Source organism: Akebia trifoliata, chromosome 3, assembly GCF_017979445.1.
Source record: "Akebia trifoliata isolate Shusen 1 chromosome 3, ASM1797944v1, whole genome shotgun sequence".
NCBI classification, from domain to species: Eukaryota; Viridiplantae; Streptophyta; class Magnoliopsida; order Ranunculales; family Lardizabalaceae; genus Akebia; species Akebia trifoliata.
In genome coordinates, this window is record NC_141377.1 from 34,205,954 (window position 1) to 34,278,042 (window position 72,089).

At 33.2% G+C, this 72,089-nt stretch overlaps 5 protein-coding genes and 2 pseudogenes across 6 annotated transcripts; 1 reads left to right on the forward strand and 6 right to left on the reverse strand.

Moving 5' to 3' along the window:
* The first annotated feature begins 2,544 nt into the window (after positions 1–2,544).
* LOC147406528 (disease resistance RPP13-like protein 4) lies at positions 2,545–3,141 on the forward strand. The gene is made up of 2 exons (XM_086432545.1): positions 2,545–2,726; positions 2,841–3,141. The coding sequence occupies exons 1-2, from the start codon at positions 2,545–2,547 to the stop codon at positions 3,139–3,141; spliced, it is 483 nt and encodes a 160-aa protein (XP_086288671.1).
* A 4,412-nt stretch (positions 3,142–7,553) lies between these two features.
* On the reverse strand, positions 7,554–12,861 carry LOC147406529 (putative 12-oxophytodienoate reductase 11; annotated as a pseudogene). Its single transcript, XR_015176491.1, has 5 exons — positions 12,627–12,861; positions 10,501–10,641; positions 10,261–10,391; positions 9,289–9,465; positions 7,554–8,413 (listed from the first exon to the last, which is right to left on the reverse strand). The product of XR_015176491.1 is annotated as a putative 12-oxophytodienoate reductase 11 (transcript).
* Positions 12,862–15,091: 2,230 nt separating this feature from the next.
* On the reverse strand, positions 15,092–20,442 carry LOC147406530 (putative 12-oxophytodienoate reductase 11). Its single transcript, XM_086434605.1, has 5 exons — positions 20,239–20,442; positions 18,105–18,245; positions 17,865–17,995; positions 16,898–17,074; positions 15,092–16,014 (listed from the first exon to the last, which is right to left on the reverse strand). Exons 1-5 carry the CDS (start codon positions 20,400–20,402, stop codon positions 15,410–15,412), a joined length of 1,218 nt encoding a protein of 405 aa, XP_086290731.1. The 5' UTR covers positions 20,403–20,442; the 3' UTR covers positions 15,092–15,409.
* Positions 20,443–29,588: 9,146 nt separating this feature from the next.
* Positions 29,589–34,908, reverse strand: LOC147406531 (putative 12-oxophytodienoate reductase 11). The gene is made up of 5 exons (XM_086434607.1): positions 34,752–34,908; positions 32,453–32,593; positions 32,212–32,342; positions 31,372–31,521; positions 29,589–30,491 (listed from the first exon to the last, which is right to left on the reverse strand). The coding sequence occupies exons 1-5, from the start codon at positions 34,838–34,840 to the stop codon at positions 29,887–29,889; spliced, it is 1,116 nt and encodes a 371-aa protein (XP_086290733.1). The 5' UTR covers positions 34,841–34,908; the 3' UTR covers positions 29,589–29,886.
* Positions 34,909–46,038: 11,130 nt separating this feature from the next.
* LOC147406532 (putative 12-oxophytodienoate reductase 11 pseudogene) lies at positions 46,039–47,232 on the reverse strand (annotated as a pseudogene).
* Positions 47,217–51,461, reverse strand: LOC147406533 (putative 12-oxophytodienoate reductase 11). The gene is made up of 5 exons (XM_086432546.1): positions 51,293–51,461; positions 48,445–48,585; positions 48,205–48,335; positions 47,269–47,445; positions 47,217–47,221 (listed from the first exon to the last, which is right to left on the reverse strand). The coding sequence occupies exons 1-5, from the start codon at positions 51,454–51,456 to the stop codon at positions 47,217–47,219; spliced, it is 618 nt and encodes a 205-aa protein (XP_086288672.1). The 5' UTR covers positions 51,457–51,461.
* An 8,931-nt stretch (positions 51,462–60,392) lies between these two features.
* LOC147406534 (putative 12-oxophytodienoate reductase 11) lies at positions 60,393–65,417 on the reverse strand. Its single transcript, XM_086434608.1, has 5 exons — positions 65,262–65,417; positions 63,333–63,473; positions 63,094–63,224; positions 62,122–62,298; positions 60,393–61,300 (listed from the first exon to the last, which is right to left on the reverse strand). The coding sequence occupies exons 1-5, from the start codon at positions 65,348–65,350 to the stop codon at positions 60,696–60,698; spliced, it is 1,143 nt and encodes a 380-aa protein (XP_086290734.1). The 5' UTR covers positions 65,351–65,417; the 3' UTR covers positions 60,393–60,695.
* Positions 65,418–72,089: the final 6,672 nt, after the last annotated feature.

Here is a 72,089-nt window from a genome sequence, read left to right on the forward strand (position 1 = left end):
TGCATAAATTATTATTCCAATTTACAAAAAAAAAAATTACATCTTAAACTAAATAAATAAAAGATAATAATTTCCTAAAATTTATTCTCCACTCCCGTTACGCTAATCTCCCAGGTAAACATTACTGGAAAATGTTAATCGCAAGGGTGAGTTTGAAATATCTAAAATATTTCATACAAAATTAACTAATCTTAGTATATTTATTTACAAGACAATCAATGCAAAAAAAAATGTGAGTGCATGAGGTCTACACACCTAAAGTAACAATTACCCAAGTCAGTCAATCATTAAGTATGGTCTGGTCAATTACCCGGCTTGGCCAACCGTTAGGTCATTTCTATACACGAGATCTTCTATACAGGATTTTATCACGTATATTTTTTTCAATTACAACTCGGTCTCATCATTGTATACAATGCATGATTATAATATAATTCACCACATTTTATGCACAAGTATGATCATTCAAGAATTAACTCACAAATCTATATTAACATTCAAAAGCATAATTATTTATGTAAATTTATTTGATATAATTCGTATAGAATACAAAAATTTTCTATTAATCTCATAATTATATTTTTAGTAGATCTAAAATTCAATTTCTATTAAAAGGGAAAGAAATTGTAATAAAGTATTTAACTAATTTTTTTTATATATGAATTGTAAAAGATCCAACAAAACTCCCCTTACCCAAATTGCAATATTACTTAAATTAAGTTTTCTTTACGATAAGAAACTTGGATCCACCTTTTTGTTTCCTATGTTGTCCAGTTTGTCTTTTATGAAATCCAAATCGATTTTTTTTTTAGTTTCATCTCTTAGATCTTGATAAAACCTTCGTAAAAATCAAAAGGATTTCGATGATAAAATTAGATGACGGCTATAAAGAAACTGAAGAAAGTAGAAGATTGCAATGGGATTCGGGTTTTAGTATTTATAATGTGAAAAGGACGTAACGATCATTATTCGATTTATTTTGTTTTAATTGAAAAGTCCATATCCTGAACGTCAATTTTCGCGATCTTATAGTCTATTTCGATGCGAATCTAATGGTATAATCGACTTTGTTAAATACCAACTTAAAAAAAAATCTCTTATTTGTTAGCCTACAAATTTCCTTGAGACATGTGTTTAAAAATCCAGGGTATTACATGTCTTACCCAACAATTAGAACTGATTTTTTCTTCACATTTTTTCTTTTCCTTCCAGGACTTGGCAAATCTAAAATGTCGGGAATCTTAGGAGGTGAGCTTTATCTCCAACAAGTAATCCTTTAAGAAATGTTTGTTGAGGTGATGCTTGGATGATCCTTTAAGTAAAAGTTGGGTTGGGATGTTAATAGAAGCTCTCTTATTGTACACAGCTGAAATTGTTTTAATGTGTTATAGTGTTTTGTAATATTGAATTATAATTTGAGCCAAAATTTTGTTATGTTGGAAAGGTGTGTTTTAATTTAAGAAATCGAAGTGTAATAAGTAGAAGTTGGGATGCCAATAGAAACTTTCATAAATAATTGTAAACCAGAATTAAATGCTTATATCATCCGAGACAACATGAAAGAAACACAACGTCAAAAAGGATCTACATAGATTTAAAGGTAGAGATCATTTAAAAAATGATATTTGTAAAGTTTAATTTAATTACATCTTCCCACCCCTCAAATTGCATCGTAGACCCCATACTCTTTCTCTCCCTTTGTCACATAACATGCACTATGTTTGCTCTCTCTCTATCGTCCCCTGTTTCTTGATTTTCTAATTAATTAATTTTTTTTCAATTTTATTTTTGCTTCAAGAGAGATTCTATGAACGATGAAGATCATGAATGATGAGAGGGAAATATAAAAAAGATAATAAGCATACATACATTGAGGTCAACAAAACTGTACACTTGTATTGTTATCTTACACATAAATTTTTTACAGGAAAAATGGTGGAAGCAGTTGTCAGTGTTTTAGTAGAAAAATTGTTTGAAAATCTCTTAAATGAAGGTTGTCAAATTCTTGAATTCCACAAACAATTTAGGAAAATGCAAAAGGAGCTTCCTCAAATGCAAAGCTTCCTCGAAGTCGCAAATAACGCGAGGATAAATGATCAAAAGGGACCTCTAAAGACTGTTGCAAGGGATCTAACAGAATTACTATATGAAGCAGAGGACATTACAGGAGACTGCGAATTGTTTCTAAGACGACAACAAAGAAGAAGACGGGAATACAAGTTCATGTGTTTCTTCTCTCTTTCATTATTGAAACATCGTTATCAAATGGGAAAGAGATTGAGTAAAATAAATCAAGAAATAGGAGATCTTAGAGAGAAGAAGAAAACTTACCTACCTTCAACTGTCAATCTTCCTAGTGATGAACATGCCGAAAGTAGTCGACTGACAAGATATCCAATCTTGATGAATGATGCTGACATAGTAGGCCTAGAAGATGATGCGAAGAAAATTAAGCAATAGGTCATTGAAGCACATAGACCCATGAGGATCATTGGGATTGTGGGGATGGGAGGGATAGGCAAAACAACCCTTGCTCAAACGATAATGAATGATCAATGTGTGAAGGATTCCTTCGATCATGTCTTGCTTGCAATAATTTCCCAAACATTCAAATATGATGAATTAATTAAGAATCTCTTGGGAAAATTGGATCCCGACAAGAAATCACCAAGCATTGATTTCAGTGGACTATTAGAAGAACTTCGTAACAAATTGGATGGGAAGAGGTGCTTGATTATGTTGGATGATGTCTAGGGAATTCATGAAGGGTTGTGGTGGGAGAGCTTGAAGTCTGCTTTGTTTCAAACAAACAAGGGTGGTTGTGTTGTTGTTACAACAAGGAATGAGTTAGTAGCTCAATCAATGGGAGCCATTGAAAATCACATACATCGCCCAGAAGTTCTTTCCAATGGAGACGATTGGTCATTATTCGCCAAAATAGCATTTGCAAATCTAAATCTAAAAATAGAGCACATCGGCCGGGAGATAGTTTCTAAATGTAAAGGACTTCCTTTGTCAATCAAGGTCATTGGTGGAGTGATGCTAGGGAAAGGAGACTCTATCCACGAGTGGAGGCCAATATCTATGCATCTAAAGCAAGAGTTGGTTGTCCAAGATGTGCTAATTTCCTCTCCATTATAGTTAAGCTATGAAGAGCTTCCAGCACATTTGAAACCTTGTATGTTATATTTTGCAGCATATCCAAAAGATTGTGTAATATCTGGTTTGGAAGTTATTTTTGGCTGGATTGGTGAGGGATTTGTTCGAGAAAGGGATGGAAGGGCTGCATATTACTAGGTGGAATGAAGGATGATTATGGAAGAACATTTACTTCATGTAATGTCCATGATATGGTGCACGACATGATTATAAATATTGCCAAGGAAGAAAATTTTTGGGGATTAGATGACAAGGGTGCGGTAACTTGTACAGAAAAATCACGTCGTCTACACCTTGAGAATTCAAAGATGGATGATGGATCAAATCAATTCCCAATTTTTACAGACAATGATGGGGGTAAACTTGGATGAGAACAAGTTTTTTTCTTTAAATATGGGACCCCAATTAAAATGGTTGAGGGTTTTACATATCCAATTCGAGTTCCATAACATTTTAGAAAGAGTCCCTACCAAGGTGAACTGGTGGAGTGGGATAGGATCTCTGTCACATCTTATTTGCCTCTTTATAAGGTCCTCATGTTTGGACGAACTCCCGGATTTTATAGAGAAACTTCAAAACCTTCAAGTTCTTTTTCTAAGAGGTTGTGATAATTTAAAAGGGCTTCCTAGGCAGGTGACGACTTTGGAGTAACTAACCAATTTGATGGTTACAGGATGTGAACAAATACAGTATCTACCCAGGGGGGTTGGAAAGCTAGCAAACCTTGAAGAACTTTGGGAGTTTAGGCTTGCAAATTCCAATGTTGAAGATGAGTGTCACCTTTCTGACTTGAACAAGTTAACGCTACTTAGAGAACTCAATATTATCATCGATTCAGAAGATCATTTGAAAGAAGAGGAACTGAAAGTCTAATCTGAGCTCATACAACTTGAGATTTTAGTTGTACAATTCAAAGATGAGATACGTAAGCAAATCATAGGGAAAGTTGATTATGAGATTCCTCCTCTTCAGAAGCTTCAAGAACTACTATTCATAGAGTATCCAGGGGAAATGACACCAGTATGGATCAATCCAACTACTCTTCCAAATTTGCAACGACTTTTTATCTATTCATCAGTAAACATTACTGGAATGAGTACAAAGTTCTTTGGGAATGACAATGTGGTTTGGGAATTAGAGAATTTAATCTTGTTGCATTTGCCAAACTTGGAGGTAGATTGGCTTAGGATGAAAAAGCCAATGCCATTCTTAAGACAACTTAAAGTTGATAATTGTTACAAACTCACGTCACCTCCTTGGAGTTATGATGACGACAATTGGGCGAAAGAAGGAGAAGCAGCGGGAAGACTGGGAAATTAAAGTCCTTGGAGTTATTTCATATGGTGAGAATCTCTTTGACTAAGGAACTGCATGCTTGCTCTTTATTTATTGTTTGTGTGTTTGTTTGTTTGTTGTAACGTGAATCTTGAAATAAATCATCAACTACTGTATGCTGCAATGATATATGTGAGTAGATGAATTAATTAATCTTATTGTATCATACTTTATTGTTTGTCTGTTTTTTTCCAATCAAAAAATTTATTGATGCGTTTGTGGAGAGGATGTGCCCCTTACATTTGCATTCCATATTACTTCATGGTGTACACTTTCTGCATTTTATCATCTAATAGTAATCCCATCACCTGCACTTGGACGAAAGAAGGAGCATGAAGAAGAAGAAAGTAGGCTATCAAGACAACTGGGCCCACACATTTATACATCTTGTCCCTTTAGGTATTTATTGTTGTGTGTTTGTTTGTTGTAACGGGAATCTTGAAATAAATGATCAGCTGCTCCAATGATACTGTGAGCAGATGATGACTTACTTCGTTGTATTATCTCCATGTTTATCATTTATTATTCTTATTTATATGTGGTAATGCTATTGTTCTCCTCTCTCTCTCTCTCTCTCTCTTTTGTTAATTATGATAAAAAGTTATTTTTACATCTTTAAATTTTATTTTATTTTATAATCAGGATTGTCTTACTAAATTAGTATGATTTCAAATCATACTAATGGTCGTTGAGTTCACTTTGTGGTATCCAAATACATGATCCGATGCCATAGCCAGAAAATGACATAATTCTATGAAGTTAATTTTTTTTTTTTTCAAAGTTAACTTTTATCATTGAATTTTAATTGTAATTTTGGGAGTTCAGTAACCGTCCATTTTCAAAACCTTGGATCAAGTCCAATTTATTATTATTATTATTATTAAAATGAAAAAATTGGATTTGTGTTTTTCAATGAAATCTAAAGGACTGTCAAGTAGGATTGCCAAAGTGATAATCCGATTGGGCTTAATGACCCTTAGAAAGATGGATACAAGTGAATGCCTTTTTAGTTGAAAGCAAAACATTTAAGGGTACTTATGATTGTGCATGAAACAATTTTTATAAAGAACACCATTTTCTAGTGTATAATTGTTTATTTTTCCTAACATTCATTTTTTCGATGAAAAATTTCTATGATTCTATCGACACATCCACGTCAACAATATTTGAAACAATGTCAATTTCAATGTTACTTCAGTATTTTCCCTTTTAAAAACAAGAATAATGATGAATACACACAATTTTGGTAGATGATTGGATACTCAACTGACGTGGTAAGAGCACAGAATCACATATCTTTTTCTTGTGTATCCCAATGAAAAAGATCCATGGTTTTGTACTTTTGCCATGTCAGCCATGTACCCAACGACATGCATTCATCACAACTCTAAAAACAAAGCTACAATGGAAAAGAACATCTATCATCAATGACCCTAGGGATGAAGGATTTTGCTCATGTGGGGGGGGGCAACCAAGAGTAAAAAAAAAAATTTGTACGGGACAACTAAGAGTGAAAAAAATATTTGCAAGGGCACTAGTGACAGATTTTTTTATCCACAACTAAAATCTGTTGTAATAGTTCACTAACAATATACTTAGAAAATTCTTGTGAGGGCAAGTGCCCCGCTGTAAATCCCCTTGCATGCCCCACAAATAATTATTGAAATTAAACAAAGTCAAGTGGTTTGATGCTTTCTTGATCAGATTCATTGAATATCAAATGACAAACTGCCCTACTAATAGAACGGTGTCGTGACTAGGTTCATTGAACTTCAAATACCACATTTCGTGCCTATTTAGGAATTTACTAGCTAGTCCAATGTCACGGTCATTTAAAAAAATGGTCAAAGCGATGACTTACACGTCACACCCCTTTCACATTGATCTTTCTTTCGGCTCACGTAATAACTACTACTTGTTTACAATGATAATTAATACAGAAAGTCTAGAGCATGCATAAGATAGCATTAGTTATACCCCCTAGGTGGCATGTGCAGAAGGTGGGAGGCATACATGTATCAAAAAGACTTATTTGTAAATTAAAATATTTGTTAAGTTTTTTTTTATATCTGAATATTACATAGTAAGAAAGGATATTTTTGTCATTTTAAAAATTAAACAACGTGTTTATAATGTCGTGAATTGCAATTTTGTTGGATCTTTTTTATACCAAAAATGACCCTAATTATTTAATTTAAATATAAAAAGTGGGAGTATTTATGGTCACTCAAATTTTGGTGTTTTAACCACTTCCTCCGTTTGCCTTCTCTCATTACCGTAAAGATGTTTAACGCCATTTTCAATTTAAATAAATTGAAATTGTTTATTATTTATTATCTATAATCTAATTGTTGAAAGAGAATGACTACTGATTGAATGAATCTCGGCACTTAAAAATCTCCCTTACACTCTTTTGGCATGATTGCACTCCCTCGAAAAGAAAAATATTTGCTCTTCAACCACCCCCCCCACAAAAAAAAAAAAAAACAAAAGATAAAAGAGAGAATCTTTTTTGAAAGCTCAAATCTTCTTCTCTTGTTTTCTTTTTCTTAAGATTGACAAGAAAAGAGTGTGTGCAACAAGAGAGAGAGAGAGAAAGAGAGAGATTCTATTGGCACACCAACTTTATTACACACCAACACTATTGAAATTAAATGGTTATTTATAAGGTGAATCTCCATGTCATACGGTGAATATGATGAAATTTCGAATTTGGTAAACTAATCATTTTAATTCTCAAAACATGCATTTGCCATTTTTATAAGTTATGAACTCGGGAATACATCACTTTTAACATCTACAAATTCATAGGTATACCAGCGAATTTATTGATTAAAAAAGTGATGAATTCACTTGAAATGCATGTTTTGAGAATTAAAATGAACAGTGTACCAAGCTGGAATTTGGACATAAGTTGCACAAGTTTTGAGAAAAATCCCTTATTTATATGTAGATTGGAGTGTTATAAGTAAACATTGGTGTGCCAATAGAAGCTCTCGAAAAGGGAAAAAAAAAACTGAAATATGTTGATATGCTAAGCATTCGGTCCCTTCTTGAAATTACTAAAATAAGTATAATTATAATAACTAATTCATAAAAGGACATACAAGACATCTTGAAATAACAAATTACACCATAACTTTTATTCTTCCCTAATTTTACTTTAACTACTAATTGACTTATGATGCTTATTCATTTTAACTCTACTAAATCATCCCCTCTGCCTGTTTGCTGCCACTCCTATACTATGACAAAGCTTACTTCAAACAACAATAACAATAATTCACAACCCATGCTTCCCTTGTCTTGCATTTTCAATAGGAATTTTGAGAATCAGATTCAAGAAATGGGTAATCAACGTAACCTATAATGGGATCAAGGGTATAGAAAGTGCTTCTATCATACTTGTTAAGAGGAGCGTCAAGCTCGAACCTCCTTGGCAAATCAGGATTAGCTAAGAACCACCTACCATATGCAACAAGATCTGCATAATTATCAGCTATAGCTTTGTTACCATCTTCTCTGTTATAACCCCCAGCAACCATGAAAGTCCCCTTGAAAGCCTTTCTCATCAGTAAAAGACTATGAGGAGTTTCGGACTTCTCTCCGAGCGTTTTCATCCTAGGCTCGACCATGTGACAGTAGAGAATCCCATATTTGTTTAGGGATTCAACCATGTATAGACCAAGTGTTTCCGGGTTCGAGTCCCCTGACTCCATATAGTCAGCAAAGGGAGAGAGCCTTATCCCTACTCTATCAGCTCCAATCTCATCTACAATGGCTTCTACAACTTCTAAAGGGAACCGACAACGATTTTCTAGAGTTCCACCATATTTATCTGTTCAATCGTTGACTTGATCTTTCATGAATTGGTCAAGAAGACATCCATGAGCCCCATGGATCTCAATTCCATCAAAACCTGCATATGAGATGAATCCAGCTGGATTAACCAACCATTTAATTTCCATGTTATCTAGAAAGAAAAAAAAAAACAAATATGCAACACTATATGAGTCAGAGCAAAGAATCGTCTCTAGGGATGATATTTTCTAGATCCTCAAAAAGAACTAACAATCCAATTTTCACACACCCTGAAGTCTGTCCTTTTAAGGGTTTTGTGACCCTTTGTGCACGTAGCCACATACCATACACATGAACCACCTATCAGTCAATCTGGATATATTCATTAAGTTCAAATTATTTCTTTGGCCCAATAATTGATTCCAAGATTTAGTTTCGTTTAATAGTAATAATGGCAGTCATTTTAGTATGTCAAGGATTCATATTAAATAATGGGAGTACATTTTGTACAACCAATAACCCAAAGTTCATAAATTGGACAATTGTACAACTTCTATTTGTGTAATTCATTGGCTTGCCGTTCAGAACTAAAGAACATATGAAACCATTATATTTATGAAATTTACATTTCAGATTCATGAATTAGATGAAATTTTGAAGAAGGCCATAAAAGAAATATAACAGATAACACAAAATAAATAATTTGTTTTATTAACAAACTAATAAGAATCCTAAGAAAGGCATGGAAATTCATTTCTCTATTCAAAGATAGAAAAGCAACATGTTCAGTTTCCATTTCTATATATAGTCTAATGTTTACTTTACTTAAATAAATGATAGCAGAATATTCCAAAGAAATTTCTCTTTTTTCCTCAATGAAATCTTACTGTATTTTTTTTTTTTTCAATTAAAACCTCCCTCTTAATAGGTCCAGTCATCATTCTTAACCTTCAAGAACATTTTTTTTTAAGTCAAAAAATAACAAAGATTTACCAGCTTCTATGGCATTCCTTGCAGCGATTCTAAAATCGTTCACAATTTGGGGGATTTCATCAATCCCTAAACGACGAGGAGGCGAGAACTCATCTACATCAATGCCAATGGGTAGATGTTGGGGCGTCAATGACTTGTCCGTAGAAGAGATTGGAGCTTGCCCATTTGGTTGAAAACCTGTAAAGATAAATCAGGTAAGATGCTATGGAGGGTCAAAGAAATAATAATTACTTAAAAAAAAACAAGTAACATGTTAAGCGAGTGCACAGAATATAACCAGATTCTCATTGTTTCCGACATCCAAAAGTAATGTATCTAGAAGATTTTAGTAAGCTTTTAAGGGAATAAATTATGATTTCATTAGATAGGTTTATATGCTAAAATTCTTCATAAGAGTGGTGGTTTTCTTCTTGTTGACGATGTCCATTAGAAATTGTTTATACTTGAAGCGAGGGTTGTACATGTTGCAAATGAAGGTAACAGTATTCACAGACCCTTGAATACTGATCATTGATGATGACAGAAAAAGCGAAAATCATATTTCCCTCGCTTCTTTCATCATGTGACTATCTTGTTACAACTTTAATCAATCGAAAAAATTATTTGCATGGCACCTACCAACCAGTTTCCTTCTTAGAATATTGGGTTTTAATCTCTTTCACTTTGAAGGAACTAATCGAAGAAGAATGGATGGAGAACTAAATTTTTCTAGGGGATATTTCTTACAGAGTTTTAATCAGACTTGTACATATCCAGTCTCATACATCTTAGTACTTCTATCTTCGTTTCTTTTCGGAGAACTAATAAATCATTGGAGAAAAAAACAGATGAAAAACGTGTATTCTGTTAAAAGGTTTGGTATATAAATTCGAACATTGTGGGGTGCTTAGGTCAATTCAAAGGGCACATACATAATGATGTCATTATTACCATTATAATTAAGTAAAAGAAAATAATAAGTTTCAAACATACCATAATTGGATATCCGTTCGACATGCACAATCTGGCAAAAGAATACACCACCCTTTGCATGAACAGCATTCACAATAGGTTTCCATGCTTCGACTTGCTCTTTTGTCCAAATACCAGGTGTCTCTGGGAACCTACAAATGAGAATAAAAGAAGAGATACAAAGACATTATTGAAATTACGATACGTATTTCTTTTGTAAAGGGAAAAAAAGTTCAAAATTTTTGCTTTAGCAACTTTTACCCTTGAGCAGTGTCAGAAACCCCTGTGGCTTCAGTTATGAGGAGTCCTCCTTTGGTGGTTCGTTGAGAGTAATATAATATAGCGTGTGGTTGTGGCACATTCTTGTAAGATCTTTGTCTAGTCAGTGGTGCCAAAACTACCCTACAAAATACAAAAAACAAATAAAGTTTTTTTTTTTTTTTTTCATGTCAGAGTGTCAAAAAAGTTTAATCAAACAAATGTATTTAACAGCAGAATTGGTAGTTGGCCAATATGATGCTTGATTGTTGACTCCAATTTTATTTCTTTATAGCTTTCACACCAATGGAAGTGAAAAAAAATATCAAATAAGCTTAAATAAAAAAAATAGCTCTAAGTTTGAAATGAGAGTCAAATAGAACAATACCACTTTTTAATAATGAATGATAATCAAATACAAGGTTACTGCTAGGGACTAATTCAGTTCTAGCTTGTGAGAAAGTTATACCACATACTGCCTTTGTAGGATGAAACACTGTTCGATTTAAATAAGTAGCCTATATTTACTTGGAAAACAGATCAGCTAGGCTCCATCAGAGATGCTGTAATATAGCTCAATGAAGTTGTTTCAAGAGTTCAATGCTTTAGAAACATTTTCATAATCCTAGCTTTTTGGACAACTCTTGATTATCATTTCTCCTTCAAACCTGCCCCCATCATTCAAAACATTGTCATATTATCTTTAAAGACTCAGGTATTAAAATTCACAAACTTTACCAACTTAGCAAGCCGGTGCCTCCAAAATGTTCATATATCCACCATTTTAAGTCCATTTTTGAGAGAGAGGATTAACCCACCTCCAAGTGACACACCAAATATACCTCCTTTGGCTAGATTGTGAAAATGGGTCTCGAACCCAGATCTGTAATATTAACACCCACAAACTTTAACCCATTGGTGAGATGGCCAAGGGCCCAAGACCACACCTCAGGAAGTGAAGGTTTTGAGTTCGAATCACCCTCGAGGGACCACCCTTAGGGATTTATCCCGGAAATTACGCTGTGGGTGTGGGGGGAGGGGACTGCAGATGCCCTCAGGATTAGTCGGGTGCTCTAAGAGGCCTGAATAGCTAGTTTTCCGGAAAAAAAACACCCACAAACGTTACCACCTTAGCAAGTTATGGTGTTCATTCTATCAATGAAGAATGATCCTATAGTTCGACAAATTGCATAACGTTGCCCATCTCAGTAACCCCATCAATGAACAAAAACCCACAAATAATTTGAACTCACACACTAAGAATCAGCTCAATTGGTGATTTCTGCCCATTAAATTTGAAAATTCATTTAGGACGATGATGCTCAAATCCAACAGCTATAATTCATCAAAAAGGCTGTTTTTTGGTGGGATGATCCACCAAAGAGAGGGACAAACATCCATGAATCAATTAGCTCAAAATTTAAGGCAACTTTGATGGCGTGATCAACAACCATGATGTACATGGATTGGAGATGGATAGTGAGGCCCAATATGAAACTATCCCTCCCACTTTAATTGAGGATAAAACCAACAAAAGACCACCACGTGAGGTTCGGAAACCAGTCCGTTTCTGTGACTAATGGAGAAAGTGATTGTTGCTATTTAGGAGGAAGATACGATCTTAGTCAATGGATCACCTTATTTCCTTTCATTTGTTTTGTTTAATCTCTTTATTAAACTTTAACCTTTTTATTTTTGATTGCTAGTTATAGGAAAATAGAGAATCAAACAGTGATGTTTCCTAGTTTATTTTTTACTTTCTTAGTAAGTAGGATATATCATAAAAGGCACGAACAAATTAGTAACAGGACAGTTTTGAAGTAGTATTTTCTCTTGAATAAAGATATTGCAGTTCACTGTAACGTATGCTACTCGAGTTGGATTGTTTCTATCCATTTGCTTGTCGATTACTAGTTCCTATTGGAACTATGTTAAACTTCATGCCAACAACAGCTACAAATCATTACAGAACATAGTCAAAAAAATCCTAAATTGATGATAATCAAAGCTTGCTTAGATTAAACAAAAGTATGGGCAAATGTCAAATGATACTAAACTTGAAGAAAATGGAATTTCATATGTTCTTGCATGAAAAAAAAAAAAAAAAAAATTTGTTCAATCTTACAGACCTGTGAGAAAGATCGAATTTCCCCATCTTGTATGGAGTCAAGAGAGGAATTGCGTTACTGCTTACTAGACTCCCCGATTTTACCTCCATTTTTGTTCTTCGCTTTGATTTTCTTAAATGTGATCTTAATGAGTTATTTATAGGGATGGAGAGAGAGGAATTCATGGTTAAAATGGCTGCTAGAATTGTAGAAATCTTTTTCCAGAAGAGGAAAAAATCATTTTTGTCTGTTATTCCAGCATTTTCCTTTTTGTTTCTCTAAAGGGATTCAGAATTCTGAAGTAATCGTCATCGTTGTCGTCATCTAAAGAATTTATACTGCCACGCCAATTATTTTTGTTACACACCAAATAGAATATTACGTAACGTGTCTCTTTTGAGTTTGAACAACTTCCCTCACCTCCCTCCTGAGATTTTTTCCGGAGAAATAGAAATGGGTGTAACTATTAAGAAATAGAATAATTTTTTACACTCCAGTCTAAACATAATATTTGATCTTATTAATTGATGTGTGACAAAGGAAGGTAGGTGTATCAATAAAAGTTCTCTAAAAACAAGTTGGTTAGTTGAATTTTTTTTTGTTTAAATAATTTTATAAATTTCATCTAATTCTATCTAAGATCATTTCTTATGCTAATTCAATTGTGTTCATTAATCTTGTGGAGTACACCTCTACTTCCTATAGTAAAATCTACTTACTCCATGAGTAAAAGTAGTCATATTAGTTCTTCATCGTCCCCATGGACAATGTCAAATTGTAGATACATTCACCTCGAGATCTCAGTCTTAATCTTGATCAAGAGCTCATACAAAAAATCATATAGATAACATGAGATATTTTTAATTCTTTGAAAATAAAACAATATAGAGATGAAAAACTTAAAGGAATCATGGAGGGGAGAGCTATATGAATTTTTCTTACTCTCTAAAACTCGTCTATGTTCCTTTTCCTCTTCCAGAAAATGACTTTCAATACACATCAAAAGTTGTTGTATGTGAAGCAACTAAGTCACCCCTCCCCCCCTCCATTTTTTTTATTTATATTTATTCTTAAAAAAAAATAATGATTCCACTTACATCAAATTTGATGCACAAGATAGGACCCAAACCTAATTTTATAATAGTTACCTCGATTGACCTAAATCATATGAGGGGTTGAATGCTAACCTGCAACCATCGAGAGTTATCAGTTTCGAATCAAATCGATCTCTCTTTTTCTTTAGATATACCCTGCAATCGGAATTGCCACTAATGGCTTCCCCAATGGTTGGTTTGAACCCACCACCACATAATGAAGAACGACCTGGCATAGTTGTCGGTTGTCGCAAACCTTTTTGAAGGAGCTTCTCTCTGTCTGAATTGAAGACCATTCATACATAAATCTCGTGATCAAGTAATCCCATCCAATCAACCTCGATCTTTCTTGGCAAAACGAGATCAGAATCCCGCCAAGCTCAATCTCGAATAGCCTCCATTCTTGAATAAGATTTGATCCTCTACGTGGATTTTTATGGTTCTCTATTTGATTCCCACGTACGACGTTAATTGTAGATATCGATTTTATGATAAATCGACCTCGATCAGGATTTTACCATTAAATCTACAAAATAATAGAAAGAACATGGAAAGATAAAGAAGACAAATATTTTTTACATGGTTCGGCAAACATGTCTACGTCCACGGGCTCAGGGAACTGTCCACATTGGGATGCATGTTGATGGTGGGAATGGACGATCCGGAAGGAAGACGATTTTATCCCTCCACATTTATCATTAACCTTCAATATGAAGCAAATTTCGTCACTACCAATAATAATAATAAAAATCATAGCATCTTACAATATAAAAAAAAAACGAATTGTCAAGCACGGATCAAATACCTATTACAACTAATGTGGAGCCTTTTTTTTTTTTTTTAATTATATAAAAATGGTCTTATAATCTATAAAGAAATTCAATGAAAATAGATTCAATATAAGATACTACATCACATTGAAGTGGTTTCGCATATCTTACCGAATGAAACAATATTAATTATAAAGAATGTTCGCAACAAAAAAGAGAGAGAGATTATATTGGCACACCACTTTTACCACACACCTACACTTTTGAAATTAAGTGATTATTTATAGGGTGAATATGATGAAATCCCAAATATGGTACACTGATCATTTTAATTCCCAAAACATGCATTCGCCATTTTTATAAACTATGAACTTGGGAGTACATTACTTTTAATATCTACAAATTCATAGATATACCAGCAAATTCATTGATTATAAAAGTGACTAATTCTCTCGAAATGCATGTTTTGAAAATTAAAATGAAAAGTTTACCAAACCGAAATTTGGACTAAAGTTGCAAATGTATTGGGAAAAATCCCTTACTTATATGTAGATTGGTGTGCTATAAGTGAACATTAGTGTGCCAATAGAAGCTCTAGAAAAGAAGAAAAAAAAAACAAAAATATGTTGATATGCCAAGTATTCGGTCCCTTCTTGAAATTACAAAAATAATTATAATTATAATAACTAATTCATTAAAGGAGCACATACAAGCCATCTTGAAATAACAAATTACACCATAACTTATATTCTTCCCTAATTTTACTTTTACTAATTGACTTATGGTGCTTTTTCATTTTAACTCCACTAAATCATCCCCCCTGCCTGTTTGCTCCCACTTCTTATACTATAACAAAGCTCACTTCATACAACAATAACAATAATTAAAGAACTCGGTACAATGATTAAATCACAACTCATGCTTCCCTTCTCTTGCATTTTCAATTGGAATTTTGAGAATCAGATTCAAGAAATGGGTAATCAACGTAACCTATAATGGGATCAAGGGTGTAGAAAGTATTTCTGTTGTACTTGTTAAGTGTAGCATCAAGTTCGAACCTCCTCGGTAAATCAGGGTTAGCTAAGAACCACCTACCATATGCAACAAGATCTGCATAATTATCAGCTATAGCTTTGTTACCCTCTTCTCTGTTATAACCCCCAGCAACCATGAAAGTCCCCTTGAAAGCCTTTCTCATCAGTAAAAGACTATGAGGAGTTTCGGACTTCTCTCCGACCGTTTTCATCCTAGGCTCGACCATGTGACAGTAGAGAATCCCATATTTGTTTAGGGATTCAACCATGTATAGACCAAGTGCTTCCGGGTTCGAATCCCCTGACTCCATATAGTCAGCAAAGGGAGAGAGCCTTATCCCTACTCTATCAGCTCCAATCTCATCTACAATGGCTTCTACAACTTCTAAAGGGAACCGACAACGATTTTCTAGAGTTCCACCATATTTATCTGTTCGATCGTTGACTTTATCTTTCATGAACTGGTCAAGAAGGTATCCATGAGCCCCGTGGATCTCAATTCCATCAAAACCTGCATATGAGATGAATCAAGCTGGATTAACCAACCATGTAATTTCCATGTTATCAAGGGAAAAAAAAACAAAAACAAATATGCAACACTATACCAGTCAGAGCACAGAATCGAATCTAGGGATGATATTTTCTAGATCCTCAAAAAGAACTAACAATCCAATTTTAAAATACCCTGAAGTCTGTCCTTTTAAGGGTTTTGTGACCCTTTTTGCACGTAGCCACATACCATACACATGAACCACCTATGAGTCAATCTCGATATATTCATTAAGTTCAAATTATTTATTTGGCCCAATTATTGATTCCAAGATTTAGTTTCTATGATTCACCATTGGTTTAATATTAATGATGGCAGTCATTTTAGTATGTCAAGGATTCATATTGAATTAATGGGACCAATAGCCCAAAGTTCATAAATTGGACAATTATACAATTTCTACTTGTGTAATTCACTGGCTTGCCTTTCATAACTAAAGAACATATGAAACCATTATATTTATGAAATTTACATTTCAGACTCATAAATTAGATGAAATTTTGAAGAAGGCCATAAAAGAAATATAACAGATTTCACAAAATAAATAACTTTTTGATTAACAAACTAATAAGAATCCTTAGAAAGGCATGGAAATCCATTTCTCTATTCAAAGATAGAAGAGCAACATGTTCAGTTTCCATTTCTACATATAGTCTAATGTTTACTTTACTTAAATAAATAATAGCAGAATATTCCAAAGAAATTTCTCTTTTTTCCTCCATGAAATCTTACTGTATTTTTTATTTTATTTTTCAATTAAAACTTCCCTCTCAATAGGTTCAGTCATCATTCTTAACCTTCAAGAACATTTTTTTTTAAAAGTCAAAAAATAAGAAAGATTTACCAGCTTCTATGGCATTCCTTGCAGCGATCCTAAAATCATTCACAATTTGGGGGATTTCATCAATCCCTAAACGACGAGGAGGTGAGAACTCTGCTACATCAATGCCATTCGCTTGATGTTGGGGCGTCATTGACTTGTCCGTAGAAGAGATTGGGGCTTGCCCATTTGGTTGAAAACCTGTAAAGATAAATCAGGTAAGATGCTATGGAGGGTCAAAGAAATAATAATTACTTAAAAAAAAACAAGTAACATGTTAAGCGAGTGCACAGAATATAAACAGATTCTCATTGTTTCCGACATCCAAAAGCAATGTATATAGTAGATTTTAGTAAGTTTTTAAGGGAATATGATTTCATTAGATAGGTTTATATGCTAAAATTCTTCATAAAAGTGGCAGTTTTCTTCTGGTTGACGATGTCCGTTAGAAATTGTATATACTTGAAGCGAGGGTTGTACATGTTGCAAATGAAGGTAACAGTATTCACAGACCCTTGAATACTGATCATTGATGATGACAGAAAAAGCGAAAATCATATTTCCCTCGCTTCTTTCATCATGTGACTATCTTGTTACAACTTTAATCAATCGAAAAAATTATTTGCATGGCACCTACCAACCAGTTTCCTTCTTAGAATATTGGGTTTTAATCTCTTTCACTTTGAAGGAACTAATCGAAGAAGAATGGATGGAGAACTAAATTTTTCTAGGGGATATTTCTTACAGAGTTTTAATCAGACTTGTACATATCCAGTCTCATACATCTTAGTACTTCTATCTTCATTTCTTTTTGGAGAACTAATAAATCATTGGAGAAAAAAACAGATGAAAAACATGTATTCTGTTAAAAGGTTTGGTATATCAATTCGGACATTGTGGGGTGCTTAGGTCAATTCAAAGGGCACATACATAATGATGTCATTATTACCATTATAATTAAGTAAAAGAAAATAATAAGTTTCAAACATACCATAATTGGATATCCGTCCGACATGCACAATCTGGCAAAAGAATACACCACCCTTTGCATGAACAGCATCCACAATAGGTTTCCATGCTTCGACTTGCTCTTTTGTCCAAATACCAGGTGTCTCTGGGTACCTACAAATAAGAATAAAAGAAGAGATACAAAGACATTACTGAAATTACGATACGAATTTCTTTTGTAAAGGGAAAAAAAGTTCAAAATTTTTGCTATAGCAACTTTTACCCTTGAGCAGTGTCAGAAACCCCTGTGGCTTCAGCTATGAGGAGTCCTCCTTTGGTGGTTCGTTGAGAGTAATATAATATAGCGTGTGGTTGTGGCACATTCTTGTAAGATCTTTGTCTAGTCAGTGGTGCCAAAACTACCCTACAAAATACAAAAAAAAAATAAAGTTTTTTTTTTTCATGTCTGAGTGTCAAAAAAGTTTGATCAAACAAATGTATTTAACAGCAGAATTGGTAGTTGGCCAATATGATGCTTGATTGTTGACTCCAATTTTATTTCTTTATAGCTTTCACACCAATGGAAGTGAAAAAAAATATCAAATAAGCTTAAATAAAAAAAAATAGCTCTAAGTTTGAAATGAGAGTCAAATAGAACAAATACCACTTTTTAATAATGAATGATAATCAAACACAAGGTTACTGCTAGGGACTAATTCAGTTCTAGCTTGTGAGAAAGTTATACCACATACTGCCTTTGTAGGATGAAACACTGTTCGATTTAAAAAAGTAGTCTATATTTACTTGGAAAACAGATCAGCTAGGCTCCATCAGAGATGCTGTAAGATTTATATAGCTCAATGAAGTTGTTTCAAGAGTTCAATGCTTTAGAAACATTTTCTTAATCCTAGCCTCTTTAACAACTCCTGATTATCATTTCACCTTCAAACCTGCCACCATCATTCGAAACATTGTCATATTGTCTTCAAAGACTTAGGTATTAAAATTCACAAACTTTACCAACTTAGCAAGCCAGTGCCTCCAAAATTTTCATTTATCCACCATTTTAAGCCCATTTTTGAGAGAGAGGATTAACCCACCTCCAAGTGACACACCAAATATACCTCCTTTGGCTAGATTGTGAAAATGGGTTTCGAACCCGGATCTGTAGTATCAACACCCACAAACTTTAACCCGTTGGTGAGATGGCCAAGAACCCAAGACCACGCCTCAGGAAGAGGAGGTCTTGAGTTCGAATCACCCTCTAGGGACCACTCTTGGGGATTTATCCTGGAAATTATGCGGTGGGTGTGGGGGAAGAGGACTGCACATGCCCCGAGGATTAGTCAGGTGCTCTAAGAGGCCTGAATAGCTAGTTTTCCAGAAAAAAAAAAAAAACACCCACAAAGGTTACCACCTTAGCAAATTATGGTGTTCATTCCATCAATGAAGAATGATCCTATAGTTCCACAAATTGCATAACGTTGCCCATCTCAGTAACCCCATCAATGAGCAAAAACCCACAAAAAATTTGAACTCACACACTAAGAATCAGCTCAATTGGTGATTTCTGCCCATTAAATTTGAAATTTCATTTAGGATGATGACACTCAAATCAAACTGCTATAATTCATCAGCAAGGCTGTTTTTTGGTGGGATGATCCACCAAAGAGAGGGACAAAGGTCCATGAATCAATTAGCTAAAAATTTAAGGCAACTTTGATGGCGTGATCAACAACCATGATGTACATGGATTGGAGATGGATAGTGAGGCCCAATATGAAACTATCCCTCCCACTTTAATTGAGGATAAAACCAACAAAAGACCACCACGTGAGGTTCGGAAACCAGTCCGTTTCTGTGACTAATGGAGAAAGTGATTGTTGCTATTTAGGAGGAAGATACGATCTTAGTCAATGGATCACCTTATTTCCTTTCATTTGTTTTGTTTAATCTCTTTATTAAACTTTAACCTTTTTATTTTTGATTGCTAGTTATAGGAAAATAGAGAATCAAACAGTGATGTTTCCTAGTTTATTTTTTACTTTCTTAGTAAGTAGGATATATCATAAAAGGCACGAACAAATTAGTAACAGGACAGTTTTGAAGTAGTATTTTCTCTTGAATAAAGATATTGCAGTTCACTGTAACGTATGCTACTCGAGTTGGATTGTTTCTATCTATTTGCTTGTCGATTACTAGTTCCTATTGGAACTATGTTAAACTTCATGCCAACAACAGCTACAAATCATTACAGAACATAGTCAAAAAAATCCTAAATTGATGATAATCAAAGCTTGCTTAGATTAAACAAAAGTATGGGCAAATGTCAAATGATACTAAACTTGAAGAAAATGGAATTTCATATGTTCTTGCATGAAAAAAAAAAAAAAAAAAATTTGTTCAATCTTACAGACCTGTGAGAAAGATCGAATTTCCCCATCTTGTATGGAGTCAAGAGAGGAATTGCGTTACTGCTTACTAGACTCCCCGATTTTACCTCCATTTTTGTTCTTCGCTTTGATTTTCTTAAATGTGATCTTAATGAGTTATTTATAGGGATGGAGAGAGAGGAATTCATGGTTAAAATGGCTGCTAGAATTGTAGAAATCTTTTTCCAGAAGAGGAAAAAATCATTTTTGTCTGTTATTCCAGCATTTTCCTTTTTGTTTCTCTAAAGGGATTCAGAATTCTGAAGTAATCGTCATCGTTGTCGTCATCTAAAGAATTTATACTGCCACGCCAATTATTTTTGTGACACACCAAATAGAATATTACGTAACGTGTCTCTTTTGTGTTTGAACAACTTCCCTCACCTCCCTCCTGAGATTTTCTCCGGACAAATAGAAATGGGTGTAACTATTAAGAAATAGATTAATATTTTACACTCCAGTCTAAACATAATATTTGATCTTATTAATTGATGTGTAACAAAGAAAGGTTGGTGTATCAATAAAAGTTCTCTAATATTTCTATTTCATCTAATTCTATTTTAAGATCATTTCTTATGCTCATTCAATTGGGTTCATTAATCTTGTGGAGTACACTCCTACTTCCTATAGTAAAATCTACTTACTCCATGAGAAAAAGTAGCCATATTGGTTTTTGATCGTTCCCATGGACCATGTCAAATTGTAGATACATTCACCTCGAGATCTCAATCTTAATCTTGATTAAGAGCTTATACAAAAATCATACAGATAAAATGAGATATTTTTACGTGCTTAACAAATGTGCCTATATACACGGACTCTAAGAGGTAGGAGTCATTCTACTATAATCTATTTTCTAATATTACATGATTGCATAATAGCTCTTCACATTCTCATTTTCATCTCCCCCCTTTTCCTAGTTCACTCATCTTCACAATGACTTTCAATCCTTTAAATAGATAAAAGTAGTAAACCTAGAAAAATAAACTTAATCATAATTAGATTACAATTGTCTAATCCAACCTTATCAAAATATAATAATTATCCAAATGAAAATAATCTTTCCATATTAAGATTATTTCCTAATTAGATAGGATCCAATCTTAATATATAAAACCACATCGCATAAGCCCTTTTAGAGGTTGATTTTGTGATAAATCGATTTCGATCACGATTACACCATTAAATTTACAAAATAATAAAAAGAATATGAAAAGATAGAAAAGACAGTGATATTTTACGTAGTTCGACAAACGTATCTACGTCCACGAGCTCGGGGAGCCGTTTCATTATAAATCTCACAGTTATATGGCCTCCTCCCACTTCCCCCTCCTCTTTACAATGGTCTCAAGGTCTTTAAATAGAAAAATCCTTAAAAGAGTTATAATCTTAATTAAATTACTATTGATCATATTACCCCTTATCTAAATTAATAATTACATAAAAAAGAAAAAAATTCTCTTAAATTTATATTATTCCTTAATAAAATAGAATCATCTTCAAATGATGTAACGTGTCCACATTGGGATGCGTGTTGATGGTGCAAATGGACAATCCGGATGGGAGATGATTTTATCCCTCCACATAGCCCCCTCTCAAAGGTGGAGATTTATGTATTGAAATCTACCTTCGAGAAATACTATTTTTAAATCGAGCCACCTCAAGTAATAGATTGGGTCACATGAGACCCTTATTATGAGCTAGAACTATTACCCTAAACACACAATGATGGATTATAAATTGAGCTACTTGATTTAGTGGAGTCTATAGACTCGATTAAATTGGGCATAGAATTAGCCCCAAAATTTTCCTTTTGTTGGGACAACAAAATAAAATAAATTGGATCACATGGGATCTATCTTACAAATGCAAAAGGAGCCCCCAATCATTAGCCCCCAACTTATTTTTATAATGAGTTGACTTAGGTAATAAATTGTGTCATGTGACACCTTATTATGGGAGTGACCTAAGCCCCCGAGTAATATAATCACTCAGCACTATAGTTCGTCCACTAATCTTATTTGTAAAATCGATCCAATTAACAAATTGGATCAGCTTGACTAAGCCCTCGGGCGACTTTGTTAACCCGGTGCTATTTGGTGGGAATTGGGGGTCCCCAATAAATCAAATCGAACTAATGTACCCTTAACTTTTTTGTTTCCTTATACAAGCGTGTGGATTTAATATACATCAATTGTTTGATGTGCATGCCAAGCATTGAGTAATGTTATTAATTACTTGAGTTTAAATAGGAAAAAGGGTCTCATACATCAAAATTGATGTATATGCCATGTATCCAAAATATTTTATTATTATTATTATTTATTTTTTTACCCACAGACATGGGGTTTATGTACACCATGATTGATGTTCATAGGCACAGACATCAACTCCCACATTTGCACGTACATCAAAATTGATGTATGCATGATGCAGTCAACATTTTTTTTCTTATTGTTGTCACCTTTAAAAAAAATTGTAAGGATAAAGTCATAAAGAGTATCTGGCATACTCTTCATTCCATCTATGCTATCAATACCTTTTTGTATATAGTTGTACTCATGTTGATTTGGAGATATCCTTTCGATTGTAAATGGCTCCCAACCTTTACTACTTCCTTGTAATTTCATAGTCGATGTGACACTTCACCTTTCTGCCTCACTAAGGTGTAATACAATCCACCATGAAATCTATAAAGGTTGATTTTATGATAAATTGACCTCGATCAAGACTTCACCATTAAATCTATAAAATAATAAAAAGAACATGGAAAGATGATAAGACAAGGATTTTTTATTCGACAAAAATCTCACGGTTACATGGTCTCCTCCTACTTCTCCTTCCTCTCTATAATGGCCTCAATGTTTTTAATAGAAAAATCCTAAAAAAAGTCATAATCTTAATTAAATTATAATTGATTATATTACCCTTTATTCAAATTAATAATTACATAAAAATGGAAATAATTCTCTTAAATTGGGATTCTTCCTTAATAAAATAGAGTCATTTTCAAATGATGTCACGTGTCCACATTAGAATGTATGTTGATGGTGCGAATGGATGATCCGGATGTGAGACAATTTTATCCCTCCACAAACTCTTTTTTACCCAATAACCCAAATGCAAAGATGAATCTAATAGTCTTTGTTTCAAACATCTCCCATGCAGAACAACGACTTTTCATTAATGTTCCCCCCTAGAAAAATCCCAAACGACCTATGGAAGCCTTTAACATGTTGCCAGCCATAAATGGTGTCAGGCTTGATACTTCATAGTTGGGTTGCTCACATTTTCTTCATAATTGCATCCAATGCTTTCAAACATTTTAAAGGTCATCGTTACTCGACAATAAAAGGATTTGAGAATCAAAAAATTTACTAAACTCTCTCAATGTTGTCTTTGAGGAATAACAACAATTTGGTTCGATCCTTCTTTCCAAATTTTTTCAATCTTAATTCGTTGAAAATAAAACAACATAGAGATGAAAAACTTAAAGGAATCTTGAAAGGGGAGAGCTATATGAATTTTGCTTTTTTTTTTTTTTTTCTTTCTTTCTTTTATTTTCCCATACCTTCCTGTACAAATTACCTTCTAGAACTCGCTTCTGTCCCTTTTCCTCTTCCAGAAGATGACTTTCAATGCACATCAAAAGTTGTTGTATGTAAAGCAACTAACTCAACCCCCCCCCCCCCACCCCAATCCTTTTTTTTAAATTTATATTTACTCTTTAAAAAAAATGATTCCATGTACATCAAATTTGATGCACAAGCTAACACCCAAACCTAATCTTATAATAGTTACCTCGATTGACCTAAATCATATGAGGGGTTGAATGCTAATCTACAGCCATCTAGAGTTATCAGTTTCGAATCAGATCGATCTCTCTCTTTTTCTTTACACATACCCTACAACCAGAATTGTTATTAATGGCTTCCCCCATGGTTGGTTTGAACCCACTACCACACAATGAAGAACGACCTGGCATAGACACACCCTAGTGGCATAGTTGTCGGTTGTCGCAAATCTTTTTGAAGGAGATTCTCTCCGTCCGAATCAAACACCACTCATACATAAATCTCGTGATCAAGTAATCCCATCCAATTAACCTCGATCTTTCTTGGCAAAATGAGAGTGGAATCCCGCCAAGCTCGATCTCGGATAGTCCCCATTCTTGAATAAGATCTGATCCTCTACGTGATTTTTCATGGTTCTCTATTTGATTCCTACGAACAACATTAATTGTAGAGGTCAATTTTATGATAAATCGACGTCGATCAAGATTTCACCATTAAATCTACAAAATAATATAAAGAACATGGAAAGACAAAGATTTTTTACATGGTTCGACTAACGTCTTTACGTCTACGAGCTCAGGGAGCTATCCACATTGGGATGTATGTTGATGGTGTGAATGGACAATCCAGATGGGAGACGATTTTATCCCTCCACATTTATCATTAACCATCAATATGAAGCAAATTTCTTCACTACCAATAATAATAATAAAAATCATTGCATCTTACAATAAAAAAGAAAATGTCGAGCATAGATCAAATACCAATTACAACTAATGTAGAGCCTTTTTTTTTAATTATATAAAAATGGTCTTGTAATCTATAAAGAAATTCAATGAAAATAGATTCAATAAAAGATACTACATCACATTGAAGTGGTTTCACATATCTTAACGAATGAAACATTATTAATTATGTTGGATATCATTTTAGTTTAAGAAGATGATGATGAGGTTATGGTAATGATGATAACGATGGCCAGGGCATTCATATCATTTTTCTTTAGTTCTTAAGAAAATAACAACGTCAAGGGTTGTATCTCAGACACACAAGTTGTTCTTTGTAAGACTTGAACTCAAGATCGAAACCTTATTACACGGTCTTCCCATCATTTTGCGCAAAAAACAAAAACAAAAACAAAAACAAATAATTGGTATTTGAAAATGAATTGAAGAACTTTTTTTATTTTTGAAGTTTTTGTGTTTCAATTATTAAAAAATAAATCATTTTTATTAATCCAAACCAAACAAAGTTGGATTCTAAAATCTGATTATGAATGAGAAATACATTCTACAATCCCAACAAAATGGCTCCAAAAGAATCAAACCAAAACTTGCCTGCTGACACCCCCTAGTCTAATTATATTACTCAGCCTTTCTTGGAAACCCATCCAAGATTTGGTGGGTCCGAAATTTTTTTGATAGAATCCCCTTCTTTGGATTACTCTTGGTGTCTCCAAGGAGGTCTCCCAAATATTAATGAAAGTGTAGGGATGTGAAATAAATATTAAAAAAAAACACGTACCATATTGCAACGATTCTCATTCATATTTCGATGAAAAGCATCTATGATTCTATAGGCACATCCACATCAACAATGTTTGAAACGATGTCAATTTCAATGTTACTTCAGCATTTTTTTTTTAATTATTATCGATAATCTCCCTATTTTTCCTTTTAAAATTAAGAATAATAATAAATGCAAACAGTTTTGATAGGTGATTGGATAGGCCGTGATAAGGGCACAGAATCACACATCTTTTTCTTATGTATCTTTATGAAAAAGATTTATGATTTTGTACTTTTGTCATGATTTTGTACTTTTGTCATGTCAGCTGCGTACCCAAGAGTGTGCAATCATCACCACTCTTAAAAATAAAAAATAAAAAATAAACACCAAAACTACAATGAAAGACGACATCTATCATCCATGGCGCCACGAATAATTATTGCAATTAAACAAGTCAAGTGGTTTGAAGTTTGAACGGTGTTGTGACTAGGTTCATTGAACTTCAAATACCACATTTCGTGCCCATTTAATATTTACGGGTCCATTGTCACGGTCAATATAAAAATGGTCAAAGCGATGACTTACACGTCACACCCCTTTCACAATGATCTTCTTTCGGCTTGGCCCACGCTATCGTAATAACTACTAATTATTTACTTATAGACTAGGTGGCATGTGGAGAAGCTGGGAAGCACATGTATCAAAAGGATTTCATTTGCAAATTAAAATATATATATATATATATATAGGGTCCGTTCCCCATCCTAAGCTTTACCCTACACTTTAATAAATGTGTTTTGTCTTACATCGGTTAAAAGTTTTGGAATGAGCTGATTTTTGGTGAGGATGATCTCTATGGTGAGGAGATCATCCTCATCAAAAATCAGCTCATTCCAAAACTTCTAACCCCATCAAAAATGGTTTATAAAAAATGGACGGTTCACGATTTTTCAACTTGTAAACATAGGGCTAATATTTTTGGAATAGACTGATTTTTGGTGAGGATGATCTTCTAATCATAGAGATCATCCTCACCAAAAATCAGCCCATTCCAAAACTTCTAACTCATGTAGGACAAAACACGTTTGTTAAAGTGCAGGGTAAAACTTAGGGTGTTGAACATATATATATATATATATATATATATATATATATATATATATATATAGGGTCAGGTTCAAAGGACAACCATTTCTACACACATATAGACAACGTGTTTTGTCTTATATGGGCAAAAATGTTTGGAATGGACTGATTTTTTGTGAGGATGATCTCTGTGATGAGGGGATCATCCTGGAAAAAAATCATCCCATTCCAAAACTTGTAACCCCATCAAAATTGATTTACAAAAATTGGACGGTCTATAATTTTTCAACAAAAATTGGACGGTCTAGAAGTTTCATAATGAGCTGATTTTTGGCAAGGATGATCTCCTCATCACAGAGATCATCCTCACAAAAAATCAGTCCATTCCAAACATTTTTACCCATATAAGACAAAATACGTTGTCTATATGTGTGTAGAAATAGTTGTCCTTTGAACCTGACCCATATATAACATTTTTACCCATATAAGACAAAATACGTTGTCTATATGTGTGTAGAAATAGTTGTCCTTTGAACCTGACCCATATATATATATATGGGTCAGGTTCAAAGGACAACCATTTCTACACACATATAGACAACGTATTTTGTCTTATATGGGCAAAAATGTTTGGAATGGACTGATTTTTTGTGAGGATGATCTCTGTGATGAGGAGATCATCCTTGCCAAAAATCAGCTCATTATGAAACTTCTAGACCATCCAATTTTTGTTGAAAAATTATAGATCGTCCTATTTTTGTAAATCAATTTTGATGGGGTTACAAGTTTTGGAATGAGATGATTTTTTGCCAGGATGATCCCCTCATCACAGAGATCATCCTCACAAAAAATCAGTCCATTCCAAACATTTTTGCCCATATAAGACAAAACACGTTGTCTATATGTGTGTAGAAATGGTTGTCCTTTGAACCTGACCGTAGAGATCATCCTCACCAAAAATCAGCCCATTCCAAAACCTCTAACTCATGTTTTGAAAAATGTTTTGCCAAAATGTTTGTTGCTGAACGGGACCCATATATATATATAGGGAGCGGTTCGGCAGCCCTAAAGTTTGCCAAGTTTGGTGCCAAACATTTTTTGTAGATCACTTTTGATGGGGTTAGAAGTTTTGGAATATGCTGATTTTTTGTGCGGATGATCTCTTCGGTTCAAGGGCCATATGTAAAAACATATGAAAAAACAATGATTTTTCAAAATACGGGTTAGAGGTTTTGGATTAAGTTGATTTTTTGCGAGGATGGTCACTCTGATGAGAAGATCATCCTCACAAAAAATCAGCTTAATCTGAAATTTTTAAATCCATCAAAAGTGATTTACAAATTATTGACAAAAAATCGACAGTTCACATTCTAAATCACTTTTAATGGGGTTAGAAGTTTCAGATTGAACTGATTTTTTTTTTTCAGATGATCTTCCCATCATAAAGATCATCCTCACAAAAAATCAGCTCAATTTAAAACTTCTAACCCATATTTTGAAAATTTATTAATGTTACATTATTTTTACATATGTTTTCTCTATGTCCCTTGAACCTGACCCATATATATATATAACAGCGTTATTACGACCCCTATTACGACTCACATTGCGACACACCATTTTGTCTTATATGGGCAAAAATGTTTGGAATGGGCTGATTTTTTGTGAGGATGATCTATGTGATGAGGGGATCATCCTGGCAAAAAATCATCCCATTCCAAAACTTCTAACCCCATCAAAATTGATTTACAAAAATTGGACGGTCTATAATTTTTTGATCTCCTTGCCATAGAGATCATCCTCACAAAAAATCAGCCCATTCCAAACATTTGTGCCCATATAAGACAAAACGGTGTGTCGCAATGTGAGTCGTAATAGGGGTATATGGAACCCGACTCATATATATATATATATATATATATATATATGGATTAGGATCCGTATACACATAAAGCTACTCATAAAGTTACAAAGGGATATTTTTGTAATTTTAAAAATAAAACCATATGATTATAATGTTATGAGTTTGTTGGATTTTTTTTATATACTAGAAATGACCCTGATTATTTAATTTAAATATAAAAAATGAAGGTATTTATGATCACCCAAATTCTGGTGTTTGAACCACTTCCTCCACTTGCCTTCTCTCATTATAGTAAAGATGTATAGCACCATTTTCAATTTAAATAAATTGAAATTGTTGTTTATCTATAGTCTAACTGTTGAAAGAGAATGACTACTTACAAGTCACATAGGACTGAATGAAAATCAATACTTAAAAAATTTCCCTTGTACTTTTTTGGTATGATAGCACTCCCTCAGAAAAAGAAAAGAAAAAAACTTGTTCTTCAACCTTAAAAAAAAATAAAAAATAAAGATAAAGAGAGAATCTTGTTTGAAAGCTCAAATCTTCTTCTCCTTTTCTTTCTCTTAAGATTGACAAGTAAAGAATGTGTGCAACAAAAGAGAGAGAGAGAGAGAGAGAGAGAGAGAGAGAGAGAGAGAGAGAGAGAGAGAGAGAGAGAGAGAGAGATTATATTGGCACACCAACTTTTACTACATACCAACACTTTTGAAATTAAGTGGTTATTTATAGGGTGAATATGATGAAATTCCGAGTTTGGTACACTGATCATTTTAATTACCAAAACATGCATTAGCCATTTTTATAAGCTACGAACTTGGGAGTACATCACATTTAATATCTACAAATTCGTAGATATATACCAACGAATTCATTGATTATAAAAGTGACGAATTCACTTGAAATACATGCTTTGGAAATTAAAATGAGCAGTGTACCAAATCGAAATTTGAACATAAATTGCACATGTTTTGGGAAAAATCCCTTATTTATATGTAGATTGATGTGCTATAAGTGAACATTGGTGTGCCAATAGAAGCTCTCGCAAAGCAACAACAACCAAAAAACAGAAATATGTAGATATGCCAAATATTCGTTCCCTTCTTGAAATTACAAAAATAATTATAATTATAATAACTAATTCATTAAAGGAGCACATACAAGCCATCTTGAAATAACAAATTACACCATAACTTGTATTCTTCCCTACTTTTACTTTAACTACTAATTGACTTATGGTGCTTATTCATTTTAACTCCACTACATCATCCTCTCTGCCTGTTTGCTGCCACTTCTTGTACTAATAACAAAGCTCACTTCATACAACAATAACAATAATTCAAGATAAATCACAACTCATGCTTCCCTTCTCTTGCATTTTCAATTGGAATTTTGAGAATCAGATTCAAGAAATGGGTAATCAACGTAACCTATAATGGGATCAAGGGTGTAGAAAGTATTTCTGTTGTACTTGTTAAGTGGAGCATCAAGTTCAAACCTCCTTGGCAAATCAGGGTTAGCTAAGAACCACCTACCATATGCAACAAGATCTGCATAATTATCAGCTATAGCTTTGTTACCATCTTCTCTGTTATAACCCCCAGCAACCATAAAAGTCCCCTTGAAAGCCTTTCTCATTGGTAGAAGATTGTGAGGAGTTTCCAAATAATCTCCGAGCGTTTTCATCCTCGGCTCGACCATGTGACAGTAGAGAATCCCATATTTGTTTAGGGATTCAACCATGTAGAGACCAAGTGCTTCCGGGTTCGAGTCCCCTGACTCCATATAGTCAGCAAAGGGAGAGAGCCTTATCCCTACTCTATCAGCTCCAATCTCATCTACAATGGCTTCTACAACTTCTAAAGGGAACCGACAACGATTTTCTAGAGTTCCACCATATTTATCTGTTCGATCGTTGACTTGATCTTTCATGAATTGGTCAAGAAGATATCCATGAGCCCCGTGGATCTCAATTCCATCAAAACCTGCATATGAGATGAATCAAGCTGGATTAACCAACCGTTTAATTTCCATGTTATCTAGAAAAAAAACAAAACAAACAAACAAATATGCAACACTATATGAGTCAGAGCAAAGAATTGTGTCTAGGGATGATATTTTCTAGATCCTCAAAAAGAACTAACAATCCAATTTTCACACACCCTGAAGTCTGTCCTTTTAAGGGTTTTGTGACCCTTTGTGCACGTAGCCACATACCATACACATGAACCACCTATCAGTCAATCTGGATATATTCATTAAGTTCAAATTATTTCTTTGGCCCAATAATTGATTCCAAGATTTAGTTTCGTTTAATATTAATAATGGCAGTCATTTTAGTATGTCAAGGATTCATATTAAATAATGGGAGTACATTTTGTACAACCAATAACCCAAAGTTCATAAATTGGACAATTATACAATTTCTATTTGTGTAATTCATTGGCTTGCCTTTCAGAACTAAAGAACATATGAAACCATTATATTTATGAAATTTACATTTCAGACTCATGAATTAGATGAAATTTTGAAGAAGGCCATAAAAGAAATATAACAGATAACACAAAATAAATAATTTGTTTTATTAACAAACTAATAAGAATCCTAAGAAAGGTATGGAAATTCATTTCTCTATTCAAAGATAGAAAAGCAACATGTTCAGTTTCCATTTCTATATTTAGTCTAATGTTTACTTTACTTAAATAAATGATAGCAGAATATTCCAAAGAAATTTCTCTTTTTTCCTCCATTAAATCTTACTGTATATATTTTTTTTCAATTAAAACCTCCCTCTTAATAGGTCCAGTCATCATTCTTAACCTTCAAGAACATTTTTTTTTAAGTCAAAAAATAACAAAGATTTACCAGCTTCTATAGCATTCCTTGCAGCGATTCTAAAATCGTTCACAATTTGGGGGATTTCATCAATCCCTAAACGACGAGGAGGCGAGAACTCATCTACATCAATGCCATTGTCCGTAGAAGAGATTGGAGCTTGCCCATTTGGTTGAAAACCTGTAAAGATAAATCAGGTAAGATGCTATGGAGGGTCAAAGAAATAATAATTACTTAAAAAAACGAGTAACATGTTAAGCGAGTGCACAGAATATAACCAGATTCTCATTGTTTCCAACATCCAAAAGCAATGTATCTAGAAGATTTTAGTAAGCTTTTAAGGGAATAAATTATGATTTCATTAGATAGGTTTATATGCTAAAATTCTTCATAAGAGTGGCGGTTTTCTTCTTGTTGACGATGTCCATTAGAAATTGTTTATACTTGAAGCGAGGGTTGTACATGTTGCAAATGAAGGTAACAGTATTCACAGACCCTTGAATACTGATCACTGATAATGACAGAAAAAGCGAAAATCATATTTTCCTCACTTCTTTCATCATGTGACTATCTTGTTACAACTTTACTCAATCGAAAAAATTATTGACATGCATGGCACCTACCAACCAGTTTCCTTCCTAGAATATGGGGTTTTAATCTCTTTCACTTTGAAGGAACTAATGGAAGAAGAATGGATGGAGAACTAAATTTTTCTAGGGGATATTTCTTACTGAGTTTTAATCAGATTTGTACATATCCAGTCTCATACATCTTTGTGGGGTGCTTAGGTCAATTCAAAGGGCACATTGATAATGATGTCATTATTACCATTATAATTAAGTAAAAGAAAATAATAAGTTTCAAACATACCATAATTGGATACCCGTCCGACATGCCAAATCTGGCAAAAGAATACACCACCCTTTGTATGAACAGCATCCACAATAGGTTTCCATGCTTCCACTTGCTCTTTTGTCCAAATACCAGGTGTCTCTGGGTACCTAAAAATGAGAATAAAAGAAGAGATACAAAGACATTATTGAAATTACAATACGTATTTCTTTTGTAAAGCGAAAAAAATGTTAAAAATTTTTGCTATAGCAACTTTTACCCTTGAGCAGTGTCAGAAACCCCTGTGGCTTCAGTTATGAGGAGTCCTCCTTTGGTGGTTCTTTGAGAGTAATATAATATAGCGTGTGGTTGTGGCACATTCTTGTAAGATCTTTGTCTAGTCAGTGGTGCCAAAACTACCCTACAAAATACAAAAAACAAATAAAGTTTTTTTTTTTTTCATGTCTGAGTGTCAAAAAAGTTTGATCAAACAAATGTATTTAACAGCAGAATTCGTAGTTGGCCAATCTGATGCTTGATTGTTGACTCCAATTTTATTTCTTTATAGCTTTCACACCAATGGAAGTGAAAAAAAATATCAAATAAGCTTAAATAAAAAAAAATAGCTCTAAGTTTGAAATGAGAGTCAAATAGAACAATACCACTTTTTAATAATGAATGATAATCAAATACAAGGTTACTGCTAGGGACTAATTCAGTTCTAGCTTGTGAGAAAGTTATACCACATACTGCCTTTGTAGGATGAAACACTATTCGATTTAAATAAGTAGCCTATATTTACTTGGAAAACAGATCAGCTAGGCTCCATCAGAGATGCTGTAATATAGCTCAATGAAGTTGTTTCAAGAGTTCAATGCTTTAGAAACATTTTCTTAATCCTAGCCTCTTGAACAACTCTTGATTATCATTTCTCCTTCAAACCTGCCCCCATCATTCAAAACTTTGTCATATTATCTTTAAAGACTCAGGTATTAAAATTCACAAATTACCAACTTAGCAAGCCAGTGCCTCCAAAATGTTCATAGATCCACCATTTTAAGTCCATTTTTGAGAGAAAGGATTAACCCACCTCCAAGTGACACACCAAATATACCTCCTTTGGCTAGATTGTGAAAATGGGTCTCAAACCTGGATCTGTAATATTAACACCCACAAACTTTAACCCATTGGTGAGATGGCCAAGTGCCTCCAAAATGTTCATATATCCACCATTTTAAGTCCATTTTTGAGAGAGAGGATTAACCCACCTCCAAGTGACACACCAAATATACCTCCTTTGGCTAGATTGTGAAAATGGGTCTCGAACCCGGATCTGTAATATTAACACCCACAAACTTTAACCCATTGGTGAGATGGCCAAGAGCCCAAGACCACACCTCAGGAAGCGAAGGTCTTGAGTTTGAATCACCCTCGAGGGACCACCCTTAGGGATTTATCCCGGAAATTACGTGGTGGGTGTGGGGGGAGGGGACTGCACATGCCCTAAGGATTAGTCGGGTGCTCTAAGAGGCCTGAATAGCTAGTTTTCCGGGAAAAAAACACCCACAAATGTTACCACCTTAGCAAGTTATGGTGTTCATTCTATCAATGAAGAATGATCCTATAGTTCGACAAATTGCATAACGTTGCCCATCTCAGTAACCCCATCAATGAACAAAAACCCACAAATAATTTGAACTCACACACTAAGAATCAGCTCAATTTGTGATTTCTGCCCATTAAATTCGAAAATTCATTTAGGACGATGACGCTCAAATCAAACAGCTATAATTCATCAAATAGGCTGTTTTTTGGTGGGATGATCCACCAAAGAGAGGGACAAACATCCATGAATCAATTAGCTCAAAATTTAAGGCAACTTTGATGGCGTGATCAACGACCATGATGTACATGGATTGGAGATGGATAGTGAGGCCCAATATGAAACTATCCCTCCCACTTTAATTGAGGATAAAACCAACAAAAGACCACCACGTGAGGTTCGGAAACCAGTCCGTTTCTGTGACTAATGGAGAAAGTGATTGTTGCTATTTAGGAGGAAGATACGAGCTTAGTCAATGGATCACCTTATTTCCTTTCATTTGTTTTGTTTAATCTCTTTATTAAACTTTAACCTTTTTATTTTTGATTGCTAGTTATAGGAAAATAGAGAATCAAACAGTGATGTTTCCTAGTTTATTTTTTACTTTCTTAGTAAGTAGGATATATCATAAAAGGCACGAACAAATTAGTAACAGGACAGTTTTGAAGTTGTATTTTCTCTTGAATAAAGATATTGCAGTTCACTGTAACGTATGCTACTCGAGTTGGATTGTTTCTATCCATTTGCTTGTCGATTACTAGTTCCTATTGGAACTATATTAAACTTCATGCCAACAACAGCTACAAATCATTACAGAACATAGTAAAAAAAAATCCTAAATTGATGATAATCAAAGCTTGCTTAGATTAAACAAAAGTATGGGCAAATGTCAAATGATACTAAACTTGAAGAAAATGGAATTTCATATGTTCTTGCATGAAAAAAAAAAAAAAAAAATTTGTTCAATCTTACAGACCTGTGAGAAAGATCGAATTTCCCCATCTTGTATGGAGTCAAGAGAGGAATTGCGTTACTGCTTACTAGACTCCCCGATTTTACCTCCATTTTTGCTCTTCGCTTTGATTTTCTTAAATGTGATCTTAATGAGTTATTTATAGGGATGGAGAGAGAGGAATTCATGGTTAAAATGGCTGCTAGAATTGTAGAAATCTTTTTCCAGAAGAGGAAAAAATCATTTTTGTCTGTTATTCCAGCATTTTCCTTTTTGTTTCTCTAAAGGGTTCAGAATTCTGAAGTAATCGTCATCGTTGTCGTCATCTAAAGAATTTATACTGCCACGCCAATTATTTTTGTGACACACCAAATAGAATATTACGTAACGTGTCTCTTTTGAGTTTGAACAACTTCCCTCACGTCCCTCCTGAGATTTTTTCCGGACAAATAGAAATGGGTGTAACTATTAAGAAATAGAATAATTTTTTACACTCCAGTCGAAACATAATATTTGATCTTATTAATTGATGTGTGACAAAGGAAGGTTGGTGTATCAATAAAAGTTCTCTAAAAACAAGTTGGTTAGTTGAATTTTTTTTTGTTTAAATAATTTTATAAATTTCATCTAATTCTATCTAAGATCATTTCTTATGCTAATTCAATTGTGTTCATTAATCTTGTGGAGTACACCTCTACTTAATAGTAAAATCTAAGGAAAATTATCAAAAAAAATCCAAAAAAAAAAAAAAAAAAAATATTTACGAAAAATAATCTAATTTTTAAAAAATTAGAAAAATGATACAAATCCAGTCTTTCAAAGGCCGATTTTTCTTTCTCTTCAAGTCTCTGACCTCTTTCTCTCTCCTCTATTATTTAAAAAAAAATGAATTTTTTTTAAATACCGATCTTTCAAAGATAGGTTTTTCTCTTTGTTCAATTCTCTCACCTCTTTCTCTCTCTCCTTTATTATTTAAAAAAAAACAAGTTTTTTTTAAATACCGATCTTTCAAAGATCGATTTTTCTCTCTCTTCAATTCTCTCACCTCTTTCTCTCTCTTCTATATTTAAAAAAAAAAATTTTAAATACTTGTCTTCAAAGATCGATTTTTCTCTCTTCAATTCTCTCACATCTTTCTCTCTCCTCTATATTTTAAAAAAAATGATTTTTTTTAAATATCGATCTTTCAAAGATTGATTTTTCTCTCTCTTAATATTTAAAAAAAATTAAATTTTTTTCTCTCTCCTCTTTCAAATTCGATCGTTATATAGTCGTTTTTTTACCATTATTTAACCGTTATACCATATGTATATATATATATACATATCTCACACACTTATTTTTTCACAATTCTCGCTATTTTGATCATCTCATAATTCTTACTATTTTGATTTTCTAAGAATTCTTCTTATTTTTATTCTCTCACAATTTACATCGAATATGAATTCAAGAGCAATTATTTGTCGATATGACGGTTCTGTTGAAGGTATCATGTATATTGGTGGAAATACATGACTTTTATCAACTTCATCAGAAATTACATATGCGGAGTTAAGAGCTCTTATTGTTTTAGTCTGCAATATTCAACGACAATTTTCAATAAGGTCAGTTATCAATTTAGATAATGAAAATTTTTTAATTGATATTTTTGATCAAGGAACTTGGGAATATATATTAAATTATAATCAAAATTCCCAAAATACAATTATTTTTGTGATATAACATAAAAATTTTGTAATGTATCAATCAAATTATGGTCAAGGTTAGCCTAGTTCTTCAAATCAATATCAAAATACTGATATTGACCATAATATTACATACAATACAATTCAACGTAATATTGTAATATAAAATGATTTTGAGAGTGATGTAGATAAATTTATTGATAACAATTTGAGTTCGTCATCTGACGATAATGAAAATATATTAGATATTTATATTGGTAAAATTAATAATGTAATTAAATTAAAAAAACATATAATTTCTTTAGCTATTACTCATAATTTTATAATAAAATATATTATTAATAATAAAGAAAAAGTTATAGTTAAATGTGATGTTTCAAATTGTGATTGGCGCATATATGCAAAAAAAATTGCAAATAATGATTTATTTACTATACGTAAATTTGACACAACCCACACATGTATCGGTACAATGAACTCACAACCTTATCCTCAAGCCAGTAGTAACTGGATAAAGGATAAAATATTAACTTGAGTAAGGAATAATCAATTTTATTCTCTCCAATCTATAATGGCTAATATTAGAGATGAATATAATGTATCTATCACATATATAAAAGTTTGGAAAGCAAGGGAAAAAACTAATCGTGAAATACATGGTTGTAAAGTTGAAACATATAAAAATATTGAATATTATTGTCAAACTATTTTAGAAATAAATCTAGGAAGTTTTTGTTTTCTTAAAATTAGTCTAAATAGTCATTTTCAACATATTTTTATATTTTTTAAAGCATGTATAGATAGTTTTAAAAATGGATGTTTACCAATTGTAGGATTAGATGATACATTCTTAAAAGATAAATATAAAGGTATACTGTTTGCTGCGATTGCTCACGATCCAAATTATGGTATTTTTCCACTTGCATATGCAATAGTTGAACAAGAAAATAAAGATACTTAAGAATGATTTTTAAATTATTTTGAAATGTCAATTAGACCTTATGATTTTAATAAATTTCATTTATTTCAGATAAACAAAAATGAATAATATTTGCAATTAATAAATGTTTTCCTTTATCATTTCATTTTTTTTGCATTCAACATTTTCAAGCAAATTTAAAAAAAAATTATAAATCAGATTTATTTTGTAAACTTTTAGAAAAAGTTGTTAAAGCTTATACTGAAATTGACTGTAAAACAAAGTTAGAATTAATTAAGAGAGAAAATATTGAAATATATAATTGGATAATATCAGAGGAAGATCCAACACATGCATTAGTTCATTGGGCAGTAAGTCATTCTCCAATACCTCATTTTAGAATAATAAGATCAAATGCAAATAAAAGTTTTAATTCATGGATATTAAAATTGCGTATGAAACCAATAACCGGATTATTAGAAGGTATTAGGTGTAAAATAATTGAATTACATAATAGACGTAGATTAAAGAGTCTTCCTTGGGATTCTCAATTAGTTCCAAGTATTGAAAATAAATTTCGAAAAAGAATACAAAAAACTATTAGTTGTAAACTTTTAACTATTAATGATATGAGATTTGAAGTATATGATCGCGAGAAATAAAAAATACACGTACTTCAAATGGATAATAGATATTGTACTTATGGCAAATGGGTTCAAACACTTATTTCATGCCAACATGCAATCAAAGTATGTGATATGAAAAGATGGGATAAATATCAATTTTGTTTTAACGAATTTAGTGTTGAAAGATATAGACAGTGTTACGCAACTTTTATGGAAGGTATTCCTGATCCATATGAGTTAGAAAATCCTCCTCAACGAGAAGAATAAATTTTGTTGCCTATGACTCGACACCGACCTGGTCGTCCAAAAGTAAACAGAAAGAAAACTGACGTTCAAGATGTGCGACCATTGCATTGTAGTCGTTGTGAAAATATTGGACACAATCGATCCACATGTAAAAATTCAATTTGAAAATAATTGTAACTTTTTAATTTTTGTTAAATGTTTGTGTTTAATTTTGTATATCAAATTGTAAGTTGAAATGTAATATGTACGTATGAAAATAGTGGATTGGTTCAACCACTAAATGTTGAGTTCACCATTTTTTAACTTAATTAACTTACCACTTAGTGTTGAGTTCACCACTTTTTAACTTAATTAACTTACCATTTAGTGTTGAGTTCACCTACTTTTTAACTTAATTAACTTACCACTTAGTGTTGAGTTTACCATTTTTTTATTTAATTACCATCGAACTCGACAATAATAAAATAAAATGTGGTGAACTCAACACTAAGTTAGAAAGTGGTGAACTCAACACTACACAATGTAAAAAATTGGTGAACTCACCACTTAATGTTGAGTTCACCACTTTTTAACTTAATTAACTTACCACTTAGTATTGAGTTCACCCACTTTTTAACTTAATTAACTTACCACTTAGTGTTGAGTTTACCATTTTTTATTTAATTACTATCGAACTCGACAATAATTAAATAAAATGTGGTGAACTCAACACTAAGTTAGAAAGTAGTGAACTCAACACTACACAATGTAAAAAATTGGTGAACTCACCACTTAATGTTGAGTTTACCACTTTTTAACTTAATTAACTTAACACTTAGTGTTGAGTTCACCATTTTTTATTTTATTACCATCGAACTCGACAATAATTAAATAAAATGTGGTGAACTCAACACTACATAATGTAAAAAATTGGTGAACTCACCACTTAATGTTGAGTTTACCCACTTTTTAACTTAATTAACTTACCACTTAGTGTTGAGTTCACCATTTTTTATTTAATTACCATCGAACTCGACAATAATTAAATAAAATGTGGTGAACTCAACACTACAAAATGTAAAAAATTGGTGAACTCACCATTTAATGTTGAGTTCACCACTTTTTAACTTAATTAACTTACCACTTAGTAATGAGTTTACCATTTTTTATTTAATTACCATCGAACTCAATAGTAATTAAATAAAATGTAACTCTAATAATTGTATAATTTAAACGTTGTATCATGACAAACTTAATTACATGGAAATTTAATTACCTGACAAATATTTCGAATATAAACTTAATCACGTGGTAAACAAACATAATAAATGACTAATAGCGACAGTGCTTGCCTCGACTACAATCACCTTTTAATAACTCTCGAGTAGATTTTTTAGACACATTTCTTTCTGGATTACGTCTAGGTAAAACAATACCTAATTCTTCAGCAGATGGGGGCTGAGATGACTGAAGATGTGGAGCTTATGCACTTTGTGGAGTCTGTGGGTATTGCATCAAGTATTCATATGCAGGCTAAGATGACTGAAGATGTGCATCCTTTGGAGTCTGTGAGTATTGTGTATGATATGGCTTTAAAGGAGAAAATGATAAGTGCATGCCATAAGGGGAATCCAACAAAGATGAAAAATAACCTGTCTCGAGATTTGCACGCATCATTTCCTCATCTTGATCAGCATGTACTGGAATATAATCACCCTGACTCATCTGTGTGTAATATCCAATCCCATCATCCTGCTGCTCTCGAGACTCTTTATATTGCTGCTCTTGAGACTCCTCATCACCACCCTCATCCTTCTCCTCCTCATCCTCATCCTCATCGTGCATGTCATTCTCAGGCTCAGGCTCAGGTTCAGGCTCAGGCTCGGGTTCAGGATCAGGTCGATGACATCGACGTTGCAAAACTATATAAACTGGCTCACCCAATTTAGGTATCTGAAGATGCAAAGGCAGTTGTAATGTCAAAGTTGAGATAGCAGCTTCCAACTGATTTATGACTCATTCATGGACATCCATTTCATAGATCTGCGGAGTCAAAGAATTAAGAACACCGGTCTGAAAAATAATACACTATGTTAAATATAAATTTTTATTAAAAAAAATTAAATTATTAAAATAAATGTTATAACTTACCACATTATAACATCTGTCTCTGTATAATGCGCACAAGTCATCCGTATAACCACGAGGCATATATCGCGGTTCAAGAAAATGTAGTGTCGGATTATGCATCCGAGGACAATCATACCATCTGTGAAATTCTTCGGATGGCCAATCATCTAAATATTTTTAAAATTATCATGTAAGTCTCAACATAATTAATATAATTGACATAAACCTTGCAAGTTCTTGCATAATTCATCATGTACGATTGATAAATTTTTCTTCCCAATCTATCATTAATGTGGTATTTATTATTCCCCTCCTCCCCACTGTAGCCCATCGTTGGACAGGACCCGGGAAAAGCTGCTGTAAACCGAATTGTCGCATACATCTGTCCGCAGGATGATAAAATGCAGTGTGTAAAAATATTACAGAAGATCGGTGAAAGCTTAGATCACGAGTTGTACGTATAATCTCCATATCTCCTCCTGCAATATGAAGATATGGGGTCTATACAACCTAAAAAATAATAAATAAATAAATAAGAAGAAATATCATAATAACAATTTAATTAGACATATAAATTAAAAATGTTTATATTTACCATAGAGGGAAGAAGAAAATCCAACTCGGTCCGATATGATAAGACACTGTGATGCGGATCACCAATATATATCTTATTTTACGTCATCCATCTACATGCTCGAGAGAATAAAAGATCATAACTCGTAAGTATGGGCCTACCTACTGATAATCGTTCGTGTGCCCATACTTGTAATAATGGTGTACATCCCATGAGTCTCGATAGTCGCTTCCCCTCGGTTCTTACAAATTTGCTTAGAAAAGAATATAAAAATGTAAGAACGGCGGTACCCCAAGCATAACTTGATGTAACAGATAGATCTCTAAATAAATAGAGTAGACTACTATCAACAGTATTACTCGATGCATCTGAAAATAGTGTGACTCCACATAGTGCCAGTAGATATCCACGAGTATAATTATTTACCTAATATAAAGTAAAATATTAATAAATAATTTAAATATATTGATTTTAATTTAATATTTTTATAATAATAAAAATTAAAATTTACCTCATTTATTGACATATCTCTGTTTGACAATCTCCCAAATGTATCGCGTAACCATGTAAGGCTAATAAAATTGTAAGAAAAACTTCAGTTAGCAGGAGGTAGTCTTCTAGGACACTCATAGATAAGATTGAGATACTCCTCTCTCCTTATATGTGGTACAAAAACATGAGATCCATCGATCTTCAATCCCAAACAATGAAAATTATCATCTAATGTGATGGTCATCTCTCCGAGTGGAAGGTGAAACGTGCAAGTCTTTGGCCAAAATCTCTCAGCTAATGCATAGCAAAGGCATGCATTATGATGCAGTCATCGGATGCGCTGGTAATGTTCAAAACCAGCAGCTGCAGCAACAGCTTCTCGTGGACCACTAATGTCTCAATCTCTAAAAAATTGTCCATGATATCGCAATTGTAAATTGGAGTCGTAATCAATCTACATAATTATAAAATTAATTATTAAATAATTATATAATTGTAACCAATCTACATCATTAATTTTTAAATAAAAATTCTAACCTGTCCCATCCATATATCACTCGATATATGACCCTGCCGATTGGTTAAAACAACATCTGTAGTCGAACCTCCAGGAATACGTCCATCATTGACTGCCATCTATTACAATAAGTTAAGATTATAAGATATTGATATTAAGGTCACGTGACACATTTAAATTAAGAGTGCTGAATTTGTAAATATTATAGTTACCCTTTATAGTTTCTAACCTAGGAAATTAACTTAAAAGAAAAATAAAATATGACTTAAATGTGTTTGAACACATATTTTCACAATATATTTTTTATTATTTAAATTCTGTAGAAAAAAAATAATTTTAATATTTTTTTTTCAAATTAGTTAAATTTTCGAGGTTAATTTTTAAATTAAATTTATACTCAAATTCAATTTTCATTTCAAAGTCCACAAACATGCAAACACAATCAATTAATTTTATAACTCAACACTACATGTGCAAGAAATTACAAAAAACTATGTGTTTTGCCAAAATTACTAAACTATGTGAGGTAAATATTATAATGATGCATTAATATTTTTTTGTGGGTGATGATAAGAAGATTTATTCTAACATAGGATTATCAAACATGACATTCATGTGGACCCAACAACGAATACAAAAGGGGATAGGAAAATGAAATAATGCATAAATATTTCCAAACTTCTATACTTCTCTAAGGACAAATTTGTTATTATTGCTCTTGACTTTTGTCATGTTGTAATCTCAACATAATTTTTTTACACCACTAATTGGTTTAAAAGGTATCCTATTTTTTTTTTTCTAAAGAAAGCTTTTGAAAATATAGTCCCACATTAGATGATTACAAGAGTACTTGGATTATCTTTCTTTCTTTTCTTTTTGTCTGTTTTAAAACTTTTATATAAAGACCCAAACACTTCAATTCATGATTTGCACATGCCTTACCTAAAATTAGCTCTATATCGATTTCATTAACTTTTCTAATCACATTTGTATATAAACATTAATAATATATCTAATTATCTATAACATATTTTTTGTGCCATATTTTCATAATTTTTTTTTTATTTAAATTTGGTAGAAAAAAAAATAATTTTAATATTCTTTTTCCAAATTAATTAGATTTTCGAGGTTAATTTCTAAATTAAATTTATACTCAAATGGACCTCAAATTCAATTTTCATTTCAAAGTCCACAAACATGCAAACACAATCAATTAATTTTATAACTCAATACTACATGTGCAAAAAATTATAAAAAACTATGTGTTTTGCCAAAATTACTAAACTATGTGAGGTTAATATTACAATGATGCATTTATATTTTTTTGTGGGTGATGATAGGAAGATTTATTCTAACATAGGATCATCAAACATGACATTCATGTGGACCCAATAAGATCAAGATCATGAGATCTTGATCTCATGATAAGATGATCTTGATCTTATGAAGTTAATATTACAATGATGCATTTATATTTTTTTGTGGGTGATGATAGGAAGATTTATTCTAACATATGATCATCAAACATGACATTCATGTGGACCCAATAAGATCAAGGTCAAAAGATCAAGATCATGAGATCTTGATCTCATGATAAGATGATCTTGATCTTATCATGATAAGATGATCTTGATCTTATCTTGAGATCAAGATCTTGAGATGTAAAATAATAATAAAAAAATTTGATTTACCTTACTAAGTGAAGAAGTTGAAGAAGAAGATAAAGAAGAAGAAGATGAAAAAGTAAAAAAAAAAATTATTCTTTTGAAGAGAAGAGAAGAAAATAGAATGGAGAGAAATGAAGGGTAAAAGGTGGAGTAAATGTCTTTGTTGAAATCGAGGAGGAAGAAATAAGTGAAGAGAGAGAAATTAAAAAAAATCGTTTTTTTTTTAAATATAGAGGAGAGAGAAAGATGTGAGAAAATTGAAGAGAGAGAAAAACTGGTCTTTGAAAAATCGGTATTTTAAAAAAATCATTTTTTTAATATAGAGGAGAGAGAAAGAGGTGAGAGAATTGAAGAGAGAGAAAAATCGATTTTTGAAAGATCGGTATTTAAAATATTCATTTTTTTTAATAATAGAGGAGAGAGAAAGTTGTGAGAGAATTGAAGAGAGAGAAAAACCAGTCTTTGAAAAATCGGTATTTAAAAAAAATTCGTTTTTTTAAAAATAATAGAGGTGAGAGAATTGAAGAGAGAGAAAAATCGGTCTTTAAAAGACCGGATTTATATCATTTTTCTAATTTTTTAAAAATTAGATTGTTTTTTGTAAATAAATTTTTTTTTATTTTTTTGATAATTTTCCCTAAAATCTAATTACTCTATGAGTAAAAGTAGTCATATTAGTTCTTCATCGTCCCCATGGACAATGTCAAATTGTAGATACATTCACCTCGAGATCTCAATCTTAATCTCGATCAAGAGCTCATGCAAAAATCATATAGATAACATGAGATATTTTTAATTCTTTGAAAATAAAACAATATAGAGATGAAAAACTTAAAAGAATCATGGAGGGGAGAGCTATATGAATTTTTCTTTTTTTCTTTCATTTATTTCCCCATACCTTCCTGTACAAATTACCCTCTAAAACTCGTCTATGTTCCTTTTCCTCTTCCAGAAAATGACTTTCAATACACATCAAAAGTTGTTGTATGTGAAGCAACTAAGTCACCCCTCCCCCTCTCCATTTTTTTTATTTATATTTATTCTTAAAAAAAAATAATGATTCCACTTACATCAAATTTGATGCACAAGATAGGACCCAAACCTAATTTTATAATAGTTACCTCGATTGACCTAAATCATATGAGGGGTTGAATGCTAACCTGCAACCATCGAGAGTTATCAGTTTCGAATCAAATCGATCTCTCTTTTTCTTTAGATATACCCTGCAATCGGAATTGCCACTAATGGCTTCCCCAATGGTTGGTTTGAACCCACCACCACATAATGAAGAACGACCTGGCATAGACATGCCCTAGTGGCATAGTTGTCGGTTGTCGCAAACCTTTTTGAAGGAGCTTCTCTATGTCTGAATCGAAGACCATTCATACATAAATCTCGTGATCAAGTAATCCTATCCAATCAACCTCGATCTTTCTTGGCAAAACGAGATCGGAATCCCGTCAAACTCAATCTCGAATAGCCTCCGTTCTTAAATAAGATCTGATCCTCTACGTGGATTTTCGTGGTTCTCTATTTGATTCCCACGAACGACGTTAATTGTAGATATCGATTTTATGATAAATCGACCTCGATCAGGATTTCACCATTAAATCTACAAAATAATAGAAAGAACATGGAAAGATAAAAAAGACAAATATTTTTTACATGGTTCGACAAACGTGTCTACGTCCACGGACTCAAAGAGCTGTCCACATTGGGATGCATGTTAATGATGCGAATGAACGATCCAGATGGGAGACGATTTTATCCCTCCACATTTATCATTAACCTTCAATACGAAGCAAATTTCGTCACTACCAATAATAATAATAAAAATCATAGCATCTTACAATAATAAAAAAAATTGTCAAGCACGGATCAAATACCTATTACAACTAATGAGGAGCCTTTTTTTTATTATTATTATATAAAAATGGTCTAGTAATCTATAAAGAAATTCAATGACGTAGTATATACTACGTCACATTGAAGTGGTTTCACATATCTTACCGAATGAAACAATATTAATTATAAAGAAAGTGTGCAACAAAAAAGAGAGAGAGATTATATTGGCACACCACTTTTACCACACACCTACACTTTTGAAATTAAGTGATTATTTATAGGGTGAATATGATGAAATCCCAAATATGGTACACTGATCATTTTAATTCCCAAAATATGCATTTGCCATTTTTATAAAGTATGAACTTGGGAGTACATCACTTTTAATATCTACAAATTCAAAGATATACCAGCAAATTCATTGACTATAAAAGTGACGAATTCTCACGAAATGCATCTTTTGAAAATTAAAATGAAAAGTTACAAAACCGAAATTTAGACTAAAGTTGCAAATGTTTTGGGAAAAATCCCTTATTTATATGTAGATTGGTGTGCTATAAGTGAACATTGGTGTGCCAATAGAAGCTCTCGAAAAGAAGAAAAAACAAAAAAAAAACAAAAAATGTTGATATGCCAAGTATTCGGTCCCTTCTTGAAATTACAAAAATAATTATAATTATAATAACTAATTCATTAAAGGAGCACATACAAGCCATCTTGAAATAACAAATTACACCATAACTTATATTCTTCCCTAATTTTACTTTTACTAATTGACTTATGGTGCTTATTCATTTTTACTCCACTAAATCATCCCCCCTGCCTGTTTGCTCCCACTTCTCTACTATAACAAAGCTCACTTCATACAACAATAACAATAATTCAAGATAAATCACAACTCATGTTTCCCTTCTCTTGCATTTTCAATTGGAATTTTGAGAATCAGATTCAAGAAATGGGTAATCAACGTAACCTATAATGGGATCAAGGGTGTAGAAAGTATTTCTGTTGTACTTGTTAAGTGGAGCATCAAGTTCGAACCTCCTCGGCAAATCAGGGTTAGCTAAGAACCACCTACCTTATGCAACAAGATCTGCATAATTATCAGCTATAGCTTTGTTACCCTCTTCTCTGTTATAACCCCCAGCAACCATGAAAGTCCCCTTGAAAGCCTTTCTCATCAGTAAAAGACTATGAGGAGTTTCGGACTTCTCTCCGACCGTTTTCATCCTCGGCTCGACCATGTGACAGTAAAGAATCCCATATTTGATTCCAAGATTTAGTTTCTATGATTCACCATTGGTTTAATATTAATGATGGCAGTCATTTTAGTATGTCAAGGATTCATATTGAATTAATGGGAGTACATTTTGTACAACCAATAGCCCAAAGTTCATAAATTGGACAATTATACCATTTCTATTTGTGTAATTCACTGGCTTGCCTTTCATAACTAAACATATGAAACCATTATCTTTATGAAATTTACATTTCAGACACATAAATTAGATGAAATTTTGAAGAAGGCCATAAAAGAAATATAACAGATTTCATAAAATAAATAAATTTTTGATTAACAAACTAATAAGAATCCTTAGAAAGGCATGGAACTCCATTTCTCTATTCAAAGATAGAAGAGCAACATGTTCAGTTTCCCTTTCTACATATAGTCTAATGTTTACTTTGCTTAAATAAATAATAGCAGAATATTCCAAAGTAATTTCTCTTTTTTCCTCCATGAAATCTTACTGTATTTTTTTTTTTTTTTTTCAATTAAAACCTCCCTCTCAATAGGTTCAGTCATCATTCTTAACCTTCAAGAACATTTTTTTTTTAAAGTAAAAAAATAACAAAGATTTACCAGCTTCTATGGCATTCCTTGCAGCGATCCTAAAATCATTCACAATTTGGGGGATTTCATCAATCCCTAAACGACGAGGAGGTGAGAACTCTGCTACATGAATGCCATTGGCTCGATGTTGGGGCGTCATTGACTTGTCCGTAGAAGAGATTGGAGCTTGCCCATTTGGTTGAAAACCTGTAAAGATAAATCAGGTAAGATGCTATGGAGGGTCAAAGAAATAATAATTACTTAAAAAAAAACAAGTAACATGTTAAGCGAGTGCACAGAATATAAACAGATTCTCATTGTTTCCGACATCCAAAAGCAATGTACATAGTAGATTTTAGTAAGCTTTTAAAGGAATATGATTTCATTAGATAGGTTTATATGCTAAAATTCTTCATAAAAGTGGCGGTTTTCTTCTTGTTGACGATGTCCATTAGAAATTGTTTATACTTGAAGCGAGGGTTGTACATGTTGCAAATGAAGGTAACAGTATTCACAGAAAAAGGGAAAATCATAATTCCCTCGCTTCTTTCATCATGTGACTATCTTGTTACAACTTTAATCAATCGAAAAAATTATTTGCATGGCACCTACCAACCAGTTTCCTTCTTAGAATATTGGGTTTTAATCTCTTTCACTTTGAAGGAACTAATCGAAGAAGAATGGATGGAGAACTAAATTTTTCTAGGGGATATTTCTTACTGAGTTTTAATCAGATTTGTACATATCCAGTCTCATACATCTTAGTACTTCTATCTTCGTTTCTTTTTGGAGAACTAATAAATCATTGGAGAAAAAAACAGATGAAAAACGTGTATTCTGTTAAAAGGTTTGGTATATCAATTCGGACATTGTGGGGTGCTTAGGTCAATTCAAAGGGCACATAGATAATGATGTCATTATTACCATTATAATTAAGTAAAAGAAAATAATAAGTTTAAAACATACCATAATTGGATATCCGTCCGACATGCACAATCTGGCAAAAGAATACACCACCCTTTGCATGAACAGCATCCACAATAGGTTTCCATGCTTCCACTTGCTCTTTTGTCCAAATACCAGGTGTCTCTGGGTACCTACAAATGAGAATAAAAGAAGAGATACAAAGACATTATTGAAATTACGATACGTATTTCTTTTGTAAAGGGAAAAAAAGTTCAAAATTTTTGCTATAGCAACTTTTACCCTTGAGCAGTGTCAGAAACCCCTGTAGCTTCAGCTATGAGGAGTCCTCCTTTGGTGGTTCGTTGAGAGTAATATAATATAGCATGTGGTTGTGGCACATTCTTGTAAGATCTTTGTCTAGCCAGTGGTGCCAAAACTACCCTACAAAATACAAAAAACAAATAAAGTTTTTTTTTTTCATGTCAGAGTGTCAAAAAAGTTTGATCAAACAAATGTATTTAACAGCAGAATTGGTAGTTGGCCAATACGATGCTTGATTGTTGACTCCAATTTTATTTCTTTATAGCTTTCACACCAATGGAAGTGAAAAAAAATATCAAATAATCTTAAATAAAAAAAATAGCTCAAAGTTTGAAATGAGAGTCAAATAGAACAATACCACTTTTTAATAATGAATGATAATCAAATACAAGGTTACTGCTAGGGACTAATTCAGTTCTAGCTTGTGAGAAAGTTATACCACATACTGCCTTTGTAGGATGAAACACTGTTCGATTTAAATAAGTAGCCTATATTTACTTGGAAAACAGATCAGCCAGGCTCCATCAGAGATGCTGTAAGATTTATATAGCTCAATGAAGTTGTTTCAAGAGTTCAATGCTTTAGAAACATTTTCTTAATCCTAGCCTCTTGAACAACTCTTGATTATCATTTCTCCTTCAAACCTGCCCCCATCATTCAAAACATTGTCATATTATCTTTAAAGACTCAGGTATTAAAATTCACAAACTTTACCAACTTAGCAAGCCAGTGCCTCCAAAATGTTCTTATATCCACCATTTTAAGTCCATTTTTGAGAGAGAGGATTAACCCACCTCCAAGTGACACACCAAATATACCTCCTTCGGCTAGATTGTGAAAATGGGTCTTGAACCCGGATCTGTAATATTAACACCCACAAACTTTAAGCCATTGATGAGATGGCCAAGGGCCCAAGACCACACCTCAGGAAGTGAAGGTCTTGAGTTCGAATCACCCTCGAGGGACCACCCTTAGGGATTTATCCCGGAAATTATTCTGTGGGTGTGGGGGGAGGGGACTGCACATGCCCTGAGGATTAGTCAGGTGCTGTAAGAGGCCTGAATAGCTAGTTTTCCGGAAAAAAAACACCCACAAACGTTACCACCTTAGCAAGTTATGGTGTTCATTCTATGAATGAATAATGATCCTATAGTTCGACAAATTGCATAACGTTGCCCATCTCAGTAACCCCATCAATGAACAAAAACCCACAAATAATTTGAACTCACACACTAAGAATCAGCTCAATTTGTGATTTCTGCCCATTAAATTCGAAAATTCATTTAGGACGATGACGCTCAAATCAAATAGCTATAATTCATCAAAAAGGCTGTTTTTTGGTGGGATGATCCACCAAAGAGAGGGACAAACATCCATGAATCAATTAGCTCAAAATTTAAGGCAACTTTGATGGCGTGATCAACGACCATGATGTACATGGATAGTGAGGCCCAATATGAAACTATCCCTCCCACTTTAATTGAGGATAAAACCAACAAAAGACCACCACGTGAGATTTCAGAAACTGGTTCGTTTCTGTGACTAATGGAGAAAGTGATTGTTGCTGTTTAGGAGGAAGATACGATCTTAGTCAATGGATCACCTTATTTCCTTTCTTTTGTTCTGTTTATTCTCTTTATTAAACTTTTATTTTTATTTTAATTGCTAGTTATAGGAAAATAGAGAATCAAACAGTGATGTTTCCTAATTTATTTTTACTTTCTTAGTAAGTAGGATATATGATAAAAGGGAAATGTTCAGCAACAAACATTTTGGCAAAACATTTTTCAAAACATGGGTTAGAGGTTTTGGAATGGGCTGATTTTTAGTGAGGATGATTTCTACGGTGAGGAGATCATCATGACGAAAAATCAGCCCATTCCAAAACTTCTAACCCCATCAAAAATGGTTTACAAAAAATGGACGGTCCACGATTTTTCAACTTGTAAACTGGGGCTAAAAGTTTTGGAATGGGCTGATTTTTGGTGAGGATGATCTCCTCACCGTAGAGATCATCCTCACCAAAAATCAGCCCATTCCAAAACCTCTAACCCATGTTTTGAAAAATGTTTTGCCAAAATGTTTGTTGCTGAATGGGACCCATGATAAAAACAGGACAGTTTTGATGTAGTATTTTCTCTTGAATAAAGACATTGCAGTTCATTAGTAGCACCCGTTACAGTGATAGACAGATTTAATATAGTTCCAATAGGAACTAGTAATCGACAAGCAAATAGATTGAGACAATCCAACACTAGTAGCACCCGTTACAGTGATAGGCAGATTTACCAAAGCATGCACAACTTTTCGTTTATTTACCAAAACGATACACTGTTCAAAATATTTCCGAAAACGGTAATTTTACCGTTTTTGAAATTAATTTTTTTATCAAAACAGTAAAATGTATTTTTTTTACCGAAAATACCCTTTTTATTTTTTGACTAAAATTACGAAAATAAAATTGATTTCGGTAAAAAAGAAATTGTAAATACATATGATTGTTGGATTACCGAAAGAGAGTGAATCTTTTTAGTTGGATTTTCATTTTTTTAAGGTTAAAATTGTAAATACATATGTAAAACAAAAAAAAGGGTATTTTCGGTATAAAAAAATACATTTTACTGTTTATACCATTTTGGTAAAAAAAATTAATTCCAAAAACGGTAAATTTACCATTTTCAGAATTATTTGCTATAGGGTACCGTTTTGGTAAATAATTTCGAAAACTCTACCATCAAATGTCAAATGATACTAAACTTGAAGAAAATCGAATTTCATATGTTCTTGCATGAAAATTAAAAAAAAAAATTTGTTAAGTCTTACAGACCTGTGAGAAAGATCGAATTTCCCCATCTTGTATGGAGTCAAGAGAGGAATTGCGTTACTGCTTACTAGACTCCCCGATTTTACCTCCATTTTTGTTCTTCGCTTTGATTTTCTTAAATGTGATCTTAATGAGTTATTTATAGTGATGGAGAGCGAGGAATTCATGGTTAAAATGGCTGCTAGAATTGTAGAAATCTTTTTCCAGAAGAGGAAAAAATCATTTTTGTCTGTTATTCCAGCATTTTCCTTTTTGTTTCTCAAAAGGGATTCAGAATTCAGGAGTAATCGTCATCGTTGTCGTCACCTAAAGAATTTATACTGCCACGCCAATTATTTTTGTGACACACCAAATAGAATATTACGTAACGTGTCTCTTTTGTGTTTGAACAACTTCCCTCACCTCCCTCCTGAGATTTTCTCCGGACAAATAGAAATGGGTGTAACTATTAAGAAATAGATTAATATTTTACACTCCAGTCTAAACATAATATTTGATCTTATTAATTGATGTGTGACAAAGAAAGGTTGGTGTATCAATAAAAGTTCTCTAATGTTTCTATTTCATCTAATTCTATTTAAGATCATTTCTTATGCTTATTCAATTGTGCTCATTAATCTTGTGGAGTACACTGCTACTTCCTATAGTAAAATCTACTTACTCCTTGAGTAAAAGTAGCCATATTGGTTTTTGATCGTTCCCATGGACAATGCCAAATTGTAGATACATTCACCTCGAGATCTCAATCTTAATCTCGATCAAGAGCTCATACAAAAATCATATAGATAAAATGAGATATTTTTAAGTGCTTGACAAATGTGCCTATGTACACGGACTCTAGGAGGTAGGAGTCATTCTACTATAATCTATTTTCTAATATTACATGATTGCATAATAGCTCTTCACATTCTCATTTTCCATCTCCCCTTTTCTTAATTCACTTATCTTCACAATGACTTTTAGTCCTTTAAATAGATAAAAGTAGTAAACTTAGAAAAATAAACTTAATCATAATTAGATTACAATTGTCTAATCCAACCTTATCAAAATATAATAATTATCCAAATGGAAATAATCTTCCCATATTAGGATTATTTCCTAATTAGATAGGATCTAATCTTAATATATAAAACCACATCGCATGAGCCATTTTAGAGGTTGATTTTGTGATAAATCGACCTCGATCACAATTACACTATTAAATTTAAAAAATAATAAAAATAATATGGAAAGATAGAAAAGACAATGATATTTTATGTGGTTCGACAAACGTATCTACGTCCACGAGCTCGGGGAGCCGTTTCATTATAAATCTCATAGTTATATGGCCTCCTCCCACTTCCCCCTCCTCTCTACAATGGTCTCAAGGTCTTTAAATAGAAAAATCCTAAAAAGAGTTATAATCTTAATTAAATTACTATTGATCATATTACCCCTTATCCAAATTAATAATTACATAAAAAAGAAAAAAATTCTCTTAAATTTGTATTATTCCTTAATAAAATAGAATCATCTTCAAATGATGTAACGTGTCCACATTGGGATGCGTGTTGATGGTGCAAATGAACAATTCAGATGGGAGATGATTTTATCCCTCCACATAGCCCCCTCTCAAAGGTGAAGATTTATGTATTGAAATCTACCTTCGAGAAATACTATTTTTAAATCAGGCCACCTCAAGTAATAGATTGGGTCACATGAGACCCTTATTATGAGCTAGAACTATTACCCCAAACACACAACAATGGATTATAAATTGAGCTACTTGACTTAGCGGAGTCTATAGACTCGATTAAATTGGGCAGAGAATTAGCCCCCAAATTTTCCTTTTGTTGGGACAATCAAATAAAATAAATTGGATCACATGGGATCTATCTTACAAACGCAAAAGGAGCCCCCAATCATTAGCCCCCAACTTATTTTTATACTGAGTTGACTCAGGTAATAAATTGTGTCATGTGACACCGTATTATGGGAGTGACCTAAGCCCCAGAGTAATATAATCACTCAGCACTATAGTTCGTTCACTAATCTTATTTGTAAAATCGATCCAATTAACAAATTGGATCAGCATGACTAAGCCCTTAGGCGACTTTGTTAACCCGGTGCTATTTGGTGGGAATTGGGGGTCCCCAATAAATCAAATCGAACTAATGTACCCTTAACTTTTTTGTTTCCTTATACAAGCGTGTGGATTTAATATACATCAATTGTTTGATGTGCATGCTAAGCATTGAGTAATGTTATTAATTACTTGAGTTTAAATAGGAAAAAGGGTCTCATACATCAAAATTGATGTATATGCCATGTATCCAAAATATTTTATTATTATTATTATTATTATTTTTACCCACAGACATGGGGTTTATGTACACCATGATTAATGTTCATAGGCACAGACATCAACTCCCACATTTGCATGTATATCAAAATTGATGTACGTATTATGCAGTCAACATTTTTTTTTTTCTTATTGTTGTCACCTTTAAAGAAAATTGTAAGGATAAAGTCATAAAGAGTATCTGGCATACTCTTTGTTCCATCTATGCTATCAATATCTTTTTGTATATGGTTGTACTCATGTTGATCTGGAGATATCCTTCCGATTGTAAATGGCCCCCAACCTTTACTACTTCCTTGTAATATCATAGTCGATGTGACACTTCACCTTTCTGCCTCACTAAGGTGTAATACAATCCACCATGAAATCTATAGAGGTTGATTTTATGATAAATTGACCTCGATCAAGACTTCACCATTAAATCTACAAAATAATAAAAAGAACATGGAAAGATAGATAAGACAAGGATTTTTTATGTGGTTCGACAAAAATCTCACGGTTACATAGCCTCCTCCTACTTCTCCTTCCTTTCTATAATGGCCTCAAGGTTTTTAATAGAAAAATCTTTAAAAAAGTCATAATCTTAATTAAATTATAATTGATCATATTACCCCTTATTCAAATTAATAATTACATAAAAAGGGAAAGAATTCTCTTAAATTGGGATTCTTCCTTAATAAAATAGAGTCATTTTCAAATGATGTCACGTGTCCACATTAGAATGCATGTTGATGGTGCGAATGGACGATCCGGATGGGAGAAAATTTTATCCCTCCACAAACTCTTCTTTACGCAATAACCCAAATGCAAAGATGAATCTAATAGTCTTTGTTTCAAACATCTCCCATGCAGAACCACGACTTTTCATTAATGCTGCCCCTAGAAAAATCCCAAACGACCTATGGAAGCCTTTAACATGTTGCCAGCCATAAATGGTGTCAGGCTTGATACTTCAATGTTGGGTTGCTCACATTTTCTTCAAAATTGCATCCAATGCTTTCAAACATTTTAAAGGTCATGGTTACTCGAAAATAAAAGGATTTGAGAATCAAAAAATTTACTAAACTCTCTCAATGTTGTCTTTAGGAAGAACAACAATTTGGTTCGATCCTTCTTTCCAAATTTTTTTGATCTTAATTCTTTGAAAATGAAATAACATAGAGATGAAAAACTTAAAGGAATCTTGAAGGGGGAGAGCTATATGAATTTTTTTTTCTTTCTTTCTTTTATTTTCCCATACCTTCCTGTACAAATTACCTTCTAGAACTCGCTTCTGTCCCCTTTCCTCTTCCAGAAGATGACTTTCAATACACATCAAAAGTTGTTGTATGTAAAGCAACTAACTCAACCCCCCCCCCCCCCCCCCAATCCTTTTTTTTTTTAATTTATATTTACTCTTTTAAAAAAATGATTCCATGTACATCAAATTTGATGCACAAGATAACACCCAAACCTAATCTTATAATAGTTACCTCGATTGACCTAAATCATATGAGGGGTTGAATGCTAATCTGCAGCCATCTAGAGTTATCAGTTTCGAATCAGATCGATCTCTCTCTTTTTCTTTACACATACCCTACAACCGGAATTGTTATTAATGGCTTCCCCCATGGTTAGTTTGAACCCACTACCACACAATGAAGAACGACCTGGCATAGACACACCCTAGTGGCATAGTTGTCGGTTGTCGCAAATCTTTTTGAAGGAGATTTTCTCCGTCCGAATCAAAAACCACTCATACATAGATCTTGTGATCAAGTAATCCCATCCAATTAACCTCGATCTTTCTTGGCAAAACGAGATTGGAATCCTGCCAAGCTCGATCTCGGATAGTCGCCATTCTTGAATAAGATCTGATCCTCTACGTGATTTTTCATGGTTCTCTATTCGATTCCTACGGACAATATTAATTGTAGAGGTTAATTTTATGATAAATCGACTTCGATCAAGATTTCACCATTAAATGTACAAAATAATAGAAAGAACATGGAAAGACAAAGATTTTTTACATGGTTCGACTAACGTGTCTACGTCCACGAGCTCAGGGAGCTATCCACATTGGGATGTATGTTGATGGTGTAAATGGACAATCCAGATGAGAGACGATTTTATCCCTCCACATTTATCATTAACCATCAAAATGAAGCAAATTTCTTCACTACCAATAATAATAATAAAAATCATTGCATCTTACAATAAAAAAGAAAATGTCGAGCATAGATCAAATACCAATTACAACTAATGTAGAGCCTTTTTTTTTAATTATATAAAAATGGTCTTGTAATCTATAAAGAAATTCAATGAAAATAGATTCAATAAAAGATACTACATCACATTGAAGTGGTTTCGCATATCTTAACGAATGAAACATTATTAATTATGTTGGATATCTTTTTAGTTTAAGAAGATGATGATGAGGTTATGGTAATGATGATAACGATGATTGTAAGGATGGTCAGGGCATTCATATCATTTTTCTTTAGTTCATAAGAAAATAACAAGGTCAAGGGTTGTATCTTAGACACACAAGTTGTTCTTTGTAAGACTTGAACTCAAGATCGAAACCTTATTACACGGTCTTCCCACCATTTAGCGCAAAAACAAAAACAAAAACAAATAATTGGTATTTGAAAATGAATTGAAGAACTTTTTTTATTTTTGAAGTTTTTGTGTTTCGATTATTAAAAAATAAATCATTTTTATTAATCCAAATCAAACAAAGTTGGATTCTAAAATCTGATTATGAATGAGAAGTACATTCTACAATCCCAACAAAATGGCTCCAAAAGAATCAAACCAAAACTTGCCTGTTGACACCCCCCTAGTCTAATTATATTACTCAGCCTTTCTTGGAAACCCATCCAAGATTTGGTGGGTCCGAAATTTTTTTGATAGAATCCCCTTCTTTGGATTACTCTTGGTGCCTCCAAGGAAGTGTCCCAAATATTAATGAAAGTGTAGGGATGTGAAATAAATATTTTTTAAAAACACGTACCGTATTGCAACAATTCTCATTCATATTTCAATGAAAAGCATCTATGATTCTATAGGCACATCCACATCAACAATGTTTGAAACGATGTCAATTTCAATGTTACTTCAGCATTTTTTTATTTATTTATCGATAATCTCCGTATTTTTCCTTTTAAAATCAAGAATAATAATAAATGCAAACAGTTTTGATAGGTGATTGGATAGGCAACTGACGTGATAAGGGCACAGAATCACACATCTTTTTCTTATGTATCCTGATGAAAAAGATTTATGATTTTGTACTTTTGCCATGTCAGCTGTGTAACCAAGAGCGTGCAATCATCACCACTCTTAAAAATAAAAAATAAACACCAAAACTACAATGAAAGAGGACATCTATCATCCATGGCGCCACAAATAATTATTGTAATTAAACAAGTCAAGTGGATTGAAGTTTGAACGGTGTCGTCCATGACCACATTCATTGAATATCAAATGACAACAATCTGCCCTGCTAATAGAACGGTGTTGTGACTAGGTTCATTGAACTTCAAATACCACATTTCGTGCCAATTTAATATTTACAGGTCCATTGTCACGGTCAATTAAAAAATGGTCAAAGTGATGACTTACACGTCACACCCCTTTCACAATGATCTTCTTTCGGCTTGGCCCACGCTATCGTAATAACTACTAATAGTTTACTTATAGACTAGGTGGCATGTGGAGAAGCTGGGAAGCACATGTATCGAAAGGATTTCATTTGCAAATTAAAGTATATATATATATATAGGGGCCGTTCCCCACCCTAAGCTTTACCCTACACTTTAACAAACGTGTTTTGTCTTACATGAATTAAAAGTTTTGGAATGGGTTGATTTTTGGTGAGGATGATCTCTATGGTGCGGAGATCATCCTCATCAAAAATCAGCTCATTCTAAAACTTCTAACTCCATCAAAAATGATTTACAAAAAATGGACGGTCCACGATTTTTCAACTTATTTCCAAAATTTCTAACCCCATCAAAAATGGTTTACAAAAAATGGACGATCCACGATTTTTCAACTTGTAAAGCTTAGGGTGGGAAATGTTCAACACCCTAAGCTTTACCCTACACTTTAACAAACTTGTTTTGTCCTACATGGGTTAGAAGTTTTGGAATGGGCTGATTTTTGGTGAGGATGATCTCTATGATTAGAAGATCGTCCTCACCAAAAATCAGCCCATTCCAAAAAATTTAGTCCAATGTTTACAAGTTGAAAAATCGTGGATCGTCCATTTCTTGTAAATCATTTTTGATGGGGTTAGAAGTTTTGGAATGAGCTGATTTTTGGTGAGAATGATCTCCTCACCATAGAGAGCATCATCACAAAAAATCAGCCTATTCCAAAACTTCTAACCCATGTAGGACAATACATATTTGTTAAAGTGTAGGGTAAAGCTTAGGGTGGGGAATGGGACCATATATATATATATAGGGAAATGTTCAGCAACAACCATTTTGGCAAACATTTTGACAAAACATTTTTCAAAACATAGGTTAGAGGTTTTGAAATGGGCTGATTTTTGGTGAGGATGATCTCTACGGTGAGGAGATCATTATCACCGAAAATCAGCACATTCCAAAACTTCTAACCCCATCAAAAATTGTTTACAAAAAATGGACGGTCCACGATTTTTCAACTTGTAAATTGGGGTTAGAAGTTTTGGAATGGGCTGATTTTTGGTGAGGATGATCTCCTCACCGTAGAGATCATCCTCACCAAAAATCAGCCCATTCCAAAACCTCTAACCCATGTTTTGAAAAATGTTTGTTGCTGAACGGGACCCACATATATATATATATATATAGGGTAGCGTTCAAATGGCAAACTTTTTAGCAAACTTTTTGGCAAAACATTTTTCAAAACATGGGTTAGAGATTTTGGAATGGGCTGATTTTTGGTGAGGATGATCTCTACGAATGGGCTGATTTTTGGTGAGGATGATCTACTCACCGTAGAGATCATCCTCACCAAAAATCAGCCCATTCCAAAACTTCTAACCCATGTTTAACAGTTGAAAAATCGTGGACCGTCTATTTTTTGTAAACTATTTTTGATGGTGTTAGAAGTTTTGGAATAGGCTGATTTTTGGTGAGGATGATCTCCTCACCGTAGAGATCATCCTCACCAAAAATCAGCCCATTCCAAAACTTCTAACTCATGTTTTGAAAAATGTTTTGCCAAAAAGTTTGCTAAAAAGTTTGCCATTGAACGCCCCCCATATATATATATATATAGGGAGCGGTTCGGCAGCCCTAAAGTTTGCCAAGTTTGGTGTCAAACATTTTTTGTAAATCATTTTTGATGGGGTTAGAAGTTTTGGAATAGGCTAATTTTTTGTGTGGATGATCTCTACGGTTCAAGGGCCATATGTAAAAACATATGAAAAAATAATGGTTTTTCAAAATATGAGTTAGAGGTTTTGGATTAAGTTGATTTTTTGCGAGGATGGTCACTATGATGAGAAGATCATCCTCACAAAAAATCAGCTCAATTTGAAATTTTTAAATCCATCAAAAGTGATTTACAAATTATTGACAAAAAATCGACAGTTCACATTCTAAATCACTTTTAATGGGTTTAGAAGTTTCAGATTGGACTGATTTTTTTTTTCCGGATGATCTTCCCATCATAAAAATCGTCCTCACAAAAAATCAGCTCAATCCAAAACTTCTAACCCATATTTTGAAAATTTATTAATGTTACATTATTTTTACATATGTTTTGTCTATGTCCCTTGAACGTGACCCATATATATATGGATTAGGATCCGTATACACATAAAGCTACTCATAAAGTTATAAAGGGATATTTTTGTAATTTTAAAAATTAAATCATATGATTATAATGTTATGAGTTTGTTGGATTTTTTTTTATACTAGGAATGACCCTGATTATTTAATTTAAATATAAAAAATGAGGGTATTTATGGTCACCCAAATTTTGGTGTTTGAACCACTTCCTCCACTTGCCTTCTCTCATTATAGTAAAGATGTATAGCACCATTTTCAATTTAAATAAATTGAGATTGTTGTTTATCTATAGTCTAACTGTTGAAAGAGAATGACCACTTACAAGTCACATAGGACTGAATGAAAATCAACACTTAAAAATTTCCCTTGGTACTCTTTTGGTATGATAGCACTCCCTCAAAAAAAGAAAACAAAAAAATTTGCTCTTCAACCTTAAAAAAAAATAAAAAATAAAGATAAAGAGAGAATCTTGTTTGAAAGCTCAAATCTTCTTCTCCATTTCTTTCTCTTAAGATTGACAAGTAAAGAATGTGTGCAACGAGAGAGAGAGAGAGAGAGAGAGAGAGAGAGAGAGAGAGAGAGATTATATTGGCACACCAACTTTTACTACATACCAACACTTTTGAAATTAAGTGGTTATTTATAGGGTGAATATGATGAAATTCCGAGTTTGGTACACTGATCATTTTAATTACCAAAACATGCATTTGCCATTTTTATAAGCTACGAACTCGGGAGTACATCACATTTAATATCTACAAATTCATAGATATATACAAACCAATTCATTGATTATAAAAGTGACGAATTCACTTGAAATGCATGCTTTGGAAATTAAAATGAACAGTGTACCAAATCGAAATTTGAACATAAATTGCACATGTTTTGGGAAAAATCCCTTATTTATATGTAGATTGATGTGCTATAAGTGAACATTGGTGTGCCAATAGAAGCTCTCGAAAAGCAACAACAACCAAAAAACAGATATATGTAGATATGCCAAATATTCGTTCCCTTCTTGAAATTACAAAAATAATTATAATTATAATAACTAATTCATTAAAGGAGCACATACAAGCCATCTTGAAATAACAAATTACCCCATAACTTGTATTCTTCCCTAATTTTACTTTAACTACTAATTGACTTATGGTGCTTATTCATTTTAACTCCACTACATCATCCTCTCTGCCTGTTTGCTGCCACTTCTTGTACTAATAACAAAGCTCACTTCATACAACAATAACAATAATTCAAGATAAATTACAACTCATGCTTCCCTTCTCTTGCATTTTCAATTGGAATTTTGAGAATCAGATTCAAGAAATGGGTAATCAACGTAACCTATAATGGGATCAAGGGTGTAGAAAGTATTTCTGTTGTACTTGTTAAGTGGAGCATCAAGTTCAAACCTCCTTGGCAAATCAGGGTTAGCTAAGAACCACCTACCATATGCAACAAGATCTGCATAATTATCAGCTATAGCTTTGTTACCATCTTCTCTGTTATAACCCCCAGCAACCATAAAAGTACCCTTGAAAGCCTTTCTCATTGGTAGAAGATTTCGAGGAGTTTCCAAATACTCTCCGAGCGTTTTCATCCTCGGCTCGACCATGTGACAGTAGAGAATCCCATATTTGTTTAGGGATTCAACCATGTAGAGACCAAGTGCTTCTGGGTTCGAGTCCCCTGACTCCATATAGTCAGCAAAGGGAGAGAGCCTTATCCCTACTCTATCAGCTCCAATTTCATCGACAATGGCTTCTACAACTTCTAAAGGGAACCGACAACGATTTTCAAGAGTTCCACCATATTTATCTGTTCGATCGTTGACTTGATCTTTCATGAACTGGTCAAGAAGATATCCATGAGCCCCGTGGATCTCAATTCCATCAAAACCTGCATATGAGATGAATCAAGCTGGATTAACCAACCATTTAATTTCCATGTTATCTAGAAACAAAAAAAACAAACAAATATGCAACACTATATGAGTCAGAGCACAGAATCGTGTCTAGGGATGTTAACACACCCTGAAGTCTGTCCTTTTAAGGGTTTTGTGACCCTTTGTGCACGTAGCAACATACCATACACATGAACCACCTATGAGTCAATCTGGATATATTCATTAAGTTCAAATTATTTCTTTGGCCCAATAATTGATTCCAAGATTCAGTTTCGTTTAATATTAATAATGGCAGTCATTTTAGTATGTCAAGGATTCATATTAAATAATGGGAGTACATTTTGTACAACCAATAACCCAAAGTTCATAAATTGGACAATTATACAATTTCTATTTGTGTAATTCATTGGCTTGCCTTTCAGAACTAAAGAGCATATTTATGAAATTTACATTTCAGACTCATGAATTAAATGAAATTTTGAAGAAGGCCATAAAAGAAATATAACAGATAACACAAAATAAATAATTTTTTTATTAACAAACTAATAAGAATCCTAAGAAAGGCATGGAAATTCATTTCTCTATTCAAAGATAGAAAAGCAACATGTTCAGTTTCCATTTCTATATATAGTCTAATGTTTACTTTACTTAAATAAATGATAGCAGAATATTCCAAAGAAATTTCTCTTTTTTCCTCCATGAAATATTACTGTATATATATTTTTTCAATTAAAAACTCCCTCTTAATAGGTCCAGTCATCATTCTTAACCTTCAAGAACATTTTTTTTAAGTCAAAAAATAACAAAGATTTACCAGCTTCTATAGCATTCCTTGCAGCGATTCTAAAATCATTCACAATTTGGGGGATTTCATCAATCCCTAAACGACGAGGAGGCGAGAACTCATCTACATCAATGCCATTGGCTTGATGTTGGGGCGTCAATGACTTGTCTGTAGAAGAGATTGGAGCTTGCCCATTTGGTTGAAAACCTGTAAAGATAAATCAGGTAAGATGCAATGGAGGGTCAAAGAAATAATAATTACTTAAAAAAACAAGTAACATGTTAAGCGAGTGCACAGAATATAACCAGATTCTCATTGTTTCCGACATCCAAAAACAATGTATCTAGAAGATTTTAGTAAGCTTTTAAGGGAATAAATTATGATTTCATTAGATAGGTTTATATGCAAAAATTCTTCATAAGAGTGGCGGTTTTCTTCTTGTTGACAATGTCCATTAGAAATTGTTTATACTTGAAGCGAGGGTTGTACATGTTGCAAATGAAGGTAACAGTATTCACAGACCCTTGAATCCTGATCATTGATGATGACAGAAAAAGCGAAAGTCATATGTTCCTCACTTCTTTCATCATGTGACTATCTTGTTACAACTTTAATCAATCGAAAAAATTATTTGCATGGCACCTACCAACCAGTTTCCTTCTTAGAATATTGGGTTTTAATCTCTTTCACTTTGAAGGAACTAATCGAAGAAGAATGGATGGAGAACTAAATTTTTCCAGGGGATATTTCTTACTGAGTTTTAATCAGACTTGTACATATGCAGTCTCATCCATCTTAGTACTTCTATCTTCTTTTCTTTTTGGAGAACTAATAAATCATTGGAAAAAAAAAACAGATGAAAAACATGTATTCTGTTAAAAAGGTTTGGTATATCAATTCAGACATTGTGGGGTGTGTAGGTCAATTCAGAGGGCACATAGATAATGATGTCATTATTACCATTATAATTAAGTAAAAGAAAATAATAAGTTTCAAACATACCATAATTGGATACCCGTCCGACATGCCAAATCTGGCAAAAGAATACACCACCCTTTGCATGAACAGCATCCACAATAGGTTTCCATGCTTCCACTTGCTCTTTTGTCCAAATTCCAGGTGTCTCAGGGTACCTACAAATGAGAATAAAAGAAGAGATACAAAGACATTATTGAAATTACGATACGTATTTCTTTTGTAAAGGGAAAAAAAGTTAAAATTGTTGCTATAGGAACTTTTACCCTTGAGCAGTGTCAGAAACCCCTGTGGCTTCAGTTATGAGGAGTCCTCCTTTGGTGGTTCGTTGAGAGTAATATAAAATAGCGTGCTGTTGTGGCACATTCTTGTAAGATCTTTGTCTAGTCAGTGGTGCCAAAACTACCCTACAAAATACGAAAAACAAATAAAGTTTTTTTTTTTCATGTCAGAGTATCAAAAAAGTTTGATCAAACAAATGTATTTAGCAGCGGAATTGGTAGTTGGCCAATATGATGCTTGATTATTGACTCCAATTTTATTTCTTTATGGCTTTCACACCAATGGAAGTGAAAAAAAATATCAAATAAGCTTAAATAAAAAAAAAGTAGCTCTAAGTTTGAAATGAGAATCAAATAGAACAATACCACTTTTTAATATGAATGATAATCAAATACAAGTTTACTGCTAGGGACTAATTCAGTTCTTGCTTGTGAGAAAGTTAGACCACATACTGCCTTTGTAGGATGAAACACTGTTCGATTTAAATAAGTAGCCTATATTTACTTGGAAAACAGATCAGCTAGGCTCCATCAGAGATGCTGTAAGATTTATATAGCTCAATGAAGTTGTTTCACGAGTTCAATGCTTTAGAAACATTTTCTTAATCCTAGCCTCTTGAACAACTCCTGATTATCATTTCTCCTTCAAACCTGCCCGCATCATTCAAAACATTGTCTTATTGTCTTTAAAGACTCAGGTATTAAAATTCACAAACTTTACCAACTTAGCAAGCCGGTGCCTCCAAAATTTTCATATATCCACCATTTTAAGTCCATTTTTGAGAGAGAGGATTAACCCACCTCCAAGTGACACACCAAATATACCTCCTTTAGCTTGACTGTGAAAATGGGTCTCGAAGCCGGATCTGTAATATCAACACCCACAAACTTTAACCCATTGGTGAGATGGCCAAGAGCACAAGACCACACCTCAGGAAGCGAAGGTCTTGAGTTCGAAATCACCCTTGAGGGACCAACCTTAGGGATTTATCCCGGAAATTACGCGGTGGGTGTGGGGGGAGAGGACTGCACGTGCCCCAAGGATTACTCAGGTGCTCTAAGAGGTCTGGATAGCTAGTCTTCCGGAAAAAACACCCACAAACGTTACCAACTTAGCAAGTTATGGTGTTCATTCTATCAATGAAGAATGATCCTCTAGTTCAAAAAATTGCATAACGTTGCCCATCTCAGTAACCCCATCAATGAGCAAAAGCCCACAAATAATTTGAACTCACAAACTAAGAATCCGCTCAATTGGTGATTTCTGCCCATTAAATTCGAAAATTCATTTAGGACGATGACGCTCAAATCAAACTGCTATAATTCATCAAAAATACTGTTTTTTGGTGGGAGGATCCACCAAAGAGAGGGACAAACATCCATGAATCAATTAGCTCAAAATTTAAGGCAACTTTGATGATGTGATCAACGACCATGATGTACATGGATTGGAGATGGATAGTGAGGCCCATCATAAAACTATCCCTCCCACTTTAATTGAGGATAAAACCAACAAAAGACCACCACGTGATATTTCCTTTCTTTTGTTTTGTTTATTCTCTGTATTAAACTTTATTTTTTTTTATTTTTTATTGCTAGTTAAAGGAAAATAGAGAATCAAACAGTGATGTTTCCTAGTTTATTTTTACTTTCTTAGTAAGTAGCGTGTTGGATTGTCTCTATCTATTTGCTTGTCGATTACTGGTTCCTATTGGAACTATATTAAACTTCATGCCAACAACAGTTACAAATCATTAGAGAACATAGTAAAAAAAAATCCTAAATTGATGATAATCAAAGCTTGCTTGGATTAAACAAAAGTATGGGCAAATGTCAAATGATACTAAACTTGAAGAAAATCGAATTTCATATGTTCTTGCATGAAAAAAAAAAAAAATGTTAAATCTTACAGACCTGTGAGAAAGATCGAATTTCCCCATCTTGTATGGAGTCAAGAGAGGAATTGCGTTACTGCTTACTAGACTCCCCGATTTTACCTCCATTTTTGTTCTTCGCTTTGATTTTCTTAAATGTGATCTTAATGAGTTATTTATAGGGATGGAGAGAGAGGAATTCATGGTTTGAGAGCCCCACGCGTAGATTTGTCCGTAAAAGTTAAAATGGCTGTTAGAATTGTAGAAGTCTTTTTCTTCAATCCACTTAACCTACCTTATAATCTATTTGATTAGGTGAGTCAGGTGTTTCTCGAAAGGGATTCAGAATTCTGAAGTAATCGTCATCGTTGTCGTCATCTAAAGAATTTATTCTGCCACGTCAATTATTTTTGTGACACACCAATTAGAAAATTACGTAACGTGTCTCTTTTGAGTTTGAACAATGCCTCACCTCCCTCCTGAGATTTTCTCCGGAGAAATAGAAATGGGTGTAACTATTAAGAAATAGAATCATGTTTTACACTCCAGTCTAAACATAATATTTGATCTTATTAATTGATGTGTGACAAAGAAAGGTTGGTGTATCAATAAAAGTTCTCTAAAAACAAGTTGGTTAGTTGAATTTTTTTTGTTAAAATAATTTTATAAATTTCATGTAATTCTATCTAAGATCATTTCTTATGCTAATTCAATTGTGTTCATTAATCTTGTGGATTACACCTCTACTTCCTATAGTAAAATCTACTTACTCCATGAATAAAAGTAGTCATATTGGTTCTCCATCGTTCCCATGGACAATGCTAAATTGTAGATACATTCACCTTGAGATCTCAATCAAAATCTCATACAAAATCATACAGATAATATGAAATATTTTTACGTGCTTGACAAATGTGCCTATACACACGGACTCTAGGAGGTAGGAGTCATTTTACAATAATCTATTTTCTAATATTACATGATTGTATAATAGCTCTTCACATTCTCATTTTCCATCTCCCCTTTTCTTAGTTCACTCATCTTCACAATGACTTTTAATCCTTTAAATAAATAAAAGTAGTAAACCTAGAAAAATAAACTTAATCATAATTAGATTACAATTGTCTAATCCAACCTTATCAAAATATAATAATTATCCAAATGAAAATAATCCTCCCATATTAGGATTATTTCCTAATTAGATAGGATCCAATCTTAATATATAAAACCATATCGCATGAGCCCTTTTAGAGGTTGATTTTGTGACAAATCGACATCGATTACGATTACACCATTAAATCTACAAAATAATAAAAAGAACATGGAAAGATAAAGAAGACAATGATATTTTACGTGGTTTGATAAATGTGCGTACGTCCAAGGGTTCGGAGAACCGTTTTATTATAAATCCCATGGTTACATGATCTCTTCCCACTTCCCCCCTCCTCTCTACAATGGCTCCAAGGCCTTTAAATAAAAAAATCCTAAAAAGAATTATAATCTTAATTAAATTACAATTGATCATATTACCCCTTATCCAAATTAATAATTACATAAAAAAGGAAAGAATTCTCTTAAATTTATATTCTTCTTTAATAAAATAGAGTCATCTTCAAATGATGTCACGTGTTCATATTAGGATGCATGTTGAAAGTACAAATGGACAATCCGGATGGGAGATAATTTTATCCTTCCACATAGCCCTCTCTCAAAAGTGGAGATTTATATATTAAAATCTGCCTTTGAGAAATATTATTTTTAAATCGAGCCACCTCAAGTAATAGATTAGTTCACATGAGACCCTTATTATGAGCTCGAACTATTACCCCACACACACAACAATGGATTATAAATTGAGCTACTTGACTCAATGGAGTCTATAGACTCAACTGAGTTGGGCATAGAATTAGCTCCCAAAATTTTCTTTTGTTGGGGCAACCAAATAAAACAAATTGGATCACATTGGATCTATCTTATAGGTGCTAACAAAGCTCCCAATCATTAGCCCCCAACTTATTTTTATACTGAGTTAACTTAGGTAATAAATTGTGTCATGTGACACCTTATTATGGGCATGACCTAAGCCCCCGAGTAGTATAATCGCTCGGCACTATAGTTTGTCCACTAACCTTATTTGTAAAATCGAGACTAAGCCCTCGAGCGACTTTGTTAACTCGGTGCAATTTGGTGGGAATTGGGATTCTTCCTTAATAAAATAGTCATTTTTCAAATGATGTCATGTGTTCACATCGGGATGCATGTTGATGGTGCGAATGGACGATCCGGATGGGAGACGATTTTATCCTTCCACAAACTCTTCTTTACTTAATAACGCAGATGCGAAAATGAATCTAATAGTCTTTGTTTCAAATAGCTCCCGTGCAGAACCATGACTTTTCATTAATGCTCCCCCTAGAAAAATCCCAAATGGCCTATGAAAGCCTTTAACATGTTGCCAACCATGAAGGGTGTTAGGCTTGATACTCCATAACCGGTTGCTTACATTTCCTTCATAATTGCATCCAATGCTTTCAAACATTTCAAAGGTCATGGTTACTCGACAATAAAAGGATTTGAGAGTTAAAAAATTTACTAAACTCTCTCTATCTTGTCTTCGGCGAAGAACAACAATTTGGTTCGATCTTTTTTTCCAAATTTTTCCAATCTTAATTCTTTGAAAATAAAACAATATAGAGACGAAAAACTTAAAGCAATCATGGAGGGGGAGAGCTATATGAATTTTTCTTTTTCTTTTATTTTCCCATACTTTCTTGTACAAATTACCCTCTAGAACTCACCTCTGTCCCATTTCCTCTTCCAAAAGATAACTTTCAACACACATCAAAAGTTGTTGTATGTGAAGCAGTTAACTTAAACCCCCCCCCCCCTCGCCCCATTCCCTTTTTTTTATTTATATTTACTCTTTTAAAAAAATAATGATTCCATGTACATCAAATTTGATGCATAAGATAGCACTCGAACCTAATCTTATAATAGTTACCTCGATTGACCTAAATCATATGAGGGGTTGAATGCTAACCTGCAGTCGTCGATAGTTATCAATTCCGAATCAAATCGATCTCTCTCTTTTTCTTTACACATACCTTGCAATCAGAATTGCCATTAATGGCTTCCCCCATGGTTGGTTTGAACCCACCACCACACAATGAAGAACGACCTAGCATAGACACACCCTAGTGGCATAGTTGTTGGTTGTCGCAAATATTTTTGAAAAAGATTATCTCCATCTGAATCGAAGACCACTCATGCATAAATCTCGTGATCAAGTAATCCCATCCAATCAACCTCGATCTTTCTTGGCAAAACGAGATCGGAATCCTACCAAGCTCGATTTCAGATAGCCCCCATTCTTGAATAAGATCTGATCCTCTACGTGATTTTTCATGGTTTTCTATTCGATTCCCACGGACGACGTTAATTGTAGAGGTCGATTTTATGATAAATCGACCTCAATCAGGATTTTACCATTAAATCTATAAAATAATAGAAAGAACATGGAAAGATAAAGAAGATAAAGATTTTTTACATGGTTCGACAAACGTGTGTACGTCCACGAGCTTAGGAAGCTGTTCACAATGGGATGCATGTTGATGGTGCGAACGGACGATTTGGATAGAAGACGATTTTATCCCTCCACATTTATCATTAACCATCAATATAAACCAAATTTCGTCACTACCAATAATAATAATAAAAAATCATTACATCTTACAATAAAAAGAAATTGTCGAGCATGGATCAAATACCTATTACAACTAATGTAGAGCCTTTTAAAAAAAAAAATTATATAAAAATGGTCTTGTAATCCATAAAGAAATTCAATGAAAATAGATCCAATATTAATTATGTTGGATATCCAATATAAAGAGACTACATCACATTAAAGTGGTTTCGCATATCTTAACGAATGAAACAATATTAATTATGTTGGATATCTTTTAGTTTAAGAAGATAATGATGAGGTTATGGTAATGATGATAACGATGATGGTAAGGATGGTCAAGGCATTTATGTCATTTTTCTTTAGCTCATAAGAAAAGAACAAGGTCAAGGGTTGTATATCTCAAATACACAAGTTGTTCTTGAACTTAAGATCGAAACCTTATTACACGGTGTTCCCATCATTTAGCACAAAAACAAAAACAAATAATTGGTATTTGAAATGAATTGAAGAGTTTTTTTTTTTTTTTTCCTGAAATTATTAAAAAATAAATCATTTTATCAATCCAAACCAAACAAAGTTGGATTCTGAAATCTGATTATGAATGAGAAATACATTCTACAATCCCAACAAAATGACTCCAAAAGAGTCGAAGCAAAACTTGCCTGTTGACACCCCCTAGTATAATTATATTACTCAGCTTTTCTTGGGAAACCCATCTAAGATTTGATGGGTCCAAAAATTTGTTGATAGAATCCCTTTCTTTGAATTACACGTGGTGTCTCTAAAGAGGTCTCTCAAATATTAATAGAAGTGCAGAGATGTAAAATAAATAAATAAATAAATAAATAAAACATGTATTATATTGCAATAATTCTCACTCATATTTCCATGAAAAGCGTCTATGATTCCATAGACACATCCATGTCAACAATATTGAAACGATGTAAATTTTAATGTTACTTCAGCTTTTTTATCATTTTAAGATCAAGAATAATAATAAATGCAAGCAGTTTTGATAGATGATTGGATAGGCAACTCACGTGGTAGGGGCAGAGAATCAAACATCTTTTTCTCGTGTAACCGGATGAAAAAGATTTATGATTTTGTACCCTTGCCATGTCAGCTGCGTACCCAACAGCGTCCATTCATAATCACTCTAATAAAACATAAAAAATAAATTACAATGAAAGAGGACATCTATCATCCATCGCCTCCACAAATAATAATTAGTTTTTTTTTGAAAGTTACCCACAAATAATTAATTTAATTAAACAAGTCAAGTGGTTTGAAGTTTGAACGGTGTCGGCGATGACCACATGCATTGAATATCAAATGACAACAAACTGCCCTGCTAATATAACGGTGTTGTGACTAGGTTCATTGAACTTCAAATACCACATTTCGTGCCCATTTAATATTTACTGGTCCATTGTCACGGTCAATTAAAAAATGGTCAAAGCGATGACTTACACGTCACACCCGGTTCACATTGATTTTCTATCGGCTTGGCCCTAGCTATCGTAATAACTACTAATTGTTTACTTATGGACTGGGTGGCATGTGGAGAAGCTCGGAAGCATAGGTATATAAAGGATTTTATTTGTAAATTAAAGTATATATATAGGGTGGGGGTTCCTGCGACACACATTGCCACAACGTGTTTGTCTTATATGGGCAAAAATGTTTAAAATGAACTGATTTTTTGTGAGGATGATCTCTGTGATGAGGGGATCATCCTGGAAAAAAATCATCCCATTCCAAAATTTGTAACCCCATCAAAATTGATTTACAAAAATTACACAATCTATAATTTTTCAACAAAAATTGGATGGTCTAGAAATTTCATAATGAGCTGATTTTTGGCAAAGATGATCTCCTCACCATAGAGATCATCCTCACAAAAAATCAGCCCATTTCAAATATTTTTGCCCATATAAGACAAAACACGTTGTCGCAATGTGTGTTGAAATGGTTGCCGTTTGAACCCGACCCACATATATATATATATATATATATATATATATAGAGGGAAATGTTCAGCACCCTAAGTTTTACCACACACTTTAACAAACGTTTTTTATCCTACCTGGGTTAGAAGTTTTGGAATGAGCTGATTTTTGCTGAACGGGACCCATATATATATATATATATATATGGGAAATGTTTAGCAACAAACATTTTAGCAAAACATGGGTTAGAGATTTTGGAATGGGCTGATTTTTTGTGAGGATGATCTCTACGGTGAGGAGATCATCATCACCAAAAATCAGCCCATTCCAAAACTTCTAACCCCCATCAAAATGATTTACAAAAAATGGACGGTCCACAATTTTTCAACTTCTAAACTGGGGCTAGAAGTTTTGGAATGGGCAGATTTTTCAACTTTTATATATATATATATATATATAGGCTCCCGTTCAGCAACAAACATTTTGACAAACATTTTGGCAAAACATTTTTTAAAACATGGGTTAGAGGTTTTGGAATGGGCTGATTTTTTGTGAGGATGATATCAACGGTGAGGAGATCATCTTCACCAAAAATCAGCCCATTCCAAAACTTGTAGCCCCCAGTTTACAAGTTGAAAAATCGTGGATCGTCCATTTTTTGTAAACCATTTTTGATGGGGTTAGAAGTTTTGGAATGGGCTGATTTTTGGTGATGATGATCTCCTCACCAAAAATCAGCCCATTCTAAAACCTGTAACCCATGTTTTGAAAAATGTTTTGCTAAAATGTTTGCCAAAATGTTTGTTGCTAAACATTTCCCATATATATATATATATATATGGGGGCGGTTCAAGGCCATATGAGAAAATATATGAAAAAACTTTCGTTTTTCAAAATATGAGTTGGAGGTTTTGGACTGAGCTGAGTTTTTGCAAGGATGGTCACTATAATGAAAAGATCATCCTCACAAAAAATCAGCTCAATCAGAAACTTCTAAATCCATCAAAAGTGATTTACAAATTAGTGATAAAAATTAGTAAAAAATCAACGGTCCACATTCTAAATCACTTTTAATGGGGTTAGAAGTTTCAGATTGGGCTGATTTTTTTTGGATGATCTTCCCATCATAGATATCATCCTCACAAAAAATCAGCTCAATCCAAAATTTATAACCTATATTTTAAAATTTTATTAAAAACGAAAGTTTTTACATATGTTTTCTCATACGGCCCTT

Bases quoted from the DNA above. Each gene is read 5' to 3' on its own strand.
- LOC147406528 (XM_086432545.1), top strand. From the start codon at position 2,545: ATGAATGATCAATGTGTGAAGGATTCCTTCGATCATGTCTTGCTTGCA. The intron at 2,727-2,840 runs GTGCTTGATTAT...TGTTACAACAAG, and splicing joins AACAAATTGGATGGGAAGAG to GAATGAGTTAGTAGCTCAAT.
- LOC147406530 (XM_086434605.1), bottom strand. From the start codon at position 20,402: ATGAATTCCTCTCTCTCCATCCCTATAAATAACTCATTAAGATCACAT. The intron at 18,246-20,238 runs GTCTGTAAGATT...TGTATTTTGTAG, and splicing joins AAATTCGATCTTTCTCACAG to GGTAGTTTTGGCACCACTGA. The intron at 16,015-16,897 runs GTAAATCTTTCT...TCTCATATGCAG, and splicing joins AAGGAATGCCATAGAAGCTG to GTTTTGATGGAATTGAGATC.
- LOC147406531 (XM_086434607.1), bottom strand. From the start codon at position 34,840: ATGGAGGTAAAATCGGGGAGTCTAGTAAGCAGTAACGCAATTCCTCTC. The intron at 32,594-34,751 runs GTCTGTAAGATT...TGTATTTTGTAG, and splicing joins AAATTCGATCTTTCTCACAG to GGTAGTTTTGGCACCACTGA. The intron at 32,343-32,452 runs GTAAAAGTTGCT...TCTCATTTTTAG, and splicing joins GTTTCTGACACTGCTCAAGG to GTACCCAGAGACACCTGGTA.
- LOC147406533 (XM_086432546.1), bottom strand. From the start codon at position 51,456: ATGAATTCCTCGCTCTCCATCACTATAAATAACTCATTAAGATCACAT. The intron at 48,336-48,444 runs GTAAAAGTTGCT...TCTCATTTGTAG, and splicing joins GTTTCTGACACTGCTCAAGG to GTACCCAGAGACACCTGGTA. The intron at 47,446-48,204 runs GTATGTTTTAAA...TTATCTTTACAG, and splicing joins CGGACGGATATCCAATTATG to GTTTTCAACCAAATGGGCAA.
- LOC147406534 (XM_086434608.1), bottom strand. From the start codon at position 65,350: ATGGAGGTAAAATCGGGGAGTCTAGTAAGCAGTAACGCAATTCCTCTC. The intron at 62,299-63,093 runs GTATGTTTGAAA...TTATCTTTACAG, and splicing joins CGGACGGGTATCCAATTATG to GTTTTCAACCAAATGGGCAA. The intron at 61,301-62,121 runs GTAAATCTTTGT...TCTCATATGCAG, and splicing joins AAGGAATGCTATAGAAGCTG to GTTTTGATGGAATTGAGATC.